The following is a 72,089-nucleotide window of genomic DNA, read 5'->3' on the forward strand; positions in this document are numbered from 1 at the left end:
CTAACATCCCAAATGGTCCCCTCCTTAAAACAAATGAAAAAGAAAGAGAAAGAAAATGTTAAATGACCTTCCTGCGTAAAAGACTCACCTATTAAACCCATCCCACATCTTGTGTGGGGCTCACTGAATTGTCTTGTAGCAAATCCAAGTCGTCCACATAAAAGAGATTTTTATTTCATGCCATTTGCCTACGTTAGAGGGCAAAACTCATTACGTATGGACCACACCAGAAGGAACAATTAAAATTAACTTACATTATTAATGCGGTTGTGATCCACGGACGATTTTAATTTTTTTTCTAAATGATCTTACTATGGGTTCATGACTGTCTAATTAAAGTGAACAAATCAGATTGACCGAGGGGTGACTTTAATCATTGATTTAGTGGGGCCCATATCCCATTATCAAAAGGCTTTCTCGACTTCTGCGACAAGCTAATGTCGTAGGAGGGAATGACCAGCAGAGAAGTATTTTCGTTATTTCAATAGCCAAAAAGTAACTAGGGACTAAAACAAACATGTATTAAAATATGTGTCAACATCTTTATTACGTCATAATTAATGGTTATTTTAATTAATACTCCCCATGTGACTTCCTAACTTTTTCTTATTGTCAAGCTTGGCAACGAAGAAAATGATGGATGGATGGATGTCGCATGGACATCCCGTTGGGCACCATAGAGCTTCCGCTACAATGACCCCATGCAGGGCAACAATTTCAAATGTGGTTTGGTTGGCGACCTCAACACCAACCAGCTGGTTGGTGACAAAGCTCTGAGTGCCCACCATGATGTATCATCGTATGTTTCATCCACTTGTCCATCTATTTTGCCCGCTTGTTTTAAAGTATCACCCAACATATGAGGTGAATCCAAAGCTCAAGTGGACCACAACATAGAAACAACGCATACTAAACAGTTACCATTGAAAACTTCGTAGGGCCATAGAAATTTTGGATCAATATGATTTTTTAGTTTTTCTTTCATCCGGGTTACAAAACTTTACGAACAATATGATTGAAAAATAAACATTGCGGTGTACCCTAATAAGTTCTCAACTGTAGGTAAGAGTTCAATTGCCACTGTGTTCCTGAGATGTGGTCCACTTGAGCTTCGGATTTGCCATACTTTTGGGCTCCCGCTCTAAAATAAGCTAGGAAAAATGGATGAACGGCATGGATAAAACATGATTATCATGGGTGGCAAATAGTTCTGACACGAGCTAGCTGGCGGGAGTTGCGTTACCGGTCAAACCGCGTCCCGCGGTTTCAGGAAATTTGCATCAAGTTTCAAGTGTGGAGCCAAAAGGTACAAAGACTTGAGTGCAATTTCGAACCAATGATGTGGGTGGGACTCTGTGGGGCCCACCTGCATTGTATATCTTCCCTGTCTATCCGTTTTTGCTGGCTCATTTTATGGCATGAAGTCTAAACAAATCTCAGGTATACAACATCACAAGATAAGGGGCAGTGACCATTAAAAACGTCTTGGGAGCAAAAGTTTTCTATCAAGCTTATATTTGTGTCCATTATTCATCAAGCTTTATATAACCTTATCAATAAGTTAGATGTTATCAACAAGTTAAATGGCAAATAAACTTTAAGGTAGATCGTAAGAAATCTTTAACGATGGGCATTCAATGACCATTGTATTCCTATGGTGTGATCCACTTGAGATTTGTGTATGCTTCATTTTTGGGCTCATGCCCTAAAATAAAATGAAAAAAATAGATAGACAATGTATATATATAATGCATACATCAAGGAGGGCCCATGTTTCTCAGCCACATCTCTAGTTAGGATCCCCACTCTATGCATGCATGGAGAGGCTTAGGTGTGGCCCTGCCTCACCTAATAAGGAGCGGCCCTCACCATGGACCCACCTCGATGTATTTATTCTATCTGTTTTGGCAGGATCATTTGAGATCATCATTCCAAAAAAGAAAAAGATCCAAATCTAAAGTTGACCATAGCTATGGGAAACAAGGCTTTACCATTAAAAATTTCATAGGACCCACCATAATATTTCAGTTATGTTTTATGTTTATTTACTATCCAATCCGTCAGACAAGGTCATGTGAATTAGTATGAAATAAAAAAAACAAATATTAGCTTGATCTAAAACTTTTCCAAATATCAGTTTGATTTAAAACTTTCTTAGCCCATTAATCCACCATAATAGCATTCCGGTGTCCGCTGACGCAGTGAAAGCGTTCAGCGAAGGAGAGGTTTATTAATAGATAGTAAGAATTTCCATCTGGTTGCCTTGCCTAGGTCTAATTGATAATTAAATCTACTTCCATTTTTAGCTCATGCCTCAAAATGACAATTAAAATTGCTTCGTTTTTTAGCTCATGTCTAAAATCATTGGGAAAAGTTAATAGGCAAAGTGGATATAGAATATACGTATATATGAATGTAGTTGGCACACGGCAAGGGCTGCACCGCCTTGCGTGAGGCAGGAGGCGCACCTAATGTGCTGCAGAATGTGGTGCTGGGCAAACTTTTTAAAACACACAGTGGTGTATATGTCTTATCCATGCCGTCCATCTATTTTTCCATATTATTTTAGGGCTTGATCCCAAAAACTAAGCATATCAAAAGCTCAAGTGGACCACACCATAAAAAACAGTGGAAATTGAATGCCTACCGTTGAAAATTCTGAAGTACCGCCAGTGCATGTCCCACGCACCTTGTTCATGGGAGTGGATAATGGATTGCATGTGATCTATGTGCCTGGAGCTGTTTGGGGCCATAGAGATGTCCGTGACAAATCCACTCCGTCCATCTGTTTCGAAAGATCACATTAGGAAAGCATTATGAAAATCAGGCAGATCCAAAACTCATGTGGGCCATACCACAAGAAACAGTGGAGATTGAACGCTTGGCAGTTAAGGAAGTTTTATATCAGGATGATATTTGTTCCTACTCTTTATCTTACTGGTAATAATTCTATGAACGGTTTGGATGGCATATAAACATCATCATAGTCAGCTCCATAAATGTTTCAATGGTGCACATTGTTATTTTACTATTTTGTTCGTGTGGCTCATCTGAATTTTGGATCTTCATGATTTATAGAATCCTGTTTCATTTTGGTATTTCAAAACAGATGGACGGAGTGGATTTGTCACGGACATCTCTGTGGACCCCACACAGCCCCGGGCACACAGATATATCTGTGCCCCGGTCACAGGCAATCCACTTCCCTTAGGACCACCAAGTTCGCAAGGTGTAGGCGGCCCGTATGATTTTTGAAGAGTATTCCTTTATCTCATTTGATTAACGAGTTGGATATGATTTAGACACCATCGTGGGTCCACATACAACCAATGGATGATATCAATTTTCCATGCGTGTGGCCCACCTGACTTGTGAATCAGGATGAGCACTTGTCCCAAGTCCTAAAATCGAGTTGCAAAAATAAGGAACGGAGAGGATTTCACAGAAACAACAAGGTGGACCCCACAGAGCTGGGATGAGTACCCTCATTGGATACAACCGGTGCTGCGGACGATTACCGTTCCCAACGGTTGTTGGAGACTTAGTCCAAGAAATAAATGCGTAATAACGCCTAATAACGCCACAAGCTGCTGTTACGGCATCCACGGCTCCTATTATTTTTTATTTTTTAAAGGAATTATATGATACTCAGGCGTTGTATGAAACTTGATAATCAGGCACTCAAACATTGTATACATGGAAAATATTAGCTGAAATAAAACCGATTAAATTGTGAATTCCATTTTCTGCAAGTCAAAAAACAAAGATCAGACTCTTTGAAAAATCCTGGCCTCTGATTTGTTGACACTTGTTTATGGAAATAGGACCGTTGGATTTTTTTCATTCTTTACCGTCCAATGAATGTTTACCAATCCGATATTAAAACAATTAAATAATCCTAATTTTTTTTTTATTATACATCTACATCAGGTAAAATAATTTGGACGGTTAAATTGAATTATTTTATGCCAATTTTGCAATTTCCAATTAAATTCTAAGTGCCCGCGTACCATACATCCATCACATTCTGTCAGTGGATCAAAGTTTCTTGCTATCCTTTTTTGCCCTTTCTTATCTTCTTTTAGAAGAGCTGCCTTTTATGGCGGGAGTCAATGCGACACGTTTCACTAATCCCCATCAACGCTCCCAGTCCACAACATCATTACTCTCGTCACAAGCATGACCATCCATATTCATGCACACCACACCGTACACGTGGCAGTAATTTATCCAATACAAAACATCCAAATTTGTTGGACCTGCCATAGATGGATTAGAAACTAGAGTTCAGACGGGATGGATGACTCAATTCATGTGAACAGTTTTCAATCTGATGAACGGTTGAGATGAGAGTAAAGTAAAAAAAAAAAAAACATTTCCAGTAATCAGAGATCATGACCGTAGAATCAGCCTCGCTTGGACATAGGATCAGATTCGTATTGAGGTTCGTGGGTGCCACGTGTACAGTGGTATTGTGGATGTGTATGGATGGCGGTGCTCCGGCAAAGGATATTGCACTCCACGAAATCTTACCACAGGGTAAAGTCATTATTTGCGAGTTTTGCACCATTTAAGGGTGGTGGTGACTTTTCCAACTTAGCTATGCTATTGTTGCAGGACCATCCAGACTGTTCAAATAGCTGATTCAAATGTGTATGAATCACAACCAAAAAATTGTACTCATAAGATAATATTAACCGTCCAATTTTATTTTAATTTTCAAATCCGGCGACTGGCTATTTTACTTTGACCGTCGATTTGATAGCCATTTACTGGATGGCTAGGATTGCTTCATCACTTTGGTTTTAGATAAATGCTCCATACACAATGTGACCCACATTTTTGACTGTATATATAGCTGTACATCGGTGCCACGTGTGAGGTGGATGACCACCGGCGTTGTCATGTGCACGTGTTCCAGACTCGGATAGCTGGTGGAAAAACTCTGTGGGCCCTACAATGATGTATGTCTATTATCCACACCGTCCGTCCATTTTTCCAGCTAACTTTAGGGTTTGAGCCCAAAAATGAGAAATATCCTAAGCTCAAGTGGACCACACCACAGGAAACAGCGGGAATTAAACGGTTACCGTTGAAAGCTTTTTTAGGACCCACGCAATGTTTATTTGCCATCCAAACTATTCATAAAGTCACGTAACCCTAGATGAAGGGAAAATACATATAGCAGCTTGATCCAAATCTTTTGTGGCCCTCAAGAATTCAACGGTAGGCGTTCAATCCCTACTGGTGTGGCTCCTATGAGCTTTGGATCTTCCTCATTCTTTGGGCTCATAGCCTAAAATGAGCTGGAGAAATGGATGTACGGCGTGGATAAAACATCATAGTGGGGCCCACGGAGCTTTTCCACCAGCTAGGTGGGTGGTGGTGGGGTGCCACTACTACTTCTGTCGGAACCGGACTGCTGTGGGCCCACGTTAACTGCGTCTCGGATCCACCCGGTCGCCCTCCCATTTTAGGCGATGACGCCAAAAATCAGCCCGAACGAAGACTCAGGTGGGCTACACCACAAGGAACAGTGGGAATGGGAATCCCGACTCATGAAATCTTCCCTACAGTTCATGCCGCCCACCGTGATGTGAATATATCATCTAATCCATTCATCAGATGCACCCCACTAGGATGAACATATAAGTAAAAAATTATACCATTGAAAAACTTAAGTGGGCCACACCATTTGAATTTAGAGTTAATAGTCATGATTTTATATTTTTCCCTGTGTTGTGGACCATTAAATGCTTTCCCATTCTAATTTTTAGTATCTGCGGTAATCACGACGGGGAGAGAACGATGTACGGTCTGGATTGGATTAAAAGTTCACGTGGGGCCCACACAATTCGATTCCCACAACAATGAGTGCACCTATGTTTTAAACGGTGAAATGCTATGGGATTCTTCTTCCTAATCTCAAGACCCTCTCCACATATACCTATCCTTCTAATCTAATAATTCCTACCCATATTTATTTATTATAAATAAAATAATAAAATAAAATAAAAATGATAAGATTATATGAGGTTAGTTGGACTTCTTTCCTCCCTTAAAAAATAAAAAGAAAAAGCCATTACCCTTTGCCATCTTCTCTCTCATTTCATTTCAGTATAAAAAATCCATCTTACCATAAGGTATGTTTATACCACCACTCTCTATCCTATTTTCCTATTTATTCATATATGTGTATATATTTATATATTTATATGAATAGGGAATATAAAAGAGAATTTTCTGTTTCTTTTCTGCAAACAGTACATCTGCAAAACATATTGATTTGAAATCCCAAGACATGAGTGAGTCAGTAATGAAAAGGTTTGAAAAAATCGCTTTTCTTTTGATTTTAAAAGTGAGAAAAGCTAAAAAGGAGAAGAGACTTGAAAGATTCTTTTATTACTTGTCATGTCCTCTCTTTACCATCAATCGAGATAGCAGTAATGGAGACTTCCTCTTCTCATTCACTACTACTCGTACGATTTTTCTTTTCTTTTTCTCTTTTTGGTTTTACGTTGATTTGGCAATTTCGAATCTGGTAGGATTTAAAACTGGTCTGTTTCGAGTTTTGGATTTGTTGTTGATGTTTGTTGGGCAGACGGTGAAGGTGAGGGTTGTTTGGAGCGGTGATGGCTGAATGTAGCAGTAGCTGTGGAGGTGGTGTGGGTGGGAGTAAACAGAATCAGCAGCAGGTGGCTGTGGTTTCTTCTTCTTCGGTTCCGATCGTTCTTCCGATTTCTGCTGGGAGAGATTTGCCTCCGAATTACTGCCCCTACCCACCGCCGCTTGCTAAGTATGAAGAAGTCCTGAGTAATGGCAAGCTCTTCATGGATACGCTTGAGAAGCTCCACGCCACCATGGGAACGAAATTCATGTTAGTTGCTCTTTATTTGAATTTTTCTTCATTAGTTTTCTGTATATCTTTTCTTTTCATCGGATATTTCTTCTCTGCCATGATGATATAATCTCCTCAAATTTCTTCTCTGAAATGATTATATAACGTCTTACATTAAAAACATGAGAGGAATTGTAGGGTATTGTATGTGTGTCTGTTGTTGTTAGCATTATTTGCAAATTGGTTTTGGCGGACCGTATCCGTCGTGACTGATTTGGGGCTGTATTGCTCTGTATCGGGTTGTTTTGGGCCAATGTGGGCTGATATCAGTCATGTTGTTCGTGAGCGGTACCGATTTCAGACTATTTTTTAAACCATGGTTGTTAGGTGTTCTGGACCTTTGATCTGAGGTGCCCCACTATGGGTGGATGGGTGATGCTCTGGCCTCTGTGAGTTTTCCTGATGGAAAGATCCTGACCCTTTGACATTTGGCCTTTCAAATAAAAAATAAAAAAAATAATTATCCATTGAATGTAAACTGTTGCTGTGTTTTGCAATCTGAAATGACCATTTATATGCCAATGTTTGAAGTATCAGGAACTTCCGATTTGGATGATTTCTTGGGCACCCTTCCATTGACGGGAGGTCCCATAAGATCAACGGTTTGGATCACCAGACCATAGCCCACTCGTGCATGGAATTCCCTATTTCAGCATACTATATGTTTGATGATGGGCAGCTCTATCATTCCCCAAAAAAGAGTACAATACATCAAGAATGAGTTAGATCCAAGTTGGGGGTGCGGCAGTTGCTCCATCCTGCAAAATGGTTGCCGTTCATGCTTTTGATCCTTCTTTGGGCTTGCACTCCCAATCCTTCTTCCTAGCTGTGCATGCTTGCAAACTTCTTGAAACAAATGCTTCCATGCTCTTGCACCCGAATCTGTTACCGCTTCATTTCACACTTTGTGCAACTATAGGTGTTGCTTTGTGTGATATACCTGCAAAAGCCAACACAGGAGAAGGAAATACCCTTTGTTGAATGCGACATGTAATTCAAACTGTAGATTGCATCCTTTTGAAAATAAAAAATAAAAAATCCTTTCTCATTCTCCTTTTGATTTTCTGACTATCTATCTGCCACTGAGTGCTTCTCCATCGCATGGGACATGGTCCGTGTTAAAACAGAACAGCACAACAATAATCTCAGTATATGACAGCTCCCTGAGGAGGTGGGTCCCCCTTTTTTAAAACACTTATGGACATTAAAAGGGATGGGGGAAACACTCCCTTCTCCCTTTTAATAAGTTGCTAATATACATTGAAGAAATGTCTCCCTTCTTACTGGATGGTTTTCTACTATTGTCTCCCCCTCTTGAGATTAGAAACTTTTGCATGTGAAAACAGAATACTCCATCCAAACATGTATGGAATTTGATTAGCTTTCAACATCAAGGGTCATCACCATCTAAGCCATATCCCAAGTAATTGGGGTCGGCTACATGAATCCTTTTCTGCCATTCCACTATCAAGGGCTATAACTTTAATTAGACCATATAGGTCATCAAGTCTCCAATGCATCAAGTCACTTATCAGGAACGCCCTAGCATGAGTTTGGAATGTCATACTATTCAGATTCATGTTGGAAGTTAAGGCGTAACTTTGACGCCGGCTACCAAATTGATGCAACCCTCCTTTATTCGGGTTGGGGACCGGCAATAAGAGGATAAAACTCCCACAGGTGCAATGCAATAGACTATTAGATAGGTTGATTACAATCAAGCGCTATCTAATAGTCTGTTACATAGATTGATTACAATAAACGAGTGAGAAAGCTCAATCAAGAGTCTCTCCGTATTAACATAGAAAGCCCATTAAATTTTTATGACAAGGCTGAGGTAAATTTTGGGACTTCAAGCATGTCCTGGGCAATTGTTTGCAATTTAGTGATTCTATTGGTACCTAATCAAGTTAATGACTAAATGACCAACACATAGTCATACATGTGTCAAACAACATTCTCATCAAAGGTTGAGACTCGCCTGGCTATTTGTTCTTTGCCAGCTCGGCTGCAACTAGATTCTCAAATCCATTCATATCATATATTATGGTGACACCTTTTTCTATTGTGGTCTTCTTGTTCTTCTTTTTAATTTGAAAAGATAACTGACTTCATTAAAGATTAAGGCAGAGGAGCTGAGTTCCCAAAACAAAGATAAGGGAATTGGCATTGTCAACTGCCTGGGCAAACGAAATGTTTAGCCCAGCTGCAAGGGAGCTAATTTCCCAACAAACAATAAATAATGAATAAGGAGCATCCATATCTCCATTCACCCATTTGACAATATCTATATTGTCGCCAATGACCCTTATCTGCTTTCATTTGTGGTGGTTACATTGTATGTCACTAATACTTGGCGGGCATTTGAAGATGCTTGCAGACTGCTTGAAGCCTTGATTGGACCCAAAAAAGAGCGGACATCTACCCTGTAGCATCGAATGAAACTCCACCCTCTACCTTCTATGCCTTGATCTGGATTGAAGTAGCCACTGACCATAAACTTCCAGCAGCCCCTTGTTGAACATACAGCCACTGTTGCTCCTTGGAATATTGTCCACTTTGCTCCAGATAAGGGCCTGTTTGGCCCGTCGAATACCATGGGATTATAAGGGATGGAATTACACAACCGCCATCATTGCAAGATGTCAGTGGATGTCCTGGGAGTGCTTTAAACAACCAATTCCACCGAGCCTGTTTGGATGGGCGATGTTCCATTCGAATTTGGAGATCCACGGTTTTTCCTGCCGTGTCATGTTTGGATTGCATGGTACAGTCCACAATCCCATGGAATTCGGGGGTGGACACATTTGGCACGGTTGTGGGTTTCAACTGATACGTGCATGGATATGGAAGGAGTGTTTGGAAGGGTTGGGCAAACTGTAGCCAACGTGTGGGTCCCATGGATGCGATTGTAAATCCCTTATCTCACCAAAGCAATTCCCATGGAATCAAACAACTAAACTAATCCCCTATCTCACCAAATTACGCATGCATATGATCTATACCTAATGCCATGTAAAAAGGGAAGAAACAAGTGGTGTGAAAAAAAGGCCCCAATATCATAACAACACAACGTTACCTACAAAGTAGGGATGATTAACGATGAGATATGGCCGAAGAGCTCCAAATCGTTCTGCTCAGGTTTGCCTGCAATGAACTAGCCGAATAAGGACCGATATTGCTCTATGAAATCGCAACAGGGGAAGGGGAATTTGTTGGGAAAAATCAAGCAAATTTGCGATGAAGGGGCTTACCTCTTCTCTTCACCCATTGATTATGATGGAGCTCCCTTCTCCCTCTATCCGTCCGATCTCTGACCTTTGGTAGTAAATAAGGGAGACTTTCCTGCCATTTGCGTCAAAACCCGCCATGAAACTGATGCAGGACAATTAACCACTTGCTCTAAAAGCTCGAACTATTAGAGTATGGCAAATTAATCCCTTTATCTCATAGCCCAGGCCCCACATCTCATGGGTTAGGACCTCGGCCGAACCCCCTTCGTGGGCCCCAAATCACATGGGCCGCCCACCTCGAGTGTGTCCCCGCATCCCACGGGCTACCCTACTCGAGCCTGGTGTGAAATGCGCATTAATCACCCCTGGTAAGGAGTCTTGAACACGAGACCTCCCCCGTGGGCCCCAAATCGCATGTATCACCCACCCCGAGTGTGCCCCTGCATCCAACAGGCGACCTCACTCGAGCTCAGTGTGAAAATGCCCCTGCATTAATCACCCCCGGTGAGGAGTCTCGAACACGAGACCTCTCGCTCTGATACCAATTTGATGCAGGACAATTAACCACTTGCTCTAAAAGCTCGAACTATTAGAGTATGGCAAATTAATCCATTTATCTCATAGCCCAGGCCCCACATCTCATGGGTTAGGACCTCGGCCGAACCCCCTTCGTGGGCCCCAAATCACATGGGCCGCCCACCTCGAGTGTGTCCCTGCATCCCACCGGCTACCCCACTCGAGCCCGGTGTGAAATGCGCATTAATCACCCCTGGTAAGGAGTCTCGAACACGAGACCTCCCCCGTGGGCCCCAAATCACATGTGTCACCCAGCCCGAGTGTGCCCCTGCATCCAACAGGCGACCTCACTTGAGCCCAGTGTGAAAATGCCCCTATATTAGAAACCCTCTCCCATTGACGGAAACTTCACATCCCGCAGTCCGTATGGTGGATGAGCAAAGACAACGGGATGGGCTCGAGGATGCGATGTAACCCGGCAATTTCCCCAATGCTGGATTTTGTAATCCCTTCTCTTTGAGCGAATCCGTGGGATTGAAGACTTCGACCGGATAAAAAGGGCCTCCAAATAAGGGTAGTATGGAATGAGGAGGGATATTACAATCCTATCCCTCCTAATCCACTTTAATACCACAACCCAAACTCGCCCTGAAACTTTTCCACTTGCCAATAAGATTAATCATAGAAAGATCTAAGATAGAGTCCCAATCTAAATTTTATTTTAGCTTCAGTTTGAAGGCTCTTCATTGATATGTACATAGATATTTGCTTTTAATATCATGCAGCCATTTTTGGCCAAAAAGAATGTGAAAATTCAGTTTCTGCAGGGTTGATACATCCTCTTGTCTTGCTCATCCTTGAGTCTAGAGAGCCATACACCCTATGTGATCGTTTGCAATCTCTTGTGAATATTGGTGTAGTTCTGAAAGATATTTTCACCAGTCTTGGCATTGTGAGTTATCATACATGGGCTAATATAACAATGCATGTCAAATGATAAAAAATGGGAGAAATAGAAGTGAAACATGGGTCATGTCTAAGTGATAAATTTCTGAAGGTAAGGGTCTTGCTAGGAAGTTTTTTACAGCAACAAACAGAATGTCAACAGACGTTTGGTTATTTTTTGTTCATATATACTTGGGCTAGAACGTATATGTGGTTGAGTCATTGTTTGCAGAATATTGCTTTGGTTCTTTTGGTGCCAAGGTATTCCATAATTGTAATGGTCGCCGTCATGGCCACCGCTGTTACTGTTTACAATATGGGTCATAACGGCCATTACAGGCCTCTAGCGCATAACGGTTACCACCGTCACCTTTATGTAACGGCCGTACACGTGACTGTTGTTCGAATACCTTGTTTGGTGCATAATTTAGCATTACCTTTTTATTGCCATGCTTTTGCATCTTGTTTGTTTGTTTTTGTTTTTGTTATTGTTTTTGGGTCCTTCTGATATTACCAGTCCTTTTGTTTTGCTAATAGTCTTGTATTTATAGGGTGCCTACTATAGGAGGAAAGGAGCTTGATCTGCATCGACTTTTTGTGGAGGTGACTTCTCGAGGTGGTCTTGAAAAGGTAATATTTTCCTTGCGCATCTTGTTCTTAGTATGGTTTTAGTTATTTGTCCCCTTTGTTTTTAAGAATGATGGCATGTGTAAGGAATTCAATATAAGCATTTTGGTATTGACAATGTATCTATTGTCTTGGTATGAACCTTTTGCCTTATCTTGCGTGAGGATAAATTCACTATTTACATGTAAACTCTCTTTTCAAAGCCAAATGGTAAAGCCTTTCTGGTGTAGCTTAGAGCATAGAATATTGGCTAAGAAATTCAAGCATGCTTGGATGTAATCACTGACGATACTTCTAGGAGAGTCTAGCTTGATTGATATCCATATCACCAGGGTCCTTACTCATGCCTCGGTGGTAGACTCACAAGAGTTTCAACATGGGGTCATGGGTTTGAGTACCCATTGTGGTGAAATCCCACTGTGGTGTGAGTTCGTGAGTGTGTGTAGGGCGTGAGTGCGTGTGTAACAAAAAAAATAAAAAAAATCCATATCTCCTAAAAAGTGCAAAATCTTGACGTCACATGCTTGCCTAGTATGTGGCTGTGACTTGTGTTAAAAGAAAGTTAACCTGTATGTCCAAGTGCTAAAAGATGGAATTTGGTTAAACTTGTTATGTATATGAGTTGGTGATGTATGTCTTGCTTTGTGAAGCACTCTGTATTATAGTAGCATCTCTTAGTTATATTTGCCAAGTCAGGTTAATGTGCATAGAATAGATGGACTACAGAAATGCTTCTTTCCATTATATTCTTATATGTATTTTATATGTATGTAGATGCATAAATAGTATGGACATGCATGCATATATGTGTATAGGGAAAAAAAAAAAGAGAAAAAAACAAACAAACATAGGTGGTAATACTAACATCCCCACCTTCATAAGGGCGTTAGTGGCGTCTCCAAAGCTTTTAATTATGATGGTGAAATCCAATCATCAATCCAAATCATCTTCTAATTCATACAACTTAGGGTGGGCTGTGGAAAAAAATCCAGGCTGATTGGGGCGATCCTAACCCTTTGAATATTGGCATTTCATTACTGCCATCCGTTTCTTGCGAGCAATAATTGGATGGTTCCCATCATGAAACCGAAATGCTCTTTTAGAGTTGTAATCAATCATAGTGATGTCTATCATACAGATGCTGCAAGATGATGAATGCACTTATTTTGTTTCTCTGCTCAATCTTGACTGTAAAGTTTTCATGCTGTTTGTCAGATAGATAGAATCATCTGATTGGTGTCGATTTTTGTAACTACCCCTAGTGTATGAATTAGTAGATGATCTGGATTGATTGTTGCTTTTGACATATGAGAATTAAAAGATTTGGGGATGTTGCTAGTGTCTACAAGAAGGTGGGTACATGAGCATAATGGTCTGGATTGTTTGAGTGGACCATACTGCTTATTGCTCATTAAGAATGGAACGATTACGGCAAGTTATATTTTATATTGCCTTTTGATGTTGGAAATTGGTTTTTTGGGAAAAAAAAAAAAATCAGAACCAACCTTGGCCTTTTTCTTCTTTTGCCCAAGAGGTTTGAACATATTTTGATAATCTTCATGATAGGGCTTGCTATCCGCAATTTCCCCACCCATTTCCTTTGCACTTTGGATTGCTTACAAGTCTATGACCAGGCTGGCCTTAGAGAGGAGGGTGAGAGCATTCTTCCTCTCTTTCAATCTTAATCTCTCTCATTTTAGATGATATGTATGACTAAGAAAGAAGAAAGTTATTGTAGTAGTACACCAAATGAGGTGAGTGCGTTTGCGAGCCACTTCTTCAAACTAAGCCAAATCAAGGAAAAGGCGTGATTGTAGATACAGTGTAACCACTGCTTGACAACATTATTTAGGAATGACCATGTATGCTGAAGTTATTTTACTTAACAGCCTGAATATTTGCCTCTTGATGTTGGAAATATCCTCATTGAAGGGGAGAAAATGAAGGATTGAGTTGCCATTTCTTAAAGAAGAAGAAGAAGATTGATAATCGGTAGGTGTGTTCTTTCTGTGGTTTTAGTACAATGAATAAAGCAGGAAGAAGGGAGTGGGTATTGGGTATGCCACTTCATCCAGTATGTGTTTCCGCAAAGGGCTCATTTAGGAGTGCTTGTAAAGGGAGGTAAATGGGAAGTGGAATTGGAGGGAAATGAATTGGAAGTAAATGACTTAACTTAGTCGTGTTTGGATTGGAGTAAATGAAATGCATTTGAAATTCAAATATTCTGTTTGGCTGTGTAAATAGCAGGAATTGGAATGCATTGGATTTTTAATATATTCACGGGAACATATGTGATATCCTAAATCAGCTTTAATATCGCAAATTAGTGTACATATGTGTTGTTTGACAGAATGATTGTAATAAGCCCATTGAAATATATACTTCAGTAAAAAATGAGGAAATTTTGAGCCTCGGGTGAGCCACAAACAGAAGGATCATGAACAAGCAACTAGCCAATGTTTTTTAACCATCCATTTAGATGGCCAACCTTTGGACGGTTTGGATCATTCCATTGGTGTGAGTTAAGTGATGTAGCTGATAATTGAATTATTTTGGAGTATCATTAGTGTGCCACGTGTAAGACGGACATGTGCATAACAACACATTTGTTTACTAATGCAACTCTCCAAGGGAGCCCAGAAAGGTATTCCACCCTACTTCCAATCTCTTCTTTGAGGGAGGATTTCACTTACATGCCTATTTACTATAAATTCATTTCATTTCCATGCATTTACTCTCATCCAAACATATTTCAGAGTCTATTTTCCTCCATTTACTCCCAATTCCTCCCATTTACCTCCATTGACTCACATCCAAACGACCCCTAAGAGTAATATCAGATGAGTCGCTCTAGTACATGCTACTAAGCATATATGTAGCTAGACACATATATTGTTGTTTATTTATGAATTGGTGAATGTTGCTATTCTACATCTTACATGCATGGTATTCTATTATGATAAGCATACAATGATACCGGACATGAGTGGGGTCCATGTGGTGTATGTTGCACATCAAATACATCCATTAGATGCGTCCCCTCAGGTTACTCTTAGAGCTTGAAATCAGCTTGATCTAACTTTGGTTGGCCATGGCATAGGGAACAAGGTGTGAGGAGATGCCCATCCTTGATTCTCACCGGGGCCTGCCTAAGTTGTAGAACAACCTAATTTTTGTCTTCATCCTTCATCAATGGCAAATGAAGGGTTTGGATGGCTTGTCTTCCACATGCACAATTTGATGTACCGCCAACGCAAATCAATGGTTGGCAATTGGCATCCCCTCTCAACTTGTTCCCTTTGTTGTGGCCTACCTAAGTTTCTGTTTGGGCTGATTTTTGGGGCCCTGGATTAGCGTGAGGCTACTCATCTGATTGACGGGTAGGATATCATGAATTCATCATGTGGGCCCTACTACTTCCTGGTACCACTGGAGTGCATCCCTTCTATTACATTTCTAGTATCATATTAATCTCTATGTTGTAATACCAATTTGAATTACAAATTAATTAATAAAAGGATCATAGACCCACAATTTCGGATAAGTTAAATAGACATTTGGATGCAAATGACCCAGAATTTGGATCTCACGATTATGAATGGAAAGTATAGTAGAGCTTGGTGATTGTTGTAACAATGGCCAGGGATTGAATGTCTTGTGGGACGACAAGGTGTGTGGATCACAATAGGTGTGACAAGTGTTTCATGGTGGACCGCATGGGTGATTCAAACTTTCATTTTTATTTTTTATTTTTTATTTTTTAAAATCCCCCTTGCTTGAAGAGTCCTATTGGAGATTTGGCCATCCCATGTGTGGTATTAGCCAATGGGGGCAGGTGCCAGAAGCCACTGTCGTTGAAGCACCCTATTTATTATGAGATTCCATGGTTTCAACACGAAGAGTATCTAATTGGGTGGATGTCTCAAATGGGTCTTCTTGTTTCTTGGGGGACAAGGTTGCGTTTGAGGAGACGTTGTCATTCAATTCGTTTGTGGACCAAGTACAAGCACGATTCTTGAGATTGTGACCATGTTGGGGGTGGGTGAGGGTGATGGTTCCTTTTTGAAAGAGTGGATAACCATGCTAATCCCTCAATCAAATGGGGATCTCTTGTTGCTGCTACTGCATGAAGGGAAAAATTGTGGGATTAAAATCACGGAAGATGGTGAAACTTTCAAGGGCTGGGGGTGAGAAGTCACTTCCCTGTAAGTGACTTTCATGCCAACGGTCTTGATTTTTAAAAAGAGGGAAAGAGGGGGGAAACACACCTCCATGACAACAATGCTCTAGTAAGCTCTCTCTCTCTATCTCTCCTCTTTCCCTCCCTCCCTCCCTTCCCCCCCTCCCTCTCTCTCTCTGCAATCAGCGCCCTCTCCCTATCTGCAATTAGGGTCGCTGCACACCACTCTCTCTCTCTCTCCCTCCCTCTCTCTCTCTCTCTAAAATCAACGCCCTCTCCTTATCTGCAATTAGGGTCGCCGCATGCCTCTCTCTCTCTCTCTCTCTCTCTCTCTCTCTCTCTCTGCAATCAGCGCCCTCTCCCTATCTACAATTAGGGTCGCCGCACGCCTCTCTCTCTCTCTCTCACATCCCCTCCCTCTCCCCCTCTCTCTCCGCAATCAGCGCCCTCTCCTTATCTGCAATTAGGGTCGCCGCACACCTCTCTCTCTCTCTCTCTCTCTGTGCAATCAGTGCCCTCTCCCTATCTGCAATTAGGGTCGCTGCACGCCTCTGTCTTTCCCTTTCTGCTTCTCTGTAGTTAGGGTTATGACTAGTTTGTTTCTTTTCCTTTTTTAATTTTTGTTTACAGTGGGCCCGATTAGGTGAGGCTGTGAAAGTGGGGTCCACACCTTAATGTATTTTTGGTATATCCACACCACCCATCAGTTTTTGCATCTCATTTTAGCACTTGGGCCCAAACGTGAAACAGATCCAAATCTCAGGTGGGCCACACCACAAGAAACAATGGTGGTTGAACGTCGACCATTAAGAACTTCCTAGGGCCCACCATAATGTTTATTTGCTGTGCAACCTATTGATGAGGTCACACATACCTGGACGAAGGGTAAACACGAATATCAGCTTGGTCCAAAACTTTTATAGCCCACAAGAAGTTTTATTGGTGAGCATTCAATCACCGTTGTTTCTCGTGGTGTGGCCCACCTGAGATTTAGATCTACTTTATTTTTGGGCCCAAGCCCTAAAATGAGTTGTCAAAAACTGATGGGTGGCGTGGATCTGGAGCTCGGCCTTTTTTCTTGTAGCCATTGGTTTTCCAGTCCATGGATGATATGGTTAGGAGCACATAGTCAAAGGAGTTGTTTACAACCATAAGCAATCAACTATGGTCCCTCCAACTGAATGTTTGGAATTCTTGATTGGACCTATTATTTTCATAAACAATTTTTACTTTCCATTTTTTGGCAATTTTTTGGCTATTGATTGGATGGTTACAATCATTTAACTAGTGTGATTTTTTCTTAATGGTTCATTAATTATGGGCTGAACTTGATGTAAAGGTTCGAATCAATTGATTGGATTGTCCATGTGTCCCTATGCAACCTTTTGTTCTTCAAGCAATTGATCTTGTCTCATTTTACATGCCTTTTACATGGTCCTATCCAGTGTTCGAATTATCTCCGATATTATCAAAATATCTCCAATATTATTTATATCTAGCTCAGCGATACAAATAACACTGGTAGCGATACCGATAACGCTGGTAATATTAGAAATTTCAGGTATTAGCAATGTATCGCTAAGTATCGCCAACATATCAATATCGCTAATGTAATCGTCAATATTTGTAAATTCTAGATGTCGCTTGTATTGCCAACGCATCAATATCGCCAATATTTTTGACTATGTAAATTTTAGGTAATGCTTGTATCATAAGTGTATTGACAATATTTCAATAATATCGCCAACGTATTGATATCATCAAAATTTTGTTTGTTAGAAAAAAATTATTTAAACTTTTTTTTTTCATGGGCACATGGTTGTATATAGTGTTCAATTTGTCATTGATAATATTGATAATATCTCTATATTATCGATATCGCAACATGCGTGATATTGAGACTACAATCTTTCGTTACCTTTCCAATTGTTGATGATTTCTTAGTGAAATATTATGTGTTGATATTTTGCAATATCAATGGATGTTTGGATGGAATATCGATATCATCGATATCGCAACATATGCGATATTGAGACCACAATCTTTTGTTTCCTTTCCAATTGTTGATGATTTCTTAGTGAAATATCATGTGTTGTTGATATTTTTGCAATATCGATGGATGTTTGGATGGAATGTTGGACGGTTAAATAGGCCGAGATGGGATGATTGGACTGATTTCTTATAACAACACATGCTTTCTTATATATGCATTCTTTTTGCAATTTTTTATTTCTAAATATGCAAATATGTACATTTTAACATCTCCTGAAGTTCCGCTGAAAATTCCACCGTTTTTCTTATGTTTCCCCGCATTTCCGGTTATTAGCGATATTATTGGTAATATTGATATTGTTTCCATATCCCTAGCTAGCGAAACTTATAGCGATACCGATACTTTGAAAACCGGTCCTATCTTACTGGGGCCCACCAAGTCAATAGTCTAGATTAGAGAGCCATGAATTCTAGTTGTAGCATCTGATTATGTAATCTAGCGCTATTGTAGGTATTTTGAATTCATGGGCCCATTTTTATGACCAACTTGATGATTGGTTTAGCCTAATAATTGGCTTAAATATTGTTCACACCCCAAGTATAGGGTTGTAGTGTAGTAATAAACTCGTTGAGACCGAAGTCGAATCCACAGGGACTGAAACCTGTACGTAATATGAAAATAACTCGAACTAGAAATAGAATAAGATGAAATCTAAATCAGGTAAAAGGAAGAGAATAATTGTGAATAGATTAATTAAAAACTAATAAAAATAAAGGTAGGAACTAGGGTGCCAAGGATCCACTTGTAGCAATTAGGAAGCTACCTTGCATTGATTCAAGGACACAACTGGAATCAGAGTCCTATCCTATCCAATTTGTAGGAAGAGATTTGTCAGATCTCTTAACTTCTCATGGATCTAATCATTAATAGATAAGAGTGGTGAAGATTTGGAAGTGATCCCATCACCTAACCATGCCCAAGAGACTATGGCAAACAACAGCAATTTACCAAACCCACAACCAATCATAAGAGAATTGTGAAAATTAGGAAGGATTCCGTCACCTAACCATGCCCATGAGACGATGGTGAACAACAGGGTTCCCAAGTTCACAATCTCAATACATGAAAAGAGAATATCTTAAGCTATCGCAGGTCCATTGTAATTTGAGTCACAACAAACCATTAAAAACTAAAAATACTCCTTATAATTAAACTAGAATCCAAACGAGTTCAACAAAACAAGAATCAAAACCAAGCAAACATTCCAACCACACTACAAGCTTCACCTCTTAGCCCTAGCTAAGAGGTTTAGCCTGTTATAGACATGCTAAAATCTCTTAAATAAAAGCATAAAATAAACTAAGGAAAAGAAAAACCAAAGAAGGAAGAAGGAAAACTCGTTGCCAGCCCGCTCCACGTCCTAGCCTCCACGGTTGCCCAAGATCTAAGCATCCTCTCTCTTTCTCCTCGTTCTTTTTATAACATGAAGGACGGTGGATGGGAGATCGGTCAGCGTGCAGAAGGTTGGTGGATTTCTTACACAGCAACGTGCGCAACCTCTTTCCCAGCAAAAAAACAACACAACAGATCTACGTTAGGCCCAGTATATGCACACAAGTGCGTCTTGTTTTTGTAATAAGAGAATGTCTCTACGGACGGTTTTCGACAGCCTACACGATGGACGGTCTGGATTGTCGAATCGATCAGAGACGGTGGGGCCCAAAATCCCGGATTTTCTGCTTTTCACGGACACAGGCTCTGTTCGCAAGTGCTACACTGAGCTCTCGGTAGGCTGTTGTTTTGAAAATCCATATCGTCCATTAGATTCAGCTCAAAAAACCAGTTGGAATTGACTGGTTTTGGGTTAGATTCGGTGTGGCCCACATGGTTTTCTGCTCTACCGTCTGTCTTGCGTTTGGACGGTTGAGAATTGATCTTTGTTGTCATTTGAAATACCGCCACCTAGGCCTGAGTGAGGGGCCGTGTGAGTCTCATGGACGGTCTGGATTGGACCATTGAGGTATGGTGATGGCCCACAAGACTAAACTCAGATGCTTTGTTCAACAACAGGGAATGACAATTGCCCTTTTTTTGAATTTGAGTCGGTCAAGAGAGTTTGACTCTCATTGACCATACAGTACACGGCTAGTGCACATGTGCACTATGCACATCCCACACAAGGTGGAGTCCACTGTGCTTCTTGTGAGAGATCTGATCCGTCCATCCTTTTTCTCATCTCATTTAAACTGTCAAGACCAATTTTGAAGCATATCCAGATAGCAGGTGGGCCCAAAATCAATGGTTTATCGGTTGATCTGTCCGTTGGGCCACTTCCACAGGGATCCAACGGCTGAAATTCGACGCGTACGGTTCATTTATGGTCCTCAGGCTAGATATAAAGTTTCGAGCCGAACGGATAGTAGGAACCCTGTGATCTTGCATTCTGGACGACTTTCAGGCCTCTTTAATGTGAATGGCTTGATTTTCTTGGATATCTGGCGTGTAAATTCATCGATCTCGGTCCCCTAGGGTCCATCCCTTGCCTTGGTGATGACGGAATGTTAAATCCATGCTTTTAGTAGCCTTTTCAGTCTACGTTTATAAATCCACCTTGCAACATAAACACAATTAAAACAGGCCGTTAAACAGTATTATGTTCGTAAAATTAGGTAATAACTGGGGTCTAATATGCAATATTTGACCCTCAACACAACCCCCAACCAGCATTTTGCTAGTCCTGAGCAAAGTATGCGAAAATTAAGTTGAGAATTACAGGACAATTGCTATAAACTCGAGTAATTTTTGAAAAAAAAAATAATCCAGATACTAGAATTCTAAGATTCATGAATGTTGGGCATCACTTTCTCCTGGACTCAAGCGCATGGTAAGCTTCATAATCAAGTTCTAAATATCAATACATCAATTAGAAAAATTCCAAACATTGAGTTCCATGGGTGTATAGTGTAATCTCGGCTTATCATCATTAAGAGATCCAATCGTCAATTTCATGATAACATTGATGATCAAAAGGGCATTCAGGATAACCATACCTAAACCAAAACTTGCCTTATAGTTCAAATTTTTTTTTTCCACGGTTTTCACGCCGTGTCAACTTTGGGGAATCGAATCCTCACTTATAGGGAGCAGACCTATAGTGACGACTGTTCACCCACAACCACATTTATCAAGTAGAGTCAAGGAGAGAAATTGAATCCTCACCTATAGGGAGCAAACCTATGGTGAAGATCATTCACCCAACCCTTTTTAAAGACAGCCTTGCTTGAACATAATGGACAATTTCCCCAGGTTGGCTCCTTCCATGCCTCGTGACTACCAGGTTAATAATTCAATATCAAACTGAAGCTTAATCATGTAAGCTTGGTGTGATCTGTGAAATCATGACTCAATCAATGTTTAAAACTTCTATTCATGAATTAACAATACGAACTTGACTGTGAAATCTAACAGATGGCTGAATGCAAGAGTCATAAATTACCAACATTACGTATCTTATAGTTCTAAATCAAAGATGGTCGTCAACATCACTTTGACTTCAAAAGAATTTTCAGGAAAATTTTGGAAAAAATTTCCTCAATTTTCGCTTAAGACCGAGAAAACACTGATTAGGTAACCTAATCTCCTACCTTCAACCTAAAATCTACATTGTCCTCAATGTAAAAGATGTAAGCATGCAATGCACATGTGACAACGAAAATAAGGGAGAAGTGATGGAAAGATAGTACCTGGACGAAGGAATCAAGAAGCTTTTTCCAAAGAGAACGCAGCGTGAGAGCGGCTAAGCACAAGAGTTTAAGCAAACTATCCTAAAGCAACTAGAAAACAAACTAACCTAGTGGCATAAAACCATCTAACCTAGAACGACATAAGCAAATTACCCTAGTCCTATGAAAGCAGGGGAAAACTACTCAGTCATGCCGCAAGGTTCCTCTTCCGGCTAATATCTTGATAAATTTCTCAGTAGGTTTCTCAACAAGATCATCCAAAAGCCCTTTTTGCAATAGGCTTGGATGCCCTGGAGCATATATTTCCAGAGAAATTTATGGACCTCAGAATAAGGTTTCCTTTTAATTTCATGAGGTGTCCAAAGTATATATGATTCACCTGTGACAGAGAAAGTTTCAGAGTTAGTACCCCATGGTGAATCAGAGACTACAGGTAGATAAAATTGAGAAGAATTCTCAGAAAGTAATTTAGTCTCAACACATTCTGAAGTTCCAGACTTTGGTTCAATTTTCAGCTCCTTTTCCTTTAATGGTAAACATTCAGGGTCTGGGGAAGGAGAAGCTTCAGAATAAGAGTTCTCTTGGTCCATGACATCTACCGAGGTATTGTCTTGCAAGGCATCCACTTTGTCTTTTGACATGAGATCGTTTGAATTTGCAAAGTGTGCCAAGCAATCATCCAAAGAGTTGGGAAGTTCAGCTGAGCGTGACTTATTTTCCACATTGGAGCTCGTGATGATCTGCCCAAGGAATCCATCGTCCTTGAAAGTGGATGGAGGTATGCTCTCTTTCTCCAGTCCTGTACAGATAGATTGAAAATCAATAGGGGAAGCATCGATGTGATCACTCTGTTCATTAAAACTACTCAATCGCGGCGTTGGATTGTCAAACGTGTACAGTTCAGATGGTGGCCTCAACTGAGTGGTTTCAAATTGCAGGGTCGTAGCGAGCAACTCGTCCTTCTCCCGAATCACATCATCATTCGATTCAGAGGAGTGGTCCAAACATGTTTCACAAGAGTTAGAAGGGTCGGTTGTAAGGAGATCATCCTCCACTTTTAAATCAGACATGTCAGGTGAGAGGAGTGGCTCATTATGACCGACTACTTCGTGTACGTCTTGATCATTGACCTGGACCAAACTTGAGATTGATTCTAGGGGAATTTGAGCTGCACATTCATAATAGTCATCCCAATATGCATCAGTCTAATTTTGTGCAGTAATGCACACTTGGGATGGGATCGCTTTCCTCACATTTCATTCCTGAATTGGGTTAAGGTTCGAATAAATTAACCTTTACCTCATCATTGAAATCCTGTGTGTCATGTGAGGGAGGTATGTCATCATCACTGTATTTGAAAGATACCCACGTCTCTTGACCATTCCTTTGGACTGTCATCGAGATCGACTCATCGGGAAATTGAACCATATGCTCATTAATGGACTCCAACTCCTCATTTGTAATTCCAGAGTTCTTCAAAAGCGAGTTAGGATCACTTTCCTCGCATTGTATTTTTGGAATGAATTGTGGCTCGGATGAACAAGCCTCCTCTACCTTATCAAGGCGCCAATTAAGCACTTCCAACGATTTTCTAATTTCCGCAAGATAGGCCATGTTACGCTGAAATGAATCCTCTTGGATCGTTTCTGGTTGGATCTCAAAGGTAGGGGATCTAAGAGAATAATCATTATAACATGTTGTTGGTTCATTTCCCCAATTTTGATATTTCCACTGATTATAGTCATACGGATCATAGGTGGGAGAATCTAATGGTTGGTAATACATATTATCACGCATTGTTTTCTTTTTATCGGATGGGTGATAATAATTCTCACTCCCATAATTATGATAACCCCAACACTCACGTACTGTTTTGTTAATCGGTGGGGGTGTAAGTATTCTCCCTTATATGATCGCGTATAGACTTTTTAATCGGTGGAGGATTATATTCCGGTCGGTTCTCAATCATGGTTTCAAAAAAATTTTGAGACATAGGTTGTTTCCAAGCATAAGCATCTAACACTTTTTCACAGAACCTCTGGTTTTCTAGAAATAGATTACCATACTCACGTGCCCACTCTAGCCACTCTTGTTCGTTCATGGTGAAACCTTAATTCTAAATCTAATCCTAAAGAAAATAAAAGAAAAGATTCTACAACCGTATGGAAAGTAAGAGAAGTCAGAAAAAAGTTATTAGATTAGAGATTCCTAAGTTAAAACTTGAAAAACAAAACAAAATTGGTCAGTTTCTAAAAATAGAAAGTTTTAAAGGAAGGTTCTAAACCTAGAATTAGAAAGTAAGTTAGATTCTAAAAATAAAAGAAATCCTAGATTTAAAAAATTTCTAAAAATAAAAAAACCAAAAAACAAGAAAGAGATTACCAATTTAGAAAGTCTATCTCAGAATCCTAGAAAACAGGAAAGTTAGGTTAGTTTCTAAAAATCAGGAAAAAGAAAAACTTAATCCTAACCTAATCTTAAACTAATCCCAAAACTAGTTAATCTTAGAAAACGTAACCGTCAATCCCCGGCAACGGCGCCAAAAACTTGTTCACACCCCAAGTATAGGGTTGTGGTGTAGTAATAAACTCGGTCAGACCGAGGTCGAATCCACAGGGATTGAAACGTGTACGTAATCTGAAAATAACTCGAACTAGAACTAGAATAAGATGAAATCTAAATCAGGTAAAAGGAAGGGAATAATTGTGAATAGATTAATTAAAAACTAATAAAAATAAAGGTGGGAATAGGGTGCCAAGGATTCACTTGTAGCAATTGGGTAGCTACCTTGCATTGATTCAAGGACACAACTGGAATTAGAGTCCTATCCTATCCAATTTGTAGGAAGAGATTTGTCAGATCTCTGAACTTCTCATGGATCTAATCATCAATAGATAAGATTGGTGAAGATTTGGAAGTGATCCCGTCACCTAACCATGCCCAGGAGATTGGTAAACAACAACAATTTACCAAACCCACAACCGATCATAAGAGAATTGTGAAAATTAGGAAGGATTCCGTCACCCAACCATGCCCATGAGACGATGGTGAACAACAGGGTTCTCAAGTTCACAATCTCAAGACATGAAAAGAGAATATTTCAAGCTATCGTAGGTCCATTGTAATTTGAGTCACAACCAACCATTAAAAACTAAAAATACTTCTTATAATTAAACTAGAATCCAAAAGAGTTCAACAAAACAAGAATCAAAACCAAGCAAACATCCCAACCACGCTACAAGCTTCACCTCTTAGCCCTAGCTAAGAGGTTTAGCCTGTCATAGACGTGCTAAAATCTCTTAAATAAAAGCATAAAATAAACTAAGGAAAAGAAAAACCAAAGGAAGAAGGAGAACTCGTTGCCAGCCCGCTCCACGTCCTAGCCTCCACGGCTGCCCAAGATCTAAGCATCCTCTCTCTCTTTCTCCTCGTTCTTTTTACAACATGAAGGACGGTGGATGGGAGGTCAGTCAGCATGCAGAAGGTCGGTGGATTTCTTATGCAACAACGTGCGCAACCTCTTTCGCAGTAGAAAAACAACACAACAGATTTGCGTTAGGCCCAGTATACGAACACAGGTGCGTCTTGTTTTAGTAAAAAGAGAACGTCCCTACAGATGGTTTTTGACGGCCTACACGATGGATGGTCTGGATTGTCGAATCGATCAGAGACGGTGGGGCCCAAAATCCTGGATTTTCTTCTCTTCACGGACGCAGGCACTACACTGAGCTCTCGGTGGGGCCCTCTTAGGCTGTTGTTTTGAAAATCCACACCGTCCATTAGATTCAGCTCGAAAAACTAGTTGGAATTGACTGGTTTTGGGTTAGATTCGGTGTGGCCCACGTGGTTTTCTGCTCTGCCGTCCGTCTTGCGTTTGGACGGTTGAGAACCGATCTCTACTGTCATTTGAAATACTGCCACCTAGGCCTGAGTGAGAGGGGCCGTGTGAGTCTCATGGACGGTCCGGATCGGACCATTGATGTACGGTGATGGCCCACAAGACCAAACTCAGATGCTCTGTTCAACAACAGGGAACAACAATTGCCGTTTTTTTGAATTTGAGTCGGTTAAGAGAGTTTGACTCACATTGACCATACAGTGCACGGCTAGTGCACATGTGCACTATGCACATCCCACATAAGGTGGAGTCCACTGTGCTTCTTGTGAGAGATCTGATCCATCCATCATTTTTCTCATCTCATTTAAATTGTTGAGGCCAATTTTGAAGCATATCCAGATAGCAGGTGGGCCCAAAATCAATGGTTTATGGGCTGATTTGTCCGTTGGGCCACTTCCACAGGGATCCAACGGCTGAAATTCGACGCGTACGGTTCATTTATGGTCCTCAGGCTAGATATAAAGTTTCGAGCCGAACGGATAGTAGGAACCCTGTGATCTTGCATTCTGGACGACTTTCAGGCCTCTTAATGTGAATGACTTGATTTTCTTGGATCTCTAGCGTGTAAATTTATTAATCTCGGTCCCTTGGGGTCCATCCCTTGCCTTGGTGACGACGGAACGTTAAATCCATGCTTTTAGTATCCTTTTCAGTCCACGCTTATAAATCCACCTTGCAACATAAACACGATTAAAACAGGCCGTTAAACAATATTATGTTCGTAAAATTAGGTAATAACTAGGGTCTAGTATGCAATATTTGACCCTCAACAAATATTCATCTAGATGGACTTAATAAAATGGCATATTTGGTGTCAAGGTTTCTTCTGTGATCATAATATTTTGGAACAATTTCTTGCTCCAAGCTCTACTTGGTGTGAATATACAGCTTCTTACATGTAACTAACATACATGATATACCCAAATATAAAAACCAACTTACCTGTAAGTGACTTACAGCTTACATCCAAACAAAATAACTTGTAAGTAACTTCCAAGTGTAAGTAACTTATCTATAAGTCACAACTTCAAAAACTTATAGGCATCCAAACAAGCCCATAGAGAACTTTTATTGATATCAACCTTTTCTCAAAAAACTTGAAGAAAAACCGCACTTAGATAAATATTTGAATGATTAGCTGCTACACTACAACCCCCTTTTATAGATCCTATATAAATCTTTAATTAAAATCCCCCATGATGCAAGACATGAAAATTAACTATGATATGCAAGATCTCAGGCTTTAGATCAAACTAATTTATAAACATTCACATAAAATTTCCACATCCCACACAAAAGTTCAAACATTCAAGCAAGGGGAATCTGTACGGGTCCAGGCCTACACATGTTAGGGTTAGATCAATAAAAATTATAAGCCAAACCATAGTCAATGGGAAGTAAAACTCATCCACACATGCACAACAATCAGTCCCTAATCCAAGGGATTCACCAGTTTCAGTTCAGAGAACCCTAAGATTAGAAAAAGGGTAAATAAATTGTAAGTAATGCAATCTAGGGTTAGGGTTAGGGAAAATAGGTATAAGAGGAGTAAAATAGGTAGGAAATCTAAACTTGGAGACAGTCCCCGCCCGCGGACAACGGGCCAGGCCTGTCGCACGTGCGCAGGGGGCTAGCCGCACGTGCGAGGAGGCGTTGAATGTGGAAAGCGCTTCCTTGGCTCTGGTCGACCAGGGGAGGGCTTCAAAATCATCGAGTTTCATGTCGATCGTATGTGCGGTTTGTGCGTGGTGCTCTGCTAAAGTTTCAGCCCTCCTGTAGGGCTAGATTCTGAAAATCGGCTGTAGGGAGAAGAACTATTGCAAAAGCTGACGGATTCGAAGCTAGAATGGGTGTAGAAGGTGAGAAGTATGGATGATAAAGGGTAGGCGCGGATCGGGATAGATGTGGCTTTGCATCACGGTAGTTAGCCCTTCGATGAAGGGAGGGCTTCGTACTCAATTGGATTTTTCACAACTCAGGAACTCAGAGGAGTAGAAAAAACGCAGAATTTTTTTTATTAAACTTCCATGAATCAAAAAGCTACAAGGGGTGCCTATTTATAAGAAAACTTTATACCCCAAAACTCGCGCTATGTGCGTAACCTATTACTTGTTGATAAAGTAAACGAAAATAAAAATTAATCAAAGAAATCTAAACCATCCATGATATTCTAAATAACATTAATAAACAAAATCTAATATATGAGATTAATCCGACTAATGGGCCACGATCATGAGAACCCCTAATGGGCTTTACTTGACTATGGGGCCTACTCCAACGAACCAAAACTTAAGTCTTCTAACTAGGAGGCCCTCCTTGGCCATCGTCATTGATCCAGATCGACGGTGGGGCCCTCCTTGCGTACGTGAGTAGGGGAGCGGCGTGCGTGCGCATGTGATGTCCCCATCAACTCTCCCCGACTGCGAAGATTTCACCACAGGCGAAACAAAACTCCTGAACCGCTCCAAGATGTCAGGATCAAGTCTCTGAAGCTCCTCCTCGGTGAGCCACGTGCTGTCTGAAGCTGGGCGTGACTTCCATTTAATCAGGTACTTCTGAAACCCGCCGTCCGATGTTGAAACTATCTGATGGAGGTAGAGGCTAGGAGGAAAGGTCGGGAAGAGGCCATGGGTCAAGGGGTAAATTTGGGGAATCAGGATGGGTGGACGAAAGGCCGGACAAAGTATCAGGGGTCCCTTGAAAAGCAACTAGATCATCCATATTGAATGTGGAAATAATTCCCATGGAAGGTGGAAGATCTACCATGTACGCATTGAGACCGTTTCGCTTTATAATTTTGAAGGGTCCAGCGCTACGCACATGTAATTTACGAACGGCCCCTTGATGATACCGCTCGGGCCTAATGCGGATCATCACAGAGTCCCCTATATTGAATTCCTTGAAGCGTTAATGCTGGTCTACAGAAAATTTGTAATGTTCATTGCTAGTAGTGATCTTTCGCCTGATTTCTTGATGCAATGAATGGATGTGATACGCAAAAGACTTTGCTTACTCTGATGGCCTATGGGACAATGACATAAGGACAAGATCAATAGGTTTCTTAGGTTTATAACCAGTAACAACTTCAAACGGACTTAGACCTGTGGACCTATTGAATGCAAACTCGACTATGGGTAGGACGATGTCCCATGTCCTGGTATGCTCCCCTACTAAACATCTGAGCAAACTCCCTAGGCTCCTATTAACCACCTCAGTTTGACCATCGGTCTGAGGGTGGTAGGCAGAAGAGAATTGGAGCCTAGTATTTATCATGTGTCATAATGTCTTCCAAAAGTAACTCATGAATCGTACATCACGGTCAGACACATGGTTTTTGGTAACCCATGCATTTTGACGACCTCACTAAAGAATAACTTGGCAACACGAGATGCGTCGAAGGTCTTAAAACAAGGAATGAAGTGGGCCATTTTAGAAAAACGGTCCACGACAACGAATATGGAATCGTGTTTCCGAATAGTCTTGGGGAGTCTAAGCAAGAAGTCCATACTGATGTCTTGCCAAGGGATGAATGGAACTGGCAAAGGTGTGTATAATCCTGTATTTTGTTTCTTCTGCTTTGCCAGTTGACAAGTACGGCATTGCCCTATAATTCTGGCCACGTCTCGCTTGAGGCTTGGCCAATGAAACCTATCATCCACTAGGGCAATGGTCATGTCTCGACCGAAATGACTCGTGACCCCTCCTGAATGTAACTCCCAGACAAGAAAATCACGGAGGGAGGTGCGTGGTATGCACAAGCAATCACTCCTAAACAAATACCCGTCTAAAATAAGTACTCACTATTAGCTCCTGACGGACTCTCTAACAATGACGCGTACACAACTCCAAAATCTGGACACTCATAATAATCTTCTTTGATACGCTCGAGGCCCGTAACTTCGACACTCATGGAATTAAGTAACGCGACTTGACGACTCAACGCGTCGGCAGGCTTATTCTCTACACAGGCCTTGTGCTTAAGCACAAAAGTGTACTCTTGAAGGAATCGAACTCACTTGCGTGCCTAGGGTTTAATTTCTTCTGAGAGTTCAGATATCTTAAGACCTTGTGATCTGAGAATAAGACGAATTCTTACGACAATAGGTAATGACGCAAATGGCGCAGTGATTGCACTACCGCATAGAACTCTTTGTCATAGGTGGAATATTTTTGTTTCACCTCATTTAGTTTCTCACTAAAAAAGGTGACGGGGTGCCCTTCCTGACTAAGTACTCCTATGCCGACTCCTGACGACATGCGACTTCAAAAGCTTTTGAAAAATCCGGAAGTCGCATGACTGGAGCTTCAGTCATCTTGACCTTGATCTCCTTGAAGGCCTTCGAGGCTCCCTTTGTCCATTAAAACTCTCCCTTTTTTATGCAATCCGTGATGGGAGCCACAATGGAACTGAAACCTCAAATGAACCGCCTATAGAAGGTAGCTAAGCCGTGAAAGATACAATGTTCTGCAAGAGTACAAAATGACATAAACACACAAATAAAATTACATCTATTTCCAGTCCCCTTCAAGCTGGAGCATGGATATCAATCATGCACAACTTGAAATACATATAAAGAAGATGATAATCAATGTGGACCATTGCTCCCCCTCAAACACAACATGGGAGAATACAAGATCTTCAATTGGTGATTGTCTGTAGACTGTAGCCAGTGTTTTAAATAGCAGTAGCATGTTGCGTAGTGTTCAACCCTCTGTAGCGTGTAGCGAAATAGCGTAGCGTGTAGCGTAAGCTACACAATACTTCTATTTTTTAATTTAATATATATATATATATATGATAAATATTAAATAGTAAGAAAAAAGCAAAATATATAAATGTCATATTCTTCAAAAAAACATACATCACAGTGGACCCTACGCATGTGGGCCATGCCATACACACACCACAGTGAACCCCATGCGTGTGGGCCATGCCATACACATACAACAGTGGACCCCACGCATGTGGGCCATGCCATCCACACACCACAATGGACCCCACGCATGTGGGCCATGCCATACACACACCACAATGGTCCCCACGCATGTGGGCCATGGCATAAAACACCACAGAGGACCCCCACACATGTGGGCTGTGGCATAGAACACCACAGTGGACCCCATGCATGTGTCCCACGTGATGGTTGGATGGGTCAAATCCATGTCATACACACCACAACCCCCATAAAAAGAAAAAAAATTGAGAAACTAACACAACATTTCAGTATAAATAAAAATAAAACTCATTAAAAATGATTAAAGGGCCAAAACATACCTTAAATAGAGATTTAATCAACTTAAAATTGATTTTTGGGAGCTACGTGTCCGCACGACTGCGAAAAGAGGGATACTCGATTTCTCCCTTGTTTGGGCTTCAATGCTCTTGAAATTCCAGCAAGATGATGCTCTTGTAATTCCGATTGAACTCCAAAAATCGGATTTGAGAAATGACTCTTCGAAATCTTGGAATCAAAGCTTCAAAAATGGGGAACCTGCGGCTGCTGCAGCATTGCAATAGGGTTGTTCGAAAACCCTGTTGCGATTGTTTTAAGTTAAAAAAAGACTTATAATATGAGTCCCCCACCACCTACTCAAGAGGAAAGATGCCCAGTCACCACCATTTAAAAACAAGTTTTTAACTAAAATGACTTTTATTTTAAAATTCTTACGGTAGTCCCGAGGCATACGCGATATACGCTACATGTTACGTATGTGTAGCATAGCGTGTAGCGTACGCTACAGCCCTTGTAGTGTACACTACTACGTATTTACGCTATTTTATACGCTACGTAGCCTTTTTGGTACGCTACGTTACCACGCTATTTAATACACTGACTGTAGCTTGAACCTTCTTCATTCGTTGAATCTTCTCTTCAAGTAAGAGGCCATAACCAAGCTCCAAGTCACCAACCTGTCATCCACATACAAAATTCTCTCACAAACATATGTAATTTGTACAGTAAATGAGTGAACTACACTCACAACACTTGAGAGAATACACACACAATAGTATGTGGAGACATGCAACACGCACAATACAATTTGAGTGAATTACACTTACAACTAACAACAAGGGCTTGATAAAGGAAGAGATGATGAACTGAAAAGAGAATATCCACTACATGTAAAAATCCCTCATGCCAAGTTGAGTTAAGTATTATGTCGAACACCTTATGTGAGTAGAATACTTCTAAGCACGAAACAAGCACACCAACCTCGCAATCACCATCAACACGATTTTACACCGCATTTCGCAGCCCCATAACATCTAATCATGAAGAAAGAAATAAATCTTAGCAAAAACCCAAAAATCAAGGGACGACGGTACCCATTTCTCAAGAAAGATGTCGTAACGCACCCAAATCTCGATGGAACTTCATGATTCTTGTCTCTAGTGATTGTTCTTGATCAATCGCACCTACCCAATGTGGAAAAACTGCCCCAAAATCCTTTATAAAAACGACACAACAAAAATAACGAACTTTGGACTTTTTTTCTTCGATTTTCCCTATTTTTGTTGAAAGACCATGAAAAACACATCCAAAAATTGTAGAAAAGTTATCATTATTCCTTTAAAAACATTATATCTTCCACATCCCATACTTTCTGCTTCAAAAAGACTATCTGTCTGTACACTACTGACGTCACTCTTACATATGAATGATGTCAGCATGGGCCCCACTGTCATAGGCTATGATCAGGTCCCAACTATCGTATCAAATCAACCAATGGAAGTGTAGAGAGAAAAGGGTGGAGAGAGAAAGAGAGAGACGACTAAGGCAACTCTTGTGTTGTGCTAGTTAGACTAATGACTAACTCACAAACACATATTAGCTTTGAAGGAAAGATACAGTGCTCCACATGACTACAAAATGTATATACACGCACAAACAAAATTACATCTATTTCCACAATGATCTAATACATGTGTTTTATCCACACCGTCCATCCATTTTTCTAGATCATTCTAGGGTATGAGCCCAAAAATGAGTCAAGTCCAAATCTCGAGAGGACCATGTCACAATAAAACGGTGGTGATGGAACACCCACCATTTCGTTCTCTCTCTCTCAAAAAAAAAAAAAAAAAGAGGAACACCTGCCATTAAAAACTTCCTAGGGCCCACTGTAATGTTTATTTGCCATCCAACCTGTTGATTACATCCTACAGACCTAGATGAAGGGAAGACACAAATATCAGCTTGACCTAAAACTTTTGTGGCCCCCAAAAGTTTTTAATGGTGAGCACTCAATGACCACTATTTCTTGTAGTGTGGTCCACCAGTGATTTGGATTTGACTCTTTTTTGGCTAATGCCATAAAATGATATGGAAAAATGGATGGACGGCGTGGATAAAACACATACATCATGGTGGGACCCAAAGAGCATCGACTAGTAGCCATTCCATACTGATAGTGTCAGTAGGCGATCCCCATCCTGCAAGATGACTCTTGGTCTTTTGTTTTTTTATTTTTGGAAATTTTAAACAATTAAATACCTTATAAATATGGTATTTACATTTAAGTAATTAAGCTACATCATTAATGATGGGCATTTTTGTCATTTTATGAAAACATGTGACCAAAATGAGATGAAGCTAACAGAAGGTACCCCCTTTGCCAATTATCTTGATTAATAAGGTAACTTAATGAAAAGATAATTTAAAAAGGTACTGGGACGTAAATACGGTGTTAATGGGGTAGTATTTTATAAAATTCCCTTTATTTTATTTTTACCTAGTATTCAATGTGGAATACTGTAACATGTGTAGGATGATTAAGTATACAAAACTTTGCCTTAGATTATTCTTGATAACCTCATTTTTTTTTTCAAAGTTTTTAATTTTCTGCTGAACAATTGATTAGTGAATGGGAATAAACATGTGGAAAAATTGTTGATTTTTTAAAACTTCCTGGTAGTTGATTCTTGAATCTTGATAATATTTGTGTAGTAGTTATTATTATCTGTTTATATTTTGTACTCATTCCAAGGGCCTATTAGGTTATAAAATTAGCAGACAACACGAGACAACATTTCCACCAAAGAGTCAACCGTTACACCATCATAAACATGGTGAAAATTAAGTAGAATACATTTTTGGAATCCTCACATTTTCCAGGTTTTTTGGGATATATATATATATATATATATATATATATATATATATATATATATATATAGAAAAAAACATAGGGGCGGCGCAACGGCTGTATATGCATGACAATATTGGTGGCACCATTATGCCCGCCGATACTGATTCGGCATACCGTGGGTGAAAGCAAATGCAAACATTCTATCTTTGCATCCACTGTTTCCCAAATAGGTGCTAATGTTTTGTCAGTGCAATTTGTTTGCATATTATTCAAATAGGCCCTTGATGAATTAGATGAGCTGGATCATGGTGGACATAAATTAATCAGTAAGATGATCTGAAGATGCCACAATGACAACAAAACATAGAGGCTTCTTTGCACGCTGTTTCTTGGAGAAAGAAGTTAACAACAATATTGTGTATCAAAAAGAATGGTGAGGTAATGCCAAAACCTCTCGGAGTAAGAATAAAATCTCAGCACAGGTTTCAAAAGCAAGTATAAAAGACTGTTTTCAGAATCATGGAGCAAGGGTAGACAAGACAAGGTGAATTTTAGTAAAAATCCTGATCATCAACTAACCCGATAGCGATTGAAGAGTCCTGGCAATGCTCCATAACAAAAATCCTAAGAAGCTTTAAACTACATATGTGTGCGTGCATTGAAAGAACCACTTTTTCTTGGAGAAGAATAGTATTCCAGAGGATGTTGAGGAATAGGAAAAGGGCTAGATTACTATGAGCTTTTCCACCATATCTTAGATGGTGGTTACTCATGCACTGTAGACTGTGTCATTAATGTAAACAATCCAAACTGAGATGGTGGTTACTCGTGCACTGTAGACTGTGTCATTAATGTAAATCAATCCAAACTGTTCAAGTTGTGGGCTTCTATTTACGGATGGACAATATAGCCATAAATCAAATTGACAGATGACCTTAACCAAATGGCATTGACTTGAATTTGGATTGCTGGTTGTTGCCTTTTCAGCCCTTCTTTTTGAAGTCAATCAAATAGATCATTAAGACTGTCTAGTGGTTACGATTATCAAAATACGCTCAATTCAGTATGGGGCTCGTGATTTTGACTGTTTAAATTGACCTAAACATATGATTGCGTGTATGATGGATGAGTTGCTGCCATTTAAGAAATGGAGGAAAACTCAACAGTGTAGCCTGTGGAAGAAAAGTCCCGTGCAAACAGGTCAAATCCACTATGCAAAAAAAAAAATAAAATCAATATCATTGAGATGGATAATTTCAAACTGCAATCAATTAGAGATTTCTATTTATTTAAATTACCCATAACCAGGCCCTAAAAGAAATCTTTATTACACAAAAGATCTATCTTCTCTGATAAATATAATGAGGTGTTAGGAGATGATTAATGGTGTCAATGACCTACAAACACTATTCATTTTCAGTTTATGTGGTCATGGCCTTACAGCAATGCATAAATGATGCTGCATGATTCCCAGTAATTTACTCAATGCATATAGATATATTTGTCTTCTCTTGTATTCAGCTTTTGCTTTAACTGCACACCGAATGTTGTTCATTCTCCATTGACTGCCTCCAATAAGTTGTGTGCCTTGCTTAATGGCACCGTTCTACACCTCACTGAGTCAACTGAAACTTGGCCCAATTCAACTCAACTCAGGGAGATTTCGAGCTGTGTCACTGGGAGGGTATGCCAGTGTATGTGCACTAATAAGATGTTTATGGGGGAGGAGGGAGTTGAACCTATGATCTCTCACAAAGAAGAAACAAACCTAAGCAGCAAACGGACTGATGGATTGCTGAAAGTTTTTGTGTTTTAATGATGTTAAATATGTACCTATTCTAATTTTTTTAATTTATAAACTATTGAATATGAGTCAAGTCGAGTTGAGTCTTCGAATTAACCCGACCTGGCTGAACATCGAGCCGAGTCTAGTTTTCGAAATTTGGTTGATGATTGATTAGTGCTGATGTTTTTCAATGTGGATGATCCTTGATCTTTCTGGTCTTTGCCTTTCCATTGGTTTTCCAGGTCATTAGAGACAGGAGATGGAAAGAGATAACTGCTGTTTTCAGTTTCCCCTCGACAGCTACAAATGCATCTTTCATCTTGCGAAAATACTATGTTTCCTTGATTCATAATTATGAGCAGATTTATTTCTTTGGAGCTCAAGGTTGGACTGCTACCCCCGGTTCGTATGCACGGCATCCTTCCATGCTGCTGTTTTTCTGTTTTCGTATTCTGAATAATCAGTGCTAGCCTTCTCACCTATCAAAACACCGTCTTCCACAGTTCCTCCGCCAGTTCCATCTCCTGCCTCTATTCCAGTTCAAGGGTCGGTGGAACCTGTTCCACCATCTTCAGAAGCACAGGCTGCTTCCCAGAAACGGAGGAGAAGCAGAGCGGGGGAGTGTTTGCCTGGAGGTTGGTTCTTCTCCTCTCCAGCTCAGAAATGTTCATTTTAGAGTTCTGCTGTCTCTTCATTCCCCAGAAGACCTGAGAATATCCAAGTATGCTTGGGTTTTCATTATGTAACAATTGCAGCCCATGCTTCATTGATTTCCAGATGAACCGTGCTACCTTACATAGATACCTGATGCTAACTTCGTGTGGGTACGTACCAATAACTGAGAGCCACATGAGTGGATCTTACATGAGATCCACCCGTTCATCAGGTACACTGCCTCATATTCACCCTGGGAACTGAACATCATGATGATCCAAAACTCAAGTAGGCCTCACCATAGGGAAATGGTTGGTATGGGATGCCCACCATTAGTTATTTGCAGGGACCACCATGGTGTTTATATGCCATCCAATCCATTCATTTGATGTCCCTAACCAGGATTAAAGGATTACCCAAAAATCACAGTACTCCGGAACTTATGTGGGCCATATGCGCAGAGATTTTGGAGGTTTTTTTGTATAATTTTAAACTGTGCGAGTTGATTCTGCCTGATTTTTGGGATCTAGGTAGGGCTGCCAATGGGCCGGGCCTGGGGTTGGTCTTGGCCTGGATTTTGAACTCCTATTCAAAATTCTGGTTTTGCAGGCCCAAGCCTGGCCCATTGACACCCCTAGATCTAGGCCAAACAGTGGGTGGTGTTCCTGATGGATGGGGTTGATTCATGCACATTAAATCATTTCCCCATGTAAGAGAAAGTTACCCCCGGTAGGTATCTACATGAGGTACACAAGAGTTTTCCTTTCCAAATACTAAAAGTGTCCGAGATGGGAAACTGCAACTATTCAACTGGTAGCCTGACAAAAGAGTACCATTAAGAAAGAAATTACAAGGACTATCCATCTTCAACCGAGAAAAGCACAAAAATTCAATTGCTAGGACCTCCCGACATGGGAGTCTTTTGGCATACGGTGCAACCAAGAGGGCCTCATCACACTACTGGTTTGGATCTCCAAACCATGATCCCCATCTGTATGAGCTGAAAACCTGAGAGTACTATAGCATCTAATACCTCAATGCTAAAAAAATTTAAATTGTTTTTTCTTCATGTGTGACTGATGCCTTTACGGCTGTGATGATGAGTTTCACTAGTAATGAGATTTATCTTGTGTGGTCTCTCTTCAAATGATCACAGCGAGTCTTCCGTCGCCAGTGGGTTGTCCGGTCTTTGGAGTCATTGATGGGAAATTCGAACATGGGTATTTGGTCACTGTCATGGTTGGCTCGGAAAAGCTAACAGGAGTACTATATCACGCTCCTGAATACTCAGCAGCCCAAATGGCACATTATTCAAGCATTGCCAACCATGGTGGAAATGGCAATGCTGCCACACCAGGTGTCCGTCGTCGCAGGCGTAGGAAGAAGTCTGAGATGAGAAAGAGAGACCCTTCCCATCCAAAGCCAAACCGAAGTGGGTACAACTTCTTCTTTGCCGAGCAGCATGCCAGATTGAAGCCTCTTCATCCTGGGAAGGACAGGGAAATCAGTAAGATGATTGGTGAACTCTGGAACAACATAAGCGAGACCGACAAAGCTGTAAGAATACAAGAAAATAACCCATCCTATATCCTAAACATTTATACTTGAGATATAACGCAAAATTCAAGCTGGTCCATTTATCAGATGGGGCCACTTGCACCTTAAATAAACAGGGGCTAAGTTTTTTTGCAAGTGCCATTAATACAAATGGACAGCTTAAACAAAATCTGGCCAAGTTTTTGTAGGTGACTAGGTATTCATTTGCCTTTTGTAGTGTGGCCCACCTGATGAGTGAATCAGCTTTATTTTTTTGGCTGCAGCAAACTGAAGTAATGGATGGTTTGGATGTCCCACAGATGTGTTGTTGCTGCATATGACATTAGCAGACTGCTTTAAAATAAACCATCTATGTAAATTCTCAGCTGCTTGCTTTTGAATTTCAGGTTTATCAGGAGAAAGGTGTCAAGGATAAGGAAAGATACAGGAGTGAGATGGAGGAGTACAAGGAGAGATTGAAGACAGGCCCGATTATCAGAAATGCTGTGCCAATCCAGCAGCGGCCAGCAGTGCCGGAGGCAGTTGATGTGGAACTGAAAATAGAGATGGAGGAAGAAGGTTTTCCTGAAACTCCAGGAAATGACAGCAGTTCCGAAGAAAGTGACTCTGAGGAGGGAAAACTTGCCGATAAGGATTCAGAAGTTGGGGCATCTCCAGAAGCCGGAACAGCAGAAGGAGATGGTTTTGAGTTACAAAGGAGGAATCATGATGGTTGAAATGAGAATGAGGCTGTCAGGGGGTTTGAGCTTGGACAATCCATCATAATCAATGAAAAAAGAGGTACTGACCGATTGGTATTTAATTTTAGTTCGGTTAAAAAAAAAAAAAAAAAAAATTCTAACAAAGATGTAGTGAGTTGTTCATAGCTGATCGGGCATAGTCTTACTGATTAATATGAGTTTTCTTTTTCATGTTCCATTTGATTGTTTCTTTGATTTTCTTTGTAATCTGCAATGCAACATGAAGATGTCTTTTTTGGGGGAGTTAACACAGCTAATTTATACAATCAAAGCTCGATTTCGCTGGTATATTTGATCTTTTCTATTGTCCTAACCTTTAGTTGCTGTCATGGTTCAAGGCAGTAATTATTACTATTTCTTTCGGTAGTATATTTGATATCTCTCTCCTTTTATCTATCTCCCAGCCACCAGTGGCAACCGCATCCCAGCTACAGCAGCCGTAGTCATTGCCGGCTGCCAGTGCCCCCCCCCACCCCCCCTCTCACTAAAACCCTTATGAAAAAACTCCAAATTGAAACGCTAACCTTAACTGGAAACAAAATGGAAAAACCATAAAACAAGGGAAGGAGACAGCGAGGAAAAAGAGAGGAGAGAATATGGAGGACGCCGCATCTGGATTGCAATGGTGGAGGAGCTCTACCCTTCAGCAAAAGTGTAAGAGCAATCTTTTTTTCTTGTTTTTTTTGCTCAAGGCCATAAGCCATTTTAAGGTGTTCAACAACTCTTAAATGGCTTTCCACAAAACTAACTTTTGTCACACAAGTTACTGATATTCTGCTGTCAGCCAAATGAGTAGCTTATTTATGTATCCAAACGGTGCCCTTAGTTTGTAGATGTGGGCTGTGATTAGTTAGTCGAAGTCATTGATATGACAGGCCCATCATAAATGGACCATTTCCCTAAAATCTCCCAAATTGCAAGATCCTAGCCATCGAATCATTGAACTTTACTTCATTGAATGTGGTGTGTTAGCGCATTTTTTTTTAACCATATATTTGCAGCCAACAACATGAGCATTAGAGTTGACCAATTGAAAGGATATTTTGGGAATAGTCCATCTATGGTGGGGCTGTCAGATCAATGGCTTAGATGGGACCAACCATGGCCCTCACATCTACAAACGAAGTTCCCAACAGGGAATCTCGGCCTATCACACACACACACACACACACACACACACACACAGGATCCATCAAGAGCAACCCATATAAGGTTGTGCCATTTAAAAGGTTTGGGCTAACATCCCCATGAAGGTGGGTGCGTTAAGGTTTGGGCTAACATCCCCATCCGTGTGTGTGTGTGTCCACCCAGGTTGAGTTACTCCATGAAGAAGGTTGACTTTGATGGCTATTTTCAGGAAGAAATTACAAATTGATCATTTCCTTGCCGTTAGATTAATTATCACAATATTCCTTAAAAAAAGATTAATTATCACAATTCAATTAAATAGTGCATCCAAACACAACATAATCTTCTTTTACAGGTCTCAACATATAGCCACTCCCTTATGTATATTTCCAAATAACCCCTTCCGTTGGTAATAATAATTTTTTTTTTTTAAAAAAAAAAAAACCCACCTTAGGGTTAACATCCATTGGTAAACCTTGACGAAACATCTCTAAACCGTTATAGTTGACTGTTGAACATGGAAAAAGACATTTCTACTCTTTGACCTGAGGGGGTAGTCCTAGGGATTGGGAGGAGAGAGAGAGGATATGGTTAGGAGTTGGAGTTTTGGTGATTTAACAGAGTTGTAAGATTGTCATTAAAAAAAAGATTTTGCTAATTAACCATGGTAGTGTTTCAGTCAAAAGATTTTACAGCTGGTTTTTTTTTTTGTTAATATCATATTTGAGAAATAAAAGGTGTTTATTTGTCTTTGAGCCAAAAGGAAGGGTACTATACTAGAGGTCACAATGTAGCCTAGCCGAGTTAACTCGGTGAGTCTTGAGTCGAGTCAATTATTACAATGGGATTGAATGGTGCATCTAAAAGCAGCAAAATTTTCTTTTCATGACCTTGTTGGAGTTCACAGGACAATGTAGGGAAAGGATTATTTAAGACAAACTTCATACCTTGTACGGCCACCCTACATCTATAGATACCAGACACAAGTGCAACACACATGGTACATGTATGCTTGACCCGGGGCTTTTCATCATGAGGTCCCCACTGTGATTGTTCCTTGGCTAAAAATTCCAGTAAGCCCACTTCTTTCATTTTGCTACAAATGCATGGGAGAATGGATGGCCAGAAAATGGATTTCTAATGGTCCACATTCATGATACATGTGTAGCTCACCTGTTTAGTGGCTGGCCTAATTTTTGCACCATGTTGGCACATGTGGATGCGCGTCTTCCATGCAAATGACAGTCCTGCCCGTGCCGCAATGGTAATAACAGAAGAGGGGCCGTTTGGATGCACCCTCAAAATGGGCGTTTGATGCCTATATCCTATTTACAGTTCAACACCTTGTTTGAATTCTGCGTTTGGATGCACTTTTACAAACTTTGTCTCATAATCTACTGGTGGGAATTGGCGCTAAAAAGCCGACTTGGTTGTCATTTTCTACAACAGATGGTCAATTGGCACTCAGCTTTTTCGGAAACAGGCCATAAAAGGTTTCATTTGATATTGAGTATGAGTTTTAATGCATTTTTGTCGAAACGGACCATGACTCGCTTGAACCATACAAACTGCTCGATTTTAGCTAAAGATTGTGGTCCACTCAGGTTTTCAATATGCCTAAAATTTCCATGATTCTGTTTTTATAAAGATTTGTATTTTTTTTTTTTTTTTTTTTTAAAAAAAAGCATTTCATACAGGAACATGTGTTTGGGAGAATCAATCCCTGCCTTGCTGTCCTCATCTTTCGAAAGAACAGGGACAAGCAGGGCCGTTGATGGGCAATGTTGGCCTCGCCTGCCTCGGCCCTGATGGCTGGATTCAAGCTTAAAATTCAGACCCATTTTCAATTTGGTTGGGTTTGGACCGTAGCATGGCCCACTAAGCTTTGCAAGGGAAATTTTGTAATACACACAATATATAAAAATCCTCATTGACTCTTCATTTTCATAAGGTCACACAGAAATGGATGAAGGTAAAACATAAATATGAGCTCGACCCAAATCTTCTATGGCCCCCAAGAAGTTTTCAACTGTAGACATTCAATTCCTAGTGTTTCCTTTGGTGTGGTCCACTTAGAACTTTAGATATGCTTCAATTCTGGGCTCATGTACTAAAATGAGCTGGTAAAATGGATGGACGGCATGGATAAGACACATACATCATGGTGGGCCCTTCTCAGTACGCAATGCCAATCAAATTAGATGGGTGGGTCTATTAATAGAGAGGGAGAGTTACTTACAAGAATAGCCAATCAAATAAAGCTGGCCATTTCTATCAAAGAAACAAAGAAATCAAGCTGGCCTACTTCCGACCTTGAATTTCTTATGTTTTCTATCAGTTCATTTCACATTCATCGTGACTCTGTATGGCCAGGATGCGTCACGCTATTTTGGCCCCCATTCACTGACCATTTATTGATCGAAACCGTCCATGTTATTGATGATACTCTATAACTAAAATAATTTATACTGAATGGATGGTTCTGATCATCATTGTATACAGATGAATGTAGGAAATTAGAAAGATCACTTTCGACGGCTGACATTCAACTTGTAATGCCAGATTATCGCACCCGTACACCAACCATCCCTGCATACATAGGACGCGGATTGCATCCTCCCCCCGCCCGGACGGTAATCCGTCCGGGCAAGGCTCCGTGGGGCCTAACATGATGTATGTTTTTTTATCCACCCCGTTCATCGCTGTTTTTTCATATCATTTTAAGGTATGATCCTACAAATTAGGCAGGTATAAGTCTTAAGTGGACCACAAAGTGGGGATTGAACGTCCACCGTTAAAAACTTCCTGGGAGCTGGAGAAGTTTTGGATCAAGCTGATATTTGTTTTTTTCAATTCATCCACGTCTACCTGACCTTATGAATAGCTTGGATGGTAAAAAAAAAAAAAAATCACGGTGGCCCTTATAAAGGTTTCAACGGTGGGTGTCATTATCACTGCAGCTTCCTGTCGTGTGGTCCAGTGGAGCTGTGGACCTGTTTCATGTTTTGGATCGTACCTTAAAATGATATGAGAAAAGTGATGAACGGCGTGGATAAAATACTTACATCACGGTGGGCCCCACAGATCCCTGCCCGCCCGGATTAGGTAGGGCGCAATCCGCGTCCGCATACATAGGGCTGTCAACGGAGAGAACGGATTGGCTACTCCCCTGCCACCTGGCTGATTGTCGGTGCTCCGTGGGCCCCACATGATGTTTGTGTTTCATCCATTCAGTTCATCCATTTTTACACATCATTTTAGGGCTTGATCCCAAAAACACGAGGAATATAAATCTCAGGTGGACCACACTACAGGAAAATTACAGTAATTGAATATCCACCATTTAAATCTTCATAAGGCCCACTGTACTGTTTATTTGACATCCAATCTGTTGATTAGGTCATACAGACTAGATGAATGGAAAAAAACAAAGATCAGATTGATCCAAAACTTTTATGGCCCCCAAAAAGTTTTTAATGGTCGATGTTCATTTAACACTTTTTCCTATAATGTGGTCAAATTGAGATCGGGATATACCTCATATTTTCTCTTATACCATAAATTGATGTAGAAAAATAAATAGACAGCATGGATGAAACACATACATCATGGTGGGGCCCACATAGCACCTACCACCAGCTATTGGCTGGTGGCAGGGGAATAGCCAATCAGTTTCCGTCAACAGAGGACGCGGACGGAGGCGGATTAGATACTCACAAGGTCCAAATCGATACTGAAGTGACTTCACCAAGCTCTGTGGACCCATCATGATGCATGTGTTGCATCCATACCGTACAACCATTGCTAGAGATCGTTTTATGGCATGCGAAAAAGAAGGAGATAGATCAAAAGTTTAAGTGGACCCACCATAGAAAACGAGCAGTAACACCCGCAGTTGAAACATTTATAGGGCCAACCATGATGTATTTTTGAAATCTAAACTATTTATAAGTTAACATAAAGATAGATGAAGTGAAAACAAAAATATCATCTTGATTGGAAATTTTTGTGGCCCCTAAAAAGTTTTGAACGGTGGATGTCACTGCCCCCACTGTTTTCTATGGTGGGGTCCACTTGAACTTTAGATCCATCTCATTCTTTTGTTCATGCCATAAAACGATCTCTCCAAATGGATGGACGGTATGGATACAACACACGCATCATGATAGGTAAGGCTATACATCGAGCCTTGTTGAGTCGAGCTGGCCAAGCTCGGCTTGACTAGTCGGTGCTATAGTCAAGCTCAACATTGAAGCTTGACTTGTTTTCCAAAGCTTTCAAGTCAATCTCACGTTGATCTAATGGTTTGCCCTCGATCTCAACATTGAAGCTTGGCTTGTTTTCCAAAACTTTCGAGTTAATCTCGAGTTGATCTAATGGTTCAAGTCGAGTCGAGCTTGTACATATGCCAACCCAACACCCAACTCGACCCAAACACACACCCAACTCAACTCAGTACCCAACCCGACCCGACCCAACCCAAACCCCAACTCGACTCAATCTAGGACGGCCGAGTAGGGTTTTTTAGTAAAAACTTTTAAGGTGTAACTCTTTTCTTTTTAAAAAAAGTTAAACATATTATATTATATATATATATATAATATTAAAATATATTACTCGAGCTGAGTCGAACTCGAGCTCGAGCTTCGAGTCGAGTCGAGTTGAAATGCACCATGGTCGAAGTCGGCTCGAACTCAACTTGAGCTTTAGAAAACAAGCTTGACTCGCCTCGAGTCGGCCTTTCAAGCCAAGTCAATTCGAAAACTGACTAATGAATGACCTTCTGACTCCTACGGTCTTTTAAGGTGAGTGAAGCGAAGGGCTTCCTTTGAAGAAGCCCTAGCGTAATACACATAAGGATGCATTTTTCTTTTCTTTGCTGATTCCTCTTAATAAAATTTACAGTCTGACTTAGCTAGTCAAAGGGGAAAATATATAGAGGTGTAGGGGCCCCTAGCTTAGGCTAAGCGGTCCATCCACGCTCATCAATGAAAATCAAATCATCCTTCGAAGAAGGAATGCAAACAAAAGCAAGCGTGGGAATCTCGAGAATAACAAAGGAGCTTCACTTACTGAGAGGAATGAATTCGAGTAGTAGCCAGGGGAGGAGTTCTTTTCAAAAGAATGAAGTAGAGCCCAAACACGCGAGCAAGAGCTAGAAAGAAGCCCTAGCCCTAGAGCTATAACAAGAGCCTAGTAACTAATAGCCAAGGACAGTGGCTGTAGCAGATTTGATCCTCCCCTGCTCCAGTGAGCTTTTCGAGATAGCTGGACTCTGCTTCACCAAGCTTTTCAAGATAGCTGGACTCGTTTACAGCCCTAATGATAGGGCTTACAGAGCTTGGTGACATCACTTCAGTAGCGATTTGGCTACTAACCTTGTCAGCATCTAATCCCGGACCCGTGGGGCGTGGATTGGATACTGACAAGATCAGTACCCAAATCGCTACTGAAGTGACGTCACCAAGCTCTGTGGACCCCACCATAATGTGTGTGTTGTATCCATATTGTCCAACCATTTTTAGAGATCATTTTATGGCATTACAAAGGGAATGAGATAGATCTAAATTTCAAATGGACCCACCATAAAAAACCGTGGGAGTAGTCACACCCACCGTTGAAACATTTATAAGGCCCATTGTGATGTATTTTTAAGATCCAACCTATTCATAAGTTAACATAGAGATAGATGAAATGAAAACAAAAATATCAGCTTGATTGGAAACTACTGTGACCCCTAAGAAATTTTGAACGGTGGATGTCACTGTCCCCACTATTTTCTATGGTGGGGTCCATTTCATTTTCTTTGTAATGCCATAAAAGGATCTCTAAAAATGGTTGGACGGTATAGATACAACACATGCATCATGGTGGGGTCGACAGAGCTTGGTGACTTAACTTCAGTAGCATTTGGCTACTCACCTTGTCAGTATCCAATCTGCGCCCGGACTTGTGTGCAACCCTAATAATGATGGGGCCCACAGAGCTTGGTGACGTCACTTCATTAGCGATTTGGTTACTGACCGCGTCCGACTGCTTGCCAAAGCCTAAGGCATAAACTTCCTGCGATGGGAAGCTATGTGGGGCCCACCGTCATTTTTGTGGGAAATCCACCCCGTCCATCCATTATTTTTCCCGATCATGATCCAATAAATGACTCAAATCCACAACTCAAGTGGGCGGCATGATAGAGGATTGAAAGTTCACCGTTGAAACATTCTTGGGGCGACAGAAGTTTTGGATCAGGCTAATGTTTTGTGTTTTCAGTTCATCACAGTAGGAATGACCTTATCAACGGTATGGATGGTATATTAAACATCACAGTAGACCCTGGGAGGTTTCATCTGTAGGAATTTACCTACCCACGTTTTCTTGTCGTGTGACCCACTTGAGTTTTGGATTTTCATCGTTTTTTGGCCCATGGCCTAACATGATCTGGAAAAACAGATGGATTGGGTGGATTTCACAAAAACATCAAGCGTGGGCCCCACCTATCTTCTGCATCCGTCGACAGGTACCTGATAGATCTGACCCAATTTCAACAGATTCGGATCCAATTTTTCCGAAATCCAGTTACAAAACCGGGTCTCCACATGTGTCGGTTGGATTCTCCATCCTGACCGGTTAAAATTAGTTAATATCAAGTCTAGTTTATTTTAGTTATAGTATTGTATATGTTCTGGTTAAGGTATATCTTAACGCCTGCGGTGTCTATAATAAATAAGAGGGCATTTTAAAAGGGGTAGGTGTAACTGTAATTTAAAGTAACATTTGTGCACTTTCCATATATAAATCAACCAGTGGTTTTCATTTGTACACCATGGGCTTCTAAATGATTGGTTTATTTTGCTGTTTGGGTGGCCTACTTGATGAATACAAGTATGATAGATGGTTATATAATGGGTAAAAATTAAAGTAATTTAATGGTTAGAACCCTAATCATATAATCATATAACTGTATAGTCAATTTTGTAAATGGATTTTAGATGATCTACATATTTTGATAGATTCAACGTACTGTTTGTGGGTAGGTTAATTAGATCATTACTCTAACAGTAAGTAAAGCATATTCACGGGTGACGAACAAGATGAATGGATCTAAATCTCAATTTAACGTGTAAACGAGTAGATATGAACATCTGATAGTTGGTTTACTATGATCGGGTGATCCAAAATCAATGTAGAGAGTTATATATCTCCATCTAATGGCAACTAGTTGATTGGACAATCAGTCTATAATGTACGAAAGGGAATATTGGGGTACGGGCCTTACAATTCTTCCCTCATAATAAAAAATTTCATCATCAAAATTTAAATACACTTGCCACCCAACGTCCATCATACATTCCAATGTGCCTAAGCATGCATTAAAAATCAAACAATCATACCAAGTAAAGGTAGGCTAACACTAATATTACATACAAAACAATCTAGGCAGTGAGTTTAAAATCTCTAAGTTTTCCAACCTAGGAATTCTAATTTGGTTAAGTTCACAATTCAAGGATCCTAAGATTCTTCGTTTCCACATTTTTCAAACGGAATCCTGCTTCCAACTAGGCTCGTAAATCAGGAATCGTAGTTCTTTTTGTTTTGTTTTTTTGTTTTGTTTTGTTTTTTTTTTTTTTTTGTTTTTTGTTTTTTTTTTTTTTTTTGTTTTTGTTTTTGTTTTTTTTTTTTTTTGGGGGTTTTTTACATTTTTAACTGGTAGTTATCCGCAGGCAGATTCCAAGTTCATGCACTGATACCATCTCCTGTCACGCCTCAAATCTAGTTTTTACGTCCATTTGTCGTAAACTAAATTTGGTATTGACAACCACTGTAGTACTCCGACTTCGACTCCTAACTTATGCCATGTTTCAAAAACAGAATCCCTCAGTGAGAAATTTTTTAGGAGAAAATTATGAATCCAAGCATAATTTAAAAAACTCCATAAGCAACATACATATTCATTAATCAATAGTTCTAGGTACAATGTTGATATAGTAATTATAGAAAATCTCAAAATATAAACAAGGAGGCTACAACATCGCCAATAACTACCTTCTATAGTAACCTAGACGTTAAACAACATGCTAAGCTTAGTAGAGCGCGTGTATGTGTATGCAATACATGTGACATATATGTTGCATCAATATATCAATATAAAAGTAAACGAAAATGATGGATGCCAATCATATAACTAGTTATACCAAGGCTATATAATATATGCTATGAAATAATATAAGTGAGGCATGTTATCATAACAGACATGATACAAGGATTCAAGAGCTCTTACTAAATGATCAAGTCATAGTATGCAGTATTACATGCACTAGTAGGTATAAGGCCCATCTCCACAACATATGATATTGTCCGCTTTACCGAAGCTCATGGGTTTAAAACGCGTCAAGCCTGTTAAGGAAGGAACCCAACTTATAGCTATCACAACTTCAGACGATTCTTCTGATGTAGGACAAAGTTCCACCTTCACCGCGTGCACAATAGCCTGCCAGCCACTTTGGGGCCCACCCACATGTGCGGTCTCCCACAAGTGCCCGCCCACATGTGACCACATAGTAATGGGGCGTCACAGTATCCCTCACCGAGTGTAGAGCCGTCCTCGGCTCTGATGCCATTTGTAAGGCCCATCCCCACAACACATGATATTGTCCACTTCGACAAAGCTCATGAGTTTAAAAAGCATCATGCCTGTTAAGGAAGGAATCCAACTTATAGCCACCACAACTTTGGAAGATTCTTCTGATGTGGAACAAAGTTCCACTTTCACTGTATGCACAGTAACCTGCCAACATAGTAACTTGTCAGCCACCTTGAGGCCCGCCTACATATGACCACATAGTGATAGGGCGTCACAGTAGGGGTCTCACACTCAAGGTTACAACACATGTTAGTTCCATACCTATTGTGTGAAATAATTCTAGAATGATAGACTCCTAATCCGGAATAGTATGATATCTATTGGGGATCATGGTTGACGATTGTATATCACTTAAATTATATTTACACTTCCACAATCCCGAGTGCATGAATGTCAAATATAATTATGTAATACATGAATGCCAAATTCAATACAACCTTCCAATCTTGATATCTAATCCATGTTTCAGTACGATTCTTATTTGGAACATCACCGGGGTCTCGTACACTTCCGACACTGGTTGTTGTCTCATCGCCCGCATAACCAGGCGAGTGTAGGAGACCTTATTATACGCCTTATCACTGGTATGCCAAATTCCACTCAGTTCATTGATAGCAAATCCATTTCAGAAATGGTCAAACTCAACCTAACGTATAGCCCTCTTCACCTGGGTGGGTAAGGTCACACCCCCCTTCCAACTGACTCCGACACAGTGGAAGATGCAACCTACTGATATTCGACCCTCATGCGCTCATGACTTCCACTCGATCTAGACATTGTAGCATCTTGTGATCTCGGGGTTTATGGCCTTTCACCCATGGACATCCTTAGTGCCCAATATATTGTGACAGAATTTCTAGTGTTCATTCTCATAACTTCCAACCATAATAATCCTATGGTAGCCACAACCCTGATGTCTTTAGGTATGCATGCAAATGCACCATGCAAATACGCGAATGTAAGAGTCTATAATCTAAGTCATAAAACCATGTTATACAAGTCGTGCATACTTGCAAGGCAAGCACATCTCATATGTGTTCCTTGAAAAGTCTGAAATCGTAGGGTTATCAATATAGTTCCGTCGCACACAAGCAAGGAAACACCCATGTCCTGAGTATCAACTATGATCCTGTGGGGAACGTGATGATGCATTCACATCCACAATTAGGCATACATATGATACATATGGGCATATGAATAAACATGATATGCATTACACTAAGCATATTATCAATGTCGACCTTATTAGGCCAGATATATCAGCATATTACCAATCATGGCACGTACATACATATAATCATTCGTATTGTACATACAATGTAGGTGCACAATACATGTGATAATCGACATTAATTGGTCCTATATAAAGAGAACGCCATATCAATGTTTTAAAAAAAGTACTATAGCAATCATAAGCGTAACACATAAACATAGTGGAGTTCAATGGCCCCTTGGAAGTATTCAATAGCCATTAGAACGCATATAAACATACTTGGATGGCAAACAAATTATTACCACGACCCTCAGAAGTATTTAATGGCAGACACTCAATCACCATTATTTCCTTGGTGGGGCCCACCCAAAATTGGGCCCTACATGCTCAAATGAATTGCACCATGGATGGGCAATGTGGATACAACATCAAGTGTATCCCCACGATCTAAGATGATCTTAAGGAAGGAATGGATGGTGTGTATAATACATATTTATAATGGTGGGTCCCACAAGTAAAAAATCATGGTTGGTCAGGGAGGGTTTCAAGAGTGGAAATGGATTGGCTACTCCCCCTGCCACCAGCCTTGTGGCTAATGGTCGGTGATCTGTGGGCCCCACCATGATGTATGTATTTCAACCATTCTGCCCATACATTTTAATAGATCATTTTAGGGATTGATACCAAAAATGAGATGGATATAAATCTCAGGTGGACCACACCATAGGAAAACAATAGTGATTGGATATCCACCATTAAAGTCCTCCTAATGCTCACTATAATGTTTATTTGACATCCAATCTGTTGATTAGGTCATACAGGCCCAGATGAAGGGAAAAAGAAAGATCAGCTTGATCCAAAACTTTTATGCCCCCCAAAAAGTTTTTACTGGTCGACGCTCATTCAACACTGTTTCCTGTAATGACGTCCACTTGAGGTTTTTTTATACCTCATTTTTGGTCTCATATCATAAAATGATCTGGAAAAATAGATGGATGTCATGGATGAAACACATACATCATGGTAGGGCCCACAGATCACCGACCACCAGCCATTGGCTGGTGTCTGGGGGAGTAGCCAATTCGTTTCCTTCAACAATGGACATCATTGTCCTTTCTGCCGTACAGTTTACCTCAGATCTAAATCTGTCTCATTCCTGGGTCCTTGCCTAATATGATATGTCAAAACATATGAGCGACATGCACTGTCACATCAGATGTATGGAAATGACCAAGGAGATTTATAAGGTGCATGTCACTAGGGGATGACCCACCTAAGGTTTGGATCCACCATTAAATGGTTGAAATAAATGGATGAACGGTGTGGATTTTATGTTAGAAATGTAAGTGTTTCTTGTACACAACGGAGGATAGAAGAAAATGATAATGAAATGATCAGATCTATTGAGTTCAAGGCCTGACTTGAATAGTCAATTTCTCAAGACAGATTTGCTGCCCTTTTTCTGGAAGTTCCATCAAGTGCAAACGAAGGAAATCTGCAAATTGTCTTCAGGATACAATGAACTCTCAATCCGATTTTCAACACGAAAATTTGCACATTTAAGTGTTGAAAAAATCTCTAGTTTTGACACCGATATGCCTTAAGACGTTTAGAAAAAATTTAGCAAGAGATCAAATCGACAATAATTGCACAGAAGATGATATAATATTAAGGATAAGAGTATTGTCTTCTGAATAATAGAATTCAAGATTTATATCAATTGAAAGGTTATAGGTTTCTTCCTGAAGATATGCTAAAGTGCCTCTTCAAGAAATCTATACTCATTCATAGCAAAAGTAACCTTTCATGAAAGGACATGACTCTTTGTTCTATGACAATCATTTCTGTACCCATTCAGACAGAAACAGTTATCCAACAGTAAAAATTGTATCCACATAAGCGAGCCACATGTACAATCATGTCACAATTACTCTTAATCATAAAAAAAGTAATAAAACATCAGGGTAGACCCCAATTCAATACCAGTTGAACCATGATTCGAAAAAGTTTGAACCGTGTGTCAAAAAGACTAAGGCTCTTATTGCTCCTTGCGACGATGCGCTTAATAAAGCACCAAAAAGCACCTAAGCAGCCCACACCGCGCACAGACGGTGCAGAGATTTGAACCCTGGTTGCATAAGCAAAAATTCTTTCTCTTACCAACTGGCTATACACACTATTTATGAAAAGTTTAAATAATTAATATATTTATTTACTTTTTAAAAATAACTTTAATTTTTGAAATTAATTTTTTTATTCTAAAAAACACAACATTTTATACACACATCATGTGGGACCCTTGTCAAATGGCCAAGATAGTGGGGCTCACAAGGCTAGGCAGAGTGGGATGCAGATTGCATCCTACCCTGCCCGTCTCTAGCCACGTACGGGCAGGCCCACCATGATGTATCTGTTTATCCACGTCTCTCCTTTCCTTTTTTCCTATTATTTTAATGTGTGAGCACAAAAATCAGCCGTACCTAGCTTTCAAGTGGACGATACCACAGATGTTCTTGTATTTAATACAAGTGACATTTAATATTTTGTGCATTTAATCCAACTCAGCTTGTTATTTGGCGTCGTCCACTTGATCGTTGGATCTTTATATTTTTGTACTTAGAAAGGGGATGGACGGCATGAATAAATAGATACGTAACGATGGGCCCGCCCACAAAACTGGATACGGGTTGCGTCCTACCCCCACCCGGAAGGTAATCCGTCCGGGCAGAGCTCTATGGCGCCCAGTAAGTATTTTATCCACGCTATTAATTGCTTTTATCATATTATTTTATGATATGATCCTAAAAATGAGGCAGACCCATAGCTCTAGTGGGCCAATTAGAGTTGTACACGAACCGAGCTAGCTCGGTTAGCTCGCTCGAATTGACTCAGATCGAAAGTGTGTTTGGGCCTAGTCGAGCCAGTTTCATTGAGCTTGAAAATTTTTGAGTCGAGTTTGACTCGACTTGACTCGGTCTTGAGCTTGAACCCAACTCGGTTCGGCTCGACTTGATTTTTTGACTAGGTATATATATTTCAAAATATATTTTTTAAAAAAGTCCTAACCCACTCGAGTCTCGGCCGTTCTCCAGCGCCCGACCCTAAAAACCCTAATTCACTCTAGTCGTCCAGCGGCAGCGCCTGACCTAGACCATATCAATCTCTCTCCTCTCATCTCTCTCTCTTGTCGTTCTCCAGCACCCGATCGGCGACCACTCTCCTCTCCTCTCTTTCTCGCTGTTCTCTAGCGCCCGAATGACGACCGACGACTACTCTCCTATACTCTCTCTCTATTCTCCAGAGTCTGCCTAGATGACCGACAACTGAAAGGTACTCTCTCCTACTCCTCTCCTCATCTCTCTATTCTCATGCGTCCGTCTGATTAGCAGACCCCACTCAACCACTGGCATGGTGGCTATGGCCCAATCGGACAGTCAGACCCCACCCGAAAACTTGAACTCGAACTCAAATTCGGCTCGAACTGGACCGAGTTGTTGACCAAGCCAAGCCAAGCTACCAATCTAGGCTTGATGACTGAGCCGAGTCGAGTTCGAGCTAAGGTATCTTGCTGGCCGAGTTGAGCCGAGCTGGGCAAAGCTCGACTCGGATCGACTCGTGTACACCTCTAGGGCCAATCCATCATCATTCTAGACACATGTGGGCCATCATCATCATTTTGGCCACCCAAGGACCCTAACATCATGCATACTTGCATGACACATGACTAAAAAAAAACACCTTAATAGGGCTGTCTCTGAATCCGATAGTAGAACTCCTTTAAATAGGCAGATTTGGAGTGACACATAAGGGTAAAAAGAATAAAATTGAACAAGCCTGCCACATCCGAGCCTGATGATGCATTTTCACCAAGCTCAGGTGAGTAGAAGCATAAGTTAATTAGTGGATGTTAAAAATTATTCCCTATTACACATCCTAACTTAATCTGACTCAATCTGACCCCGCAATGGTCGGACTAGTATTATTTTACTCGTGAAAATATTCTAGTTAAGGTTTATCTGTACCCTGAGGTATCTATAATGGATAAGATGGTATTTTAAAAGGTCTAGGTGAAACTATAATTTAAAGTAACATGTGTATACCTTCCATATATAAACCAACAGGTGGTTTTCATTTGTACACCATTGGATTCAAAATGATCGGTTTATTTTATTGTTTGGGTGGCCCATTTAGCATATATAAGTATGATAGATGGTCATATAATAAGCAAAATTAAAGTAATTTGATGGTTAGAACCCTAATCATGTAATCAAATCATTATATGGTCGATTTTGTAAATGAACAAGCACAGAGTGGGTTTTTTGGTTGATCTACGTATATTAATATATTCAAGTGATTGCGCACTAGTTCAAGTTACTCAAATTGTTGCTCTGACGGTAGGTTAAGCATATTCATAGGTGACAAACAAGATGAATAGATCTAAATCTCAATTTAACGTGAAAACGAGCAGATATAGACATTTGGTAGTTAGTTTACTATCACCGAGTGGTCTAAAATCAACATGAACAGTTCGATATCTTCATTTAGTGGCGAGTAGTTGATTGGACGGCCGATCTTTAACATACAGAAGTGAATATTAGGGTACCGGCCTTACAAGAGTAGCACTTGATGATGGCTTGGTCTTGAGTCTTCGACTCTCGTAGTCTACTTAGTTTTATAATGTTGTTTTATGGACTGTCCATCCGCTTCATGTGAGGTAGATAATTGATGATTATTCATCTGATATATGCATGATTCCTCCTCATTAGTTCCACTCCAAGATTATCATTGTTCTCTTGTGAGTCATGTGAGTATGTGTGATTGATTGTAGATATCTCATCTCTCTAAAGTTTCTATGTTAAGGAAAAAATTGACATTGAATTTCATCTAGCACTTAAAAGAGATATCGTGCAAGCATCACTGGAATTCCACTAAAGGCACATGCGTACTTATTAGTATTGTAGCCTCCTATAATACCTGACCAGTTGAAAATCAGGATGGGCATAGTGTGTTGTCAATTAAGTATATGGTATTACCCAATTTTTCCATCACTCATCTATTAACTAGTGGTGATGAGAGTTGTTACTCTAAATGCATAATTGGTTGATGCGTGATGATTCATGGTTTTTGAGATGGCTTCCACGTTTTCCTGACATGCATGTGTTTGATGATTGAATGATATGTTCTATCTCATTTGAATGTCAGCACTATGTGACAAGATAATTATATGTATTACTTAAGTCCATATCACTTGTGTGTTTCCTAGCTATTTGATTGGATATGGGGCATTACTTAGATGATTCCAATCAAAGGTATAATTAAGGAATCTAAACTATTGAGTTTCGTCTTATCTGCTCTTTGGATTCCCTTAGTTAGCTATTATGCGTATGTTGTGACTTTAGACAAGTGTCGTAGCCGGTGAGAGGAAATTGACACAGTGATGGACTCTTGTATGGTGGTTAATATCTGTCCTTATGGATGGATGTGCTTCTCGTGATTGTATCTTAGATATCATAAATGTGTTATGCCATTCTTATGGTAGCATTGTCAGTTTGGCATGTGATATGCATGTAGTTCTATGATGATCCTAGTGTATGATGTGCATTGTATCTATTGTCTATAAAAAGATCAGTTAAGTTCCTGAGTGAATACTATGTTGTCAGGTGATCTGATCTTCGATCATAAAGGTAAATGGCACAAAACGTGGATTGATAACCATGGAAACCGATGCCCCTGGCTGAGTGTCGGATAATGGTAGCTACCATTAGAGAGACTGGATAGACTTTATAGAGGATCAATATGATTCCTTAATCCTCTGGCTTAGAAGTCTTCTTTGTCATGTGTACTTACTTAGTGCGAGTACTTATTGGTTTTAGGGTACGTGGGAGATTTTTGGAGTTAGCGCTCTAGAAAACCATTCATGCCTTATCCACTAGCCACACGGATGTGTTTGGGCAGATCTCAACCATTGATTGTAGTGATTCTGGGTCCTATATTGGACATGTGATATTCCTTAGATAAATTTAGTGTTGCTCTCATCTTATATTTATTAAGTTTATTGAGGGGTGATTCCTCTGGTAGTTCTTGAGAACTTGATATTTAAGATGACGGTCATTGACCTGGGAGAGTTGTAGTCCATGGATCTCGGTACCCTATGAGACCATGAAAGTCATAGGTAGGGGTGTACATCGGGCCGAACCGAGTCAAACTGGGCTCAACCTGGCCCGGCCTGGTCACCAGCCATACCTAGCCCGAACCCGGCCCGACCCAGTCACCAGCCATACCCAACCCGAACTCGGCCCGGTCAACAATTGGGCGAGTTCGGGCCGAGTTCAAGCCAGTTTCGGACCTTACAACAAGTTCATAGGTCGGGCAGTGTTCTCACTTCTTTGTCTCAAATGGTTAGGGTAAGGATTTTAGATATATATATATATATATATATATATATATATATATATATATATAGGGAAAAGGTACTATGCACTCGACCTCACGATAAGCTACCATGAGGTCGAGCTGTGTAGGCCCCACCATGATGCGTGTCGACCATCAACACCATGCATTTGATGGGTGCCCTCTACATTATGGGATATCCCAAAAATCAGCTGTATACAGAACTCAGGTGGGCCATACCATCTAAAATCATGTGAAGACACCGTTAAAACATATAAAAGCACTTGGTGGGGCCCACCTGAGTTTTGAATGCTGCTGAAACTTGGTCTGAACCCTCATTCAAGTGGGACACACATAATGGATGGGCTGGATTTGCAAACCACATCTCGGTGGGCCCAAAAAATGATTATGAATGTTTTAATGGTGCACGGCCCCTCCCCACTTCTGTATGTGGTGTGGCCCACACAAGTCACGGATTGACTTGATTTTTGAGACCTAGGCCTACGATGGAATGGTGCATCTGACTGATGGGGTAGATGTTCGAAACGCATCACGGTGGGGCCCACACAACTCGACCTCATGGGACGGACTCGTGAGGTCGAGCGCATAGTAGCTTTTCTCACATATATATATGTGTGTGTGTGTGTGTGTGTGTGTGTGTGTGTGTAAACGGTCGAGTTGGTCCAGGTCGGGCCGAGTCGGGCCAGCTCTAGTCGGGTTTTGGACCGAGTGGGGTCTGGTCCTCTGGTTGAGGCTATTATCAGCTATATGGGTGGAGTGGGTTCAACATAGACCCAACCCATTTTCTCAGGCCAAGTCGAGCGAGTTAACCGGGCTAGCCTAATTCGTGTACAGCCCTAGTCATAGGTGCATGGGACACACCTGTGGACGTCAGTTCATGAGATATAAGGTCATCTTGTGTGAAAGGACCGACTTGGGTTCGGATGGACGATCTCCACCATCGAGAGTTGACTTGGTGTCCATTTATGCCTTGCCTTTACCCTGCACAGGAGTATGAGTCTATCATACACATAAAATCCAGGTTCGAACCTTTGGTTACATTCGTGGATCGAAATGAAGTTAACATTACTCTGGGGGCCTATTATCTTGGACTATGATCGTGAGATTAAGACTCGATGATGCATGAAAGATGATTTGATCCTTAGACCTATAGACATGTAAGGGTCACGATCTTAACTGGTTAGTTTTGGCTCTTCCTACGGGGTCCATGTAATGTTAATAAAGTGATCGTATATGAGTGTTTTCATCAAGAGTTGTTGATTCTTGCACGGGCCAATAAGGGATTCACTAGTTTTCCCAGGAACATATTTTATGGCTTTGATATGGATAGATCAAGGACCCATCAAGTGGTTTATTCACTGGGCCCATCACTCTGAATGTTTTAATTAAAATTTCAAAGGTTTTTAATCGTTATTTTTTTTGTTTAATTGTTAAAACTGCTTTGATCACACTTGATGATAGCTTGATGGCCCAAATCTAATGGTCCACTTCTGGTTAGCATTGGATATGGTCATTAGTAGATATACCATAACAATGAAGGGATTTAATTATAAGTATATGCATGGATGATGTGGATTGACGAGCATAGTAGGTTACATCGAAGTCTGTATGGTGACAAAGCACCATACTAAATGCATCATTGAAACATTAATCCCTCATTATTTATATGATCATATCCCAAAGAAGAAGAAAAACTAATCATGGACGTCCCCAACCCATGGGATCTGCAAGTGTAAGGAAAAAGAGAGAAAGTCTTAGAGAGAGTAGAGATCCACTCTATCCTCCTCTATTGTCCTCACGTGTGGTCCACTTGTGTGAATAATATATGCCTTCCTCGACACCTACCAAAGGTTTAAATGTTCAGCTATCTCGATTTTGTGGTATTGGGATAGATCAAGGAGAGACCTCCTAAGTTGGAGGATCATCATCAACATTGGATCAACACGTATCATTTGATTCCAAGTTACTTTCTCAAGTTCTTTGATTCTAGAAATTGATACACGATTGTGTTCGAAAGATCTTGGGATCAGGGTTTCAATTTCAGATTCAGAGAAAATCATATACCATACAAACCGATGAAATCCCATTAGGAAAAACTTTGTGGGTAGTTCAATGGTTGACCAAACTTGAGGTTTTGCAGTATCACTATGAATGAGGTTGAGCATTGTTATGAGCATCATCAACTCATGAGAGTTGGAAACTGCTTAATCTAATATGGTCAAATATGTTTAGGGTTTATTGCTTGTTTTTCTTAAAGAGCTTTCGTCATTGGTTTAATGGGATTTAATATGCCACTCTCACAAAGAGAAATTTCATCTCATTGATCTCACAGTCTATTTGTCTATATGAGTGGAGTTCTTAGGAACATATTTTGGTTTAAAAGTGGTGATAATGGAGGTTGTGGCCCCACTTCGTATGGGTGAGAGATATTAAATGTGTTCTATGATTCAACACAAATGGCCAAGAGCATTCTCATGGCCCTGCAATGAATTTGCATGCACCGGGACCTCATGAAATTCCATTTAGGAGTGTTGAAGAGGCATCATGCATTGGAGGTTACCATGATGTATATGGTCTCATGGAATTCTTTTGGCATGAGTTCAAGAGGCACCAATAGAAAATAAGGGCATGTCTTCCATGTTAGAAGTTATCATGCACTCCATGCATGCATAGCTATTTATGTGGCTTCATGATGGTCCTTCATGGTAGGAGCTACCATGCATTCCATGCATTCATAGCCATATATGTGACTTCATGATAGTTCATTCATGAACCATGCTTGAAAAGGCAAATGGGTATGGTGAATATGAGAACGCAGCCATACTAGCAAGCAATGTAGAGAATTCTTAAAGAATTTTTTATGTCTTTAATGGATGTTTGGAAATAGCGCTTTCAGGTTGGTTGAGATTATGTCCTAAACTTCTCTTTCTCTCTCATTCTTTATGCTTATCCTTAGAACTCATCCAGTACTATCGATGACTAGTAAAATTTAGATTATGGAATTATAACATAAGTTCAATCATTGGTGATCGTACCTGTGTAATTACATAAGGCTTACACATTTAATCACTTACTACTCAAACTGCTTCCGCAAACTGAGTCTTTAGATCACTGAGGAACACAAAAACCTTACACGTATTTTGGACAATATCAATCATCCATATGATAATGAACCATTACTCTTTATGATAAAATCTCCTCCATAATGGCTAATGGCAAGAGTTTTCTTCCAATAATTAGGAGAGAAAGCTAATTAGTTATTATTAAACAATGACAATTTAATCTACAATGTGCATAAATTTTAGGTATAAGTGAAGAAGATGATGAATTAGTGAGCACCACAAGGAACTTTAAAACCCCCTAACTTATAGGAATAATGCAAGGATTAGTTTCTCAATACTACTTCTTGAAATGAAGCCTCTTCATTTGATGACCCTTAATCTAAGAGAGACCATTATCTTCTTGGTTATGAAGGAGAGAGATGAAATACCTGTATTGCGGAATTGACGGATCGTTTATGCATCAACAATGGAGATTCAAAATCATAACCTAAAAGCGTACCTGATTGGGAAGACATTCCGCCGACAGGAATCTTGGTCTTCCGCACCTTACACCTTTAGGAGAACCTTCAATGGGACTAGGGTTTCTTACTTGTGTTGGTGAGGGGACCAAGACATCTATTTATAAGAAAGAAGGCCAGAAGCTTACCCATCACACTTCTCCCTCTAGGATCTCCTCACCGTAGGTTTCCATATCTAGCTTAATAACCGAGTATAAGGACCACGGTTCAATCGTCCCGCCCCAAACCTACTTATAATGATCACAACTGTAGTGGGGCTCACTGAATCGCTCAATCTGAATAATCCAACGGTCAGATCTGAATCAATGATTTCTCCCACTTGGGCTACACTGATCTCTGAAGGAAAACAAAACATTTTAATTTTAATGATGAAAATAATTTTGAAAAATGCATTTGCTTTTGAAAGTTCATAATGGACGCCTTACTGAATTTCAAAATAATATTGTTGGATAATTATAAGGAACGCTTGTCAGATCCGGTCCATCAAGACTATAGATATTGAATCATGGTAGTCAACACAATATTTATACATTTCGAAGTGCGACGAATCACGGTCACAAATACAAATAGCCTCAATGACATGGATCAAAGATATGGGGTGTGGTATGAAGATTACACATCTAATGTGATCACACATGCCTATCTTCAAGTGGTCCATCTGAACGTGTCACCAGGACACAAACCAAATTCTTGCTTACTCAAAACTGAAAGTGCACACTCATGGAGAAGCATGATATAAACTGAATAACAGAATCATCAATGCATATAAAAGAGATCTCTGAAATGTCTGTTCATAATCGGATCAAAACTGAAAACTCCCACTACTGAAATACATCCTTGGGATCTACAACTCCCATAGACATCACATGTTCCTTAAAAAGCATAATAGGAAGACTTTTAGTGAGAGGATCCGCTATCATCTACCTCATGCCGATGAGTTTTACAGACACCTGACGATTCTGAACTCTCTCCTTCACAACAAGATACTTAATGTAAATATGCTTTGACCTTGATGAATGCTTGTTTTTGTTAGGGAACTTAACTGCAACTAAACTATCATAATAGATTTTCAATGGTTTCGGGATTATCTACACAACTCGTAAACCAGAGAAAAAAATATGAAGCCAGATCACCTGACTCGTGGCTTCATGACAAGATACATACTCTGCTTCTATGGTAAAAGATGCTGTAATCGACTGTTTTACGCTCTTCCATGATACGGCTCCTCCACCCATCATGAATACATAGCCCGAGGTGGACTTCTTGCTGTCGAGATAGCCCGTAAAATCTGCATCTGTATATCTAACCAACTCCAAATGGTCAGATCTCTTGAAAATGGGTGTGAAGTCCTTTGTCCTTTGCAGGTAATGCAATACTTTCTTAATAGCTATCCAATTGTTCATCTTTGGATTGCTAAGGTACCTACCCAACATTCTAACCACAAAAGCAATATCCAGTCACGTATAGACCTGAGCATACATGATGCTCCCTACTGCTAACGCATACGGAATATCTTTCATCTTGTCCTTCTTTAGGTCGTTCTTAGGACACTGAAATTGGCCAAACCTGTCACCTTTTATAATAGGTGCTTGGCCAGGAGCACAACCTTTTATGTTAAACCTTTCGAGAATCCTATCAATATAGGCCCTCTACGACAAGCCAAGCAGTCCACGTGATCTGTCCCGAATAATCTGAATGTCGATGGCAAAAGATGCATCACCAAGATCTTTCATCACAAAGTTTTGAGACAGAAATTTCTTAGTCTCATGCAACAACCCAATATCACTACTGGCCAACAAAATGTAGTCAACATACAAGACTAAAATAATAAACTTACTCCCACTGATTTTCACTTATATACACTCATCCGCGGTGTTTTCAATAAAACCATATGAAGAAACAAATTCATGAAAGTTTAGGTACCACTGTCGTGATGCTTGTTTCAACCCATAAATGAACTTTTTAAGCTTGCAGACCATATGTTCTGAGCCTTTGGCTTTGAAACATTTTAGTTGTAACATATATACGTTCTCACTTAGGTCTCCATTAAGAAATATTGTTTTTACGTCCATTTGATGTATCTTTAAATCCATATGAGCCAGAAGAGCCATAATGATCCTAAAGGAGTCTTTCTTGGACACTGGTGAGAAAGTCTCCTTAAAGTCAATGCCCTCAAGCTGACTGAAACTCTTTGCAACTAGTCTGGCTTTATACATTTCGATATTATCCTTAGAGTTTCGTTTGGTTTTGAATACCTACTTACAACCAATCGGTCTAATCCCTTTAGGCAATTCAACAAGGTCCCAAACTTTGTTGTCCTTCATGGATTTCAATTCATCCTTCATGGAATCGAACCATTGAGAAGAATTCGCAATTTGTTCAACTTGTGAAAAAGATACAGGATCCTTTTCAGCCCCAATGTCAAAATCATGCTCTTGCAGATAGACAATTTAATCATCTGAAATTGCAGATCTTCTCTCTCTATGTGATCGTCTTAAAAGCTCATTATTCTGAATTAGGTTTTCCGTTTCCTCATCGATGGGTTGCATTTGAGGCTCTGCATGGTCATCCATAAGGATCTCAGAGTTCGCTGCTGGACCAACGACCATGCTACCCTGAATGCTTTTGTTGGGAATCACAATCCATTCTTCCTCAAATACAATGTTTCTTAAGTTTGTGCTCCCACTATCTTCAGTATTCTCAATAAACTTAGTATTTGTAGTCTCAATGACTCTCATGGAATAGGATGGACAATAGAATCTGAATCCTTTGGATCTTTCTGGGTATTCAATAAAAAAGTAACTAACCGTTATAGGATCAAGCTTTCTTTCATGCGGGTTATACGGTTTTGCTTCTACAGGACAACCCCATACATGAAAGCATCGTAAATTAGGTTTTCGCCCTGTTCACAATTCATATGGAGTTTTCATTACAGCCTTACTCGGGACTCTATTATCGATATGCACAACTATTTTCAACGCATCACCCCACAAAGATTCTGGCAACGTTGAATTACTAATCATAGACCACACCATGTCCTTTAGGGTGCGATTACGCCTTTCCGCTACACCATTCTTCTCTGGAGTACTAGGCATGGTATACTAGGCGACGATGCCACAATCTTGTAGATATCTAGCAAATGGCTTTGGATTACGCCCAGATTCGTCATACTTTTTCGTAGTACTCACCACCACGGACGGATTTGACGAGTTTGATATTTTTATCGAGTTGATTCTTGACTTTAGCCTTATATATCTTAAAAGTATCCAGAGCATCTGATTTGACGTTAATAAGGTATAAGTACCCATAACGAGAGTAGTCATCTATGAAAATGATAAAATACTTCTGCCCATTCCAATATTTTGAAGGGAACGGTCCATAGATGTCTGTATGAATCACTTGCAAGAGTCCTACGCTCCTCGTGGCACCATTTTTCCTCGTTCTAGTCTATTTAGCTTTAATACAATCTATGCAGACCTCAAAGTCTGAGAAGTCTAGAGAGTGAAGAATTTCTTCACGCACAAGCCTTTCCAATCTCTCACGAGAGATATGACCTAATCGCCTGTACCACAACATGGAGGAATTTTCACAATCTAACATTCACTAAATGCCTTTGGTGTTTCCATGTGATGAGTTAATACTTTAAACATGTGAAACATCCAAATATAGTTGATAAAAGTTACTGACTAAAGTGTCAGAACCAATCACAACCGAATTATAAGAAATACTTAATTTTCCATTCCAAATTTAAACTCATAACCAAATTTGTCTAAACGGAAAATGGAAACCAAATGGCGCATTATAGAGGGCACACTTACAATATTTACTAGTTCAAGAAAGTGTCCTGACGATAACCTAAGCCTACAAACTCCAATAGTTTTCACGTCTACTCTAATGTCATTCCCCATATAAACCGACCTTTCTGTATCGGTTGGTGTCCAGCTTTGGAGTATATCCTGCGTAGAATTACATATATGAATAGTTGCATCAGAGTCTATCCACCAGGAGTCTGTGAACATATCAGCTAAATTAGATACAAAACAGACTAAAACTTGATTCTTACCCTTAGAAACAACCCATTCTTTAAATTATGTGTAATCTTCTGTAGGACTTGAAGAACGATTTCCTAAATAGTGCTTCCTTTTCTTAAAGTTGGACCCAGTAAGCAAAGGTATGGAATTAAACTGATTTGGAACATTGGAAACAATTATGACTAAACATAAAAAAAATAACACTCACGTCAATAAATGAACAAGTCCCACATACATGAATGTAAACCACAAATATTATGCATGTATTAACATTCGATTGATTTGAGCCTTCAATCAAATGACCCAGAATGATGATGGGCCATAATCATCAAATTCTGGCAAGAGCCCGACATATCATTGTGACTCCTCCTTTGGGTGAAATTACAACATACAAGAGGCTTTATTGAACATGAATCTAATCAGTGCTAGTAAAATAAATCTAAGGCGTTCATCACCTTTGGGCAAAATGAATATCTTTAAGTTATATTTGTATCACCAATCACTTCACCACGCTCATATCCTGCCAAGCGATGATACCTCTTTGTTATGACCACCGCCCGCTATGGATACGAACGCAACTGAATGCAATCCTATAATGGAAGGTCACCGAATTCTATATACTGAAGTCTGAAAGTAAAAATTTTCACCAATTGAGGTCACTTTGGTGGCTAACACAATCAGGTCCAATCCCCACACCTAGACTCAAGGATTGCTACATGGTCCTACCCACAACAAACCATTCTAAAATAGTTCTAATTTGGCCTAAAGTATGGCTAATGTTGACCGCCCATACGCTAAACATATTCTGAAGTAATGGTTGGATTAAAATCCTGATGGTCAACAACTTAATATCAACCTTAAACAGATGAGTAATGGCCCTATTTGGGTCAGATCAAAACTAAATAATAATTTTAACCATATATACTTAATTACATGGGCCATCTATCAAGCAAAACACACCAACCATCAATTAAACCATATGAGTTTTACTTGTGCTGAAAAATGGGCCAAGTACAATAAATCCAATGGCTAGAATTATCATATTGGGCAATGGACCCAAAACTTAAGTGGGCCCCTAAAAGTCCAAAGAAGAGACAATATTAGATCCAAAATTAGGCTTAGAAAATAACTTGAATCAAACAAGGTCCAAACCCAAAATACAGACCCCGAGCTCAGGCATAATTGGGCTTAAAAAACAAGTCTGATTAAAGATAACAAACGGCCATAGAAAATAGGATCCCATAAACAACATTGCCAGCAACATGCCGTTGCTAACATCTTTATAGGCTCAAGCCAACCCATTCAAAAATAGGACTAAAGAGTGATTAGATGTGGGACCCAATCAGATATGTTCAACAGGCCCTGGGGTGGACTTGGAATATAGAATAGCCCATGAGATGGGGCTGTTATTCAACATGAGACTGAGCAGCCCAGGCCGTTTAACAACCATTCTACAAGGCAGACTATCTTGCCTAACAATCAACGGTAAGTGGGCCCTAAGATTAGGCACTGGATCAACATGAAATGGGCCTAGAAATAATGCCTAAAAGAGCAATCAAGTCCAAAGGAGCCCGCTGAAGGGCCATGCCTCTTTTAATCCAAAATAGTAGCCTTGTTAATTGCCTCTATAACAGGGTTGAAAATTCTTAGCCGCAATAGCTTCCACCATGGCCGCCGGAATCAATGGCCTGGAACGCCTATTCCAGCATGCAATTGACGATCCCAGCCCATAACGGAGTTGAAATTCATTGCCATCATCTTCCTCATGCAAAACCCGGCCGCTGACACCTCATCCAACACTGTCGAAATCAATGGCGGAATCTGTCGATTCCGGCAGCAGTGGACGACTCCCGCTAGTTTTCATGGTAGCCGCGGAACCACCCACCATCACAACAATAAGACAACATTGCCGATGGCTTCTGCTGATCAATGGGCAGAGGTTGGTCGGCTACTGCCGAAGAAGAAGACAACCACCATGGTTGCCATCACACAAGAATCGGGGCTTTCTGCATGGATGTAGGCCCTCGCGGTGACATCAAGGGATTTTGCAGGGATTAATGGTGGCCTACACTGATTGCATTTGTACATCCGGAGGGGAGATGGGGTTTTCACCTTCGATTCCACAGCCTCGGATTTCAGATCTAGTATTTATTTATTTATTTATTTATTATTATATTTTTGAAGATCACAATTGCAGGAGGATTGTAGCCACCTTCAATGGCTGTGGCTATGATCGATGGTATCTGACGATTTGTATGCCGAAAAATCAACAACCCGGCCGCATCGAGTCTGCTGTACAAGGCTTAGACAATGGCCAGCGATGGGCTTTTGCATCCCTTCCAACAACCACCAACAATCATGTGCAATCTGCCGACCATGGCAGACATGGTGAATCTCAATAATGGCCATAGTATTCGAATTGTGATATACCAGCGTACCTTGTCACCTTATATTTTTAAGAGAACCTTTTGTATGACTAAGATTTCTCTCTTATGTTAGTGAGGGGACCAAGACATCTATTTATAAGAAAGAACGACAGAAGCTTACCCATCACACTTTTCCTTCTAAGATCTTCACACCGTAGGTTTTCATATCTAACTTGATAATTGAGTATATGAACCGCGGTTCAAGCATCCCGCCCCAAATCTATTTATAATTATCACAATTGTAGTGAAGCTCACTTAATCGCTCAATCTGAATAATCCAACGGCTAGATCTAAACCAATAATCATGTGTGGCCCACCTGATGGAATCTTACAAGAGAGGGCCAACAGTGGCCCCACACCATTATCTACCGCGATAATAAATTTAATCTAGGATTGGATCTTAAGTTCGACTTTAAGGCAAAAATGAGTTTGTTTTGCCTTTCTTGCCATTCAACATGTGTCACCATCCATTGGGACCCACATGCTAAGTGGTTAGATGATCGGAGCCATCCATATTTCAGATTGTATGCTGTGGAGGCCGCCCTAAGGTACTTCTGCTAAACCGATTGGTATGGCAATCACTATCAATAGATGAATTTAGAATAATAAAAAGAAAATTTTCAATGACTTGCATTAAACTCTAAAAATCAAAGGTTAAGATTATTGTTAAAGCTTGATTATGAAAAAGATCTTATCTACGGTAGTAAGGAGAGAATAGCCACTTCAAATCATGGGCCTATTTCATCATCTACATCATGTGGGTCCCACACATCCCCTATTCCCAACATAGGGTAAGCAAGCTTCTAAAAGAGCTAGAAATAAAAGAGCACGCCTGCGGTGAGTGAGCTCATGTGAAGGACAACTAGCGTGAGATCCTCCTTCTCCGTATGTTCACCATGAAACATAAAGAGAAATTTCCAACCGTACAAGCGGTATGTGGCCCACAGCCTTTTAAAGCCCACTTGCTTTTTACATTTCAAGAATAATCCCAGCTGTACGGCCCCATTTCTCAGGTCGAAAATGCCCCTGCTTTCCTCCCTGAGGCGGATCGCCTGGTGCCCGAAGACGAGCGCTGACGCTCCTCGAGCTCGAGTTGTACGAACAGTTCAAAAGATATCAAAGTTCCATGGAACCAACAGTTATGCATTTATTATAACCACAACGTTCATTCATATTTCGAGATCATTTCGGAGCATTATCAAAAAAAAAAAAAAAAAAATCAAACCCAAATATCAACTGGACCACACCACAACGAGCAGCGGGAAAATTGATTTTCACCGTTAAAAATTTTGTAGGGCCTACCATAACATATATTTTCCATCCAATCTATTCATGTGACCTGGATGAAGAGGAAAAACAAATTTCATAATTATCCAAAACTTCTGTGACCCATGAAAGGATTTCAACGGTAGACGTTCAATTCTCCACTGCCTTTTACGGTGTGGTCCACTTGATAGCTAGATCTGACTTATTTTTTGTCTCAAGCCTTAATACGAGTTCGCCAAATAGATGTACGGATTGGATATAACACATACATCATAATGGGACCCATAAACAGCGGTAGAATTATAACAGGGAAAAAAAAAACACAGCCCGACCCGTCGACCCCGACTCCCTGTCCCACTGACCCTCGACCCAAACTCACTGTTCCACCCTTTTTTTTAAAAAAAAAATTTTATTTTTTTTTATTTTTTTCCAAGGAGAACTTTTTCCCTCTTACATTTTTCCATAAATATGTATATATAAGCATATAAATTTATTTTTCTCTTTTTATTCATGTCGTTATTTATTCATTTAATAAACATATCTCTTAAACCATAATGAGTTACTTGACCTACCATATAGGATTTGGGGGGAGGAGATGCTACTTTAGCTAACCAACCTACTTATTTTCCAAGATTCCATCAGGTCGATGGTCGAAAATTCATTTCATTCACTTCGTGGCCAATTTCAATCAGTTTGTGGTCAATTTCATTCATTTCATTTCACGTTCAATTCCATGCATTTCACAGTCAATTCCCTTCACTTTCACGGTCAATTCGCTTCACTTCACGATCAATTCCATTCATTTCACGATCAATTCGCTTCACTTCACAGTCAATTCCCTTCACTTCATAGTCAATTCGCTTCACTTCACGGTCATTTCCATGCATTTCACGGTTATTCCCGTCGATTCCGTGTTGATTCACGGTCATTTCCATGCATTTCACGGTCAATTCCCTTCACTTCACGGTCATTTCCACGCATTTCACAGTCAATTCGCTTCACTTCACGGTCATTTCCATGCATTTCACGGTCATTCCCGGCGATTCCATGTTGAATCACGGTCATTTCTACGCATTTCACGGTCAATTCCCTTCACTTCACGGTCATTTCCACGCATTTCACGGTTAATTCGCTTCACTTCATGGTCATTTCCATGCATTTCACGATCATTCCCGGCGATTTCGTGTTGATTCACGGTCATTTCCATGCATTTCACGGTCAATTCCCTTCACTTCACGGTTAATTCGCTTCACTTCACGGTCATTTTCATGCATTTCACGGTCATTCTCGGCGATTCCGTGTTGATTCACGGTCATTTCCACACATTTCACGGTCAATTCCCTTCACTTCACGGTCATTTCCACGCATTTCACGGTCAATTCACTTCACTTCACGGTCATTTCCATGCATTTCACGGTCATTCCCGGCGATTCCGTGTTGATTCATGGTCATTTCCACGCATTTCACGGTCAATTCCCTTCCACGCATTTCACAGTCAATTCACTTCACTTCATAGTCATTTCCATGCATTTCACGGTCATTCCCAACGATTCCGTGTTGATTCACGGTCTTTTCCATGCATTTCATGGTCAATTCCCTTCACTTCACAGTCAATTCGCTTCGCTTCACGATCATTTCCATGCATTTTATGGTCATTCCCGGCGATTCCGTGTTGATTCACCGTCATTTCCATGCATTTCACAGTCAATTCCCTTCACTTCACGGCTAATTCCTTTCACTTCACGATCAATTCGCTTCACTTCATGGTCATTTCCATGCATTTCACGGTCATTCCCAGCGATTCCGTGTTGATTCACGGTCATTTCCACGCATTTCACGGTCAATTCCCTTCACTTCACAGTCATTTCCACGCATTTCACGGTAAATTCGCTTCCCTTCACGGTCATTTCCATGCATTTCACGGTCATTTTCGGCGATTCCGTGTTGATTCAGGGTCATTTCCATGCATTTCATGGTCAATTCCCTTCACTTCACGGTCAATTCGCTTCACTTCATGGTCATTTCCATGCATTTCACAGTCATTCCCGGCGATTCCGTGTTGATTCACGGTCATTTCCACGCATTTCACGATCAATTCCCTTCACTTCACGGTCATGTCCACGCATTTCATGGTTAATTCGCTTCACTTCACGGTCAATTCCCTTCACTTCACGGTCATTTCCTGTTTGCCCCAAACTCGAAAAATGGGCTCACAAAATTCTCGATCGCCGGATCCGGTGCCGACAGCCTCCGTAGTGCCCCATTCTCAGCTTCCGGCACTCACATGCCAGATTCCGATCCTGGGATCCTACGAGGAGGATTTTTAGTATGAAATTTTTTTGTAATAGAGCATAACCAAGTCACAAAACAACATCCCCACATATCCACTATATCAAAAACTTTAAGTACAGAGCGGAAAGGAAAATACAAGGTGATCAAAAGGCTCCAAAATAAACTGATGCGCACTCCTGCCTCAGCGCTGCTGCTGTTTAACGCTACCTGCATGCAACTGTCGTGCATAATCTTACAAAGGCTTAGAGGGTGGTGTAAGTGTGTGCACAAGACAAGTGCCAAGTATATAATATCAGAGTAATGCGAAAAGATATGGTAAGTCCATGAATGCAATCAGTTATACCAAAACAATGTGATGCTAGGCATGAATGCTATCGGCCATACCAAGGCCATGCGATGCAAGGTCTTTGTAGCCAAATGTCATATGCGGGATGCAAACCAAGTATGTCAATCCTCATCAAGTACACAAATCAGTACAGTTCTTCTCTGGATATCACCGGGGTCTAGTAGGCCTCACACTAACTGCCTCCTCCCTAGCTGCACAGTCAAGCAAGTGGAAGAGACCACACTATCCACCTGACCAGTAGTCTGCCAATACCTACCCGGCTCGTCGATAGCGGACTCATTTGCGAGCTGGTCAAACTCAGCCTAGCTTATAACCCCCTCACTTGGGCGGATAAGGCCACACCCCCTTCCAACAGACCACGACACAGTGGGAGATGCGGCCTACTGGTATTCGGCACTTGGGCGCTCGTGTATCCACTCGGTCTAAATGTTGGAGCATCTCCTAGTACCAAAAAGGTTCTGAAATTTTCACCCAAGGACATCCTAAGTGCCCACAATGCTAGAGCCAATATTTCCAGTATCCGATACGACCATCCACGATGTGCCTATGGAGGCCACAGCCTTGATGTCACTAGGGCGTGCAGTGATCAAGTCACACATATGCGAGATGCATGAGTCACACCATACAATCATGCAGCAATCCTGCGCATACCACGCGATTATATGGGGCACTCCCTTTTATAAGGAGTCCCGTAAATGTTTTAGCCCAACGGCTTATGCTATGATCAAACATTCCTCATATCAAGCATACATATGATACGTATCGCATAAATCATAGAGCTATACTAAGCATGTTATAAAGTGATGAATTATCAACAAGTATGAGCCTATCAATGCGCTTTAAGGAGAGTTACAATGTGAACATTTAACCAACATTGTACTCACAATGTGGGCGTTAAACCATCATTGCTCCCAAGGCATAGCCTGTCGTAAACATCATTACATAAACCATGTTGGGATCATACATTGCAATGGACCTTAGGTACATCCCATTGGGCCTTAAATACATCAAATGGGCCGTATCACATGGGCCTTACATTCATCAAATGAGCCGATTAATGGGCCTCACCAACGGGCCTTATGTACATTGCAATGGGCCATAACCCATGGGCCTTAGAATGCATCAAAATGGGCCTAATCACATGGGCCTTATGTGTATCAAATGGGCCACACCAATTGGGCCCTATGTATATCAAATGGGCCATATCCAAAATATAAATGGTGATGATGACTTCCACCATTAAAATTCCCAAGGCCCGCCATAGCATTTATTCCCTGTCCAATCTATTCATAAGGTCACAAGGACCTAGATTTAGAGGGAAAGTAAATATCATACTTGTCCAACCTTGAAATCCAAAGGTTTTAATGGTGGACATTCAATCCAACACTGTTTCTATAGTGTGGTCCACATGACTCTAGATCTGTCTTATTCTTACGCTCATGCCAAAAAAAATGATCTTTCAAAATGGATAGACGGTTTGGATGCAACATATACATCATGGTGGATCCCATATAGATGGAAGGCATGGGTGAAACAGGTGGGGTCCCTTGCCATCCAGCAGCCCAGCCAAATGGCTGGACAGCATGGGTAAAAACACATACATCATAGTGGTCCCACCCTCCAACGGGGTGGACGGTGTGGGTAAAACACATACACCATAGTGGGTCCCACGTGGGGCCCACCATAATGTTTATATGTCATCCAATCTGTTGATAAGGTCACGCTGACCTGGATGGAAGGAAAACAAATTTCATATTGAATCCAAAACTTCTGTGACCCAGAAAGGGTTTCAATGGCAGACATTTAAGCACCGTTGTTTCCTATGATGTGGGCCACCTAAGCTTTAGATATGGCTGATTTTTGGAGGGGGCCCACTGTTGGAAGTGGCCCGCCATAT

The 72,089-nt window shown here is 40.5% G+C and overlaps 1 protein-coding gene across 5 annotated transcripts; it reads left to right on the forward strand.

Moving 5' to 3' along the window:
* The first annotated feature begins 5,997 nt into the window (after nucleotides 1-5,997).
* LOC131239773 (high mobility group B protein 15-like) lies at nucleotides 5,998-39,149 on the forward strand. Of its 5 annotated transcripts, none has more exons than XM_058237639.1 (7): nucleotides 5,998-6,143; nucleotides 6,611-6,877; nucleotides 12,144-12,222; nucleotides 36,153-36,312; nucleotides 36,414-36,545; nucleotides 37,721-38,121; nucleotides 38,508-39,149. In XM_058237639.1, exons 2-7 carry the CDS (start codon nucleotides 6,633-6,635, stop codon nucleotides 38,835-38,837), a joined length of 1,347 nt encoding a protein of 448 aa, XP_058093622.1. In that variant the 5' UTR covers nucleotides 5,998-6,143; nucleotides 6,611-6,632; the 3' UTR covers nucleotides 38,838-39,149. The 5 variants fall into 5 exon arrangements, with proteins under 5 accessions (XP_058093622.1, XP_058093625.1, XP_058093627.1 ...); XM_058237642.1 differs by having other exon boundaries at nucleotides 6,045-6,143; nucleotides 6,602-6,877; XM_058237643.1 differs by lacking the exon at nucleotides 5,998-6,143 and adding an exon at nucleotides 6,165-6,479 and having other exon boundaries at nucleotides 6,602-6,877.
* The last annotated feature ends 32,940 nt before the right edge of the window (nucleotides 39,150-72,089 follow it).

The sequence above is a fragment of the Magnolia sinica genome, chromosome 3 (assembly GCF_029962835.1).
Source record: "Magnolia sinica isolate HGM2019 chromosome 3, MsV1, whole genome shotgun sequence".
NCBI classification, from domain to species: Eukaryota; Viridiplantae; Streptophyta; class Magnoliopsida; order Magnoliales; family Magnoliaceae; genus Magnolia; species Magnolia sinica.

Coding starts and splice junctions, on each gene's coding strand:
- LOC131239773 (XM_058237639.1), top strand. CDS start 6,633: ATGGCTGAATGTAGCAGTAGCTGTGGAGGTGGTGTGGGTGGGAGTAAA. Junction 6,878..12,143: donor ACCATGGGAACGAAATTCAT/GTTAGTTGCTCT, acceptor TTGTATTTATAG/GGTGCCTACTATAGGAGGAA. Junction 12,223..36,152: donor CTCGAGGTGGTCTTGAAAAG/GTAATATTTTCC, acceptor TTGGTTTTCCAG/GTCATTAGAGACAGGAGATG.